At 40.1% G+C, this 52,230-nt stretch overlaps 1 protein-coding gene across 1 annotated transcript; it reads right to left on the bottom strand.

Annotated features, from left to right (window-relative positions):
* Window positions 1–12,505: 12,505 nt before the first annotated feature.
* On the bottom strand, window positions 12,506–51,019 carry LOC104624300 (Down syndrome cell adhesion molecule-like; the record flags this gene model as incomplete). Its single annotated transcript, XM_010291637.1, has 8 exons — window positions 12,506–12,679; window positions 16,299–16,418; window positions 26,240–26,518; window positions 38,397–38,672; window positions 39,491–39,787; window positions 42,565–42,840; window positions 45,072–45,350; window positions 50,873–51,019. Coding segments are annotated over 8 exons (1,848 nt in total), but the record flags the coding sequence as incomplete, so codon positions are not given.
* Window positions 51,020–52,230: the final 1,211 nt, after the last annotated feature.

Genomic DNA, 52,230 nt, shown 5'->3' with positions numbered 1-52,230 from the left:
GTGCCGAAACAAAGTAGATCCAGAAAGGCAGGAGTCACTATAAGCAATCAGAACTCAGAAGTTCTTGTTCACATCTCTCTCTCCACTGGCAAGTTCCCTAAAGTACGTCTGCGAACAGACACAAATGCTACATGGAGTCAGCAAAATTCCTGAGGGCACCCAGGCTTGCTATGCACTCCTGTAACAGTCTTCCTCACCATTTAGGTGCATGCTCATTTTCCTTAAAAGCTAGGAACTTCATTTAACTATTATTTAAATCTGAGAGACGGGCATTTAGCAAATGGTAATTGGATTTTCAACAACAATATGCAATCACTTATGAAAAGTCTGTTCTTCCTTATTTCAGCTTGGCAAGTCACCACTTAAAAATCTGATAGCAGGAGGTTTTCCTTGCTGAAAGTACGAGTTTATGGCTCTAAGTGCATGGCAAGGAGCCAACTTGCACCAGTTGTAAATGCAACAGTTACGCTGCCATTGCAAAGTAAGACAAAAATAGCAAAGCACTGCTTTCTTACGGAGCACTTACAGTAATAGGCACTCATTTTAAAAGCCAGTTTTGAGATAAGACCACAGAAGTGAAATCCTGCTACACTATTGTGTATGTACATGTGTGCAATTACCAAAATCAATCACTAGTGATTAAAAGTCGGGAAAAGTAACTCTCTAACAGATGGTCTTTCTACCGCTCTGAAGATTTGCAAGAAAATGTGCTTATGTAATAGGTCTGTTGAGGTATTCTTTTTCCTGTCTCTTTCTCTCTAGTTTTGTGGTCACAGGTTAGTATCAGCTAACTTTCAGAGAGGACATTTGATCCTTTGAAAACCTTTGTCCTCTGTGAGGAAAGAGGTGGAAATCAGAGAACAGGATTGTTTCTCAGGTACTTATCTCTCAATATGACATCAACTAGTAGAAAAATGTTCTGTTTAAGTCATTGACGATATGATTTAAGAGTTTATTTTAACTAAGACAAGAAAGATGCCAAATGGGGAAATGGAATTGAGGGAACTTGCAGCACTGACTGAAAGCCTGGTGCTGACATCAACCGGTGCTTTAACTTCCAAAGACTTACAACATTTGCTGAAGCTTCTTTGCATATACTTACAGAGCAGAGCATACAATATATATGCACAGACTTCTTCTTAAAAGTTTAAGCCAAATGTTAAAGCAACAATAACTAAATCCCAAACCCAAACAAACTCCTAGCAACATGTTTAAATTCCTAAATAGCCTTCTGCTTTGCTAAACATGCTTCAGCATGTTACTGATTACATGGAAGACAACTGTATACAAACTATTTTTATAAATCAGAGTTCTGCTTTAAGAATGAAAAAATGGCTTTAGGATCATAATATTTAGGATACATTTTATTGAAAATATGTGTTTAGGGATTAAATTTAATGCAAAAAAATTAACAGGAATGCCACAGACAAGAAGAAATGTGTTTAATAGCGGTAGGACTCCTATCATGATTTTTTTTTTCCTGCTAAAAAACTAGGTGTGTATTTTTTTTTTGCTGCAGAGATTTGAAATCAGTCACCTCCATCCAATCAGCCAAAGGTCAAACATTTAACATGTCTCTCTGAAAGCTGCATCACAGCTAAGTAAACAGCATAAGAAGTACACTCAGGAAAACCCTATACCATCTGACCACATCTGGATCAGTTTTATTCCTTTTTGCATTCTTCCTTTTACAAACAACACATCTACGCGAGTGCCCACGTCTTCATGCACATGTGCACACACAGATATCGGTAAATGAGGCCATTAACTCACATAGATCAAACAGAGAAAGAGATCTTGCTGGACTTTAACAGCATAATGGCATCACATGATCTTTTGCAAAATTAAGTATAGAAGCTTTCAGCATGAGAAGTTTCAACTGTAAAAACCAGGGTGTTTAAACAACGTCTTTGCCAATGCCTGCCCACACGGGGCCACCTCCTCCGTCACCTGAGGACACATCAGCTTGCATGAGGGGGTATGTCAGGGTGAAGGCTTGCGGCTACCACGGCTAAAACCATTTCACCACAGCGATCCCAGGGACCTACTTCTACCTGCACAGACGGCTCCGTTCCGATGTTCTGATAAATGCGGACAGTGGGCAACTTTCATAAACTTCTTCGTTCTTAATGGATACGGTTGCTTACTCTTTTGCAACGTCAGCAGGAGGGTTTGCACATTTCTAAACAAGATAACAATTTTAATGGAAAATACCACTTCACAAGTCAAGAACTGTAGTTGGAACTAGAGCATTTATTGCCTCCCTGAAGAATAATTTCTCTTTTCTGAATTTGGTTGTGTGTTCACCTATGTCCATACAGTTACACGACACTGCTTTCCCAGAGGTTACCAGGAATTTGCCAGATGGAAGCTAAGCACTGAATAAACGATGATAGAGAAGGTAAAATGAATGTCACAAAGATGTACATACTGCCCAGACAAGGCAATTCCTACACGATCAAATATTCTAACTCACTATGAAAAAAAAAAAACCAAAAAGTGAATGTAAGACTAATTATTTTGTGGCCTGATGGAGACAGTTTAAAAAAAAATAAAAATGGATTGGGTTAGATTAATCATTAAGTAATTAGGACAACAGTAAGAGCTTATTCTTTCATCAGCTCCTGGTTTAACAGACCAAATCAATTCATTCCTTAACCCTGCAGGATCCTAATAAGATTTATTTAAAAATGGAGCCATGCTTCTTTAGTTATCTATACCATGAAGATGCTCAGAAATCAATTGTGGTGGCTGTAAAAGGACACTTTCTTTTTTCCCAGGAAACATAAAAGCGACAGATTACGATACGTTCAAGCATCACACACCAAACGAATACCTGAATGAACGGTGTGGATGGGAGCTCACATGCTGATGCAGAGGTTGAACCTTAACGGTTAGGAACGCAATCCAAGGTGAAGGAAACCTGTTTCTCACAAAGCAAATACATCTAGACTGCGAAAGAAAACCTGCATTTGCAAATCCTTCCTTTGATTATACCTGACGTGCACAGCAGAAAGGGGTATAGGAAGCAATGCCTTGAATTCCCCTGTATACAGTGTCTCCAGCTTGTAGACAGCTCTTCTTCCTAGCTTGCATTTTCTGTTCCTTTTGTATGCCTCCCAGATGTAAATTTAATTTTTGTTTTTATGTTGATTATCACAGAATCTATACACAGCATTTATACTGAGTACCGTTGTAGGGTTTTCAGAAGGTTGTGAACAAAGCTACCATGTAATTCTTGAAAAGCTATTTTAAGGAGAAAAAGAAAGTACTTCAAAAAATGACACTTTCTTTATATTTGAAGGCAAAATTGCTGGCTTTTAAAAAAGCTTAAAATTGCACTGATGGAAGCAGTTGTAAAAGATTGTCTTTGGCTAATAGCAACATTTGGCATTATATTTAAAAAGGAATAAACTCTTCTTATCCAAAGCATAAAATATTTGCATATAAGCTATCTTTTTTACATTTTTCTTTTACTACAGGAGAATTATACAGAAAAATGTATGCAACTGATTTGGTGTCTGTGTCACTTGATACTCAAATGTAGTTTATATACTATACATTTTTTAAGATATTGTAAATTTTTTCCTATTTTTATATTTTTTATTTTTATAACTCAATGGGTCTTTCCTTTTTTATGCAAAAGTTAGTTTTTTACATCAAATCAAAGATAGAGATAAACAATCAGCCATAATAAATAATTAAACAAGCAATTATAAAGAATCACAATGCAAGTCATATGACAGCATTCAATAATAAAAACCAGTGAATAAGCTTTTGAAACATAGGTCTTGGGCTGAAAAAGACTGTGCTGAAAAGATTCAAAGTGCAGAATAACCCCTGATATATAAGAAGAAATATTGTAATTTAAGACCCTGTCCACTATTTTTGCTGTTCAGATAGCGTTCTGCAAATCCTGTACTCATATGAGAATAATAACAGGGAGCTGTGACATGGATAGATAGGAGAAAAAATGTGGGATGGAAAAGCATTTACGAAGAAGGAGGAAGTCATGGCAGAGATGTGAAGTTTGCAGAGTGGCGACAGCAAAGAAGAGGAAGAAGCACCAGTGGGTGTGAAGGGAAAACGATGTGAGACATGAGAACGCTGCCCTCTCTGAGCCTGGGGCTTTGTCCTGCTGGAATATGGTTACTCTGCAAATGAGATGTACTTTAAAGCTGGCATGATGAGACACAAGAGAAAAGAGATGAGGGGAAAGGAAAAGAGAAAGGGAAAAACATGGTACTAAAACAACTAGCTTTACTGAAGTGGAAATAGTCATGTGTACTGCACATACCTGCTAAATTAATTTACATCCCACTATTGCTTTACAACGCTCGCTTGATTTAAGTTGATTTAACCTCTGTTAGTGAGATGTAGGTCCAACTCTTGATGACATTGCAAATATAAAAATAAGCAACAATAGATCATGCATGCACTTCCTCCAACTAGAAGTCAACATTAAACCCAGCAAACACATTGCAATTGCCCTCATCCTACAAATGAGACTAATATATTCACAGCAGCATCTATATTTTAAAATGTTACTCAGGAAAATCACTTGGCTTAACAAAACAGAAGCATGAAAACACAGGGAGTTATATACACTATACACATTAAATGCCCCTTAAGGTAGATATTAAAGAAAAATTATACCATGTACCTATATACATGCAGCATTTGAAATCAATTTGACTATAGATAAACCAGTAAAGCTCACTACGGAGTTATGGGCATGTTAAGTGTTTAGTCATTACTCTTCTACCACATGGATTAAAGGAAAAAAGAAATAACCTATCAGAACAATCTCTCAACACAACTTGTATTAAGACACAGTTTTGTGTAGCTGGCTTTGAGATTTAGAACCATTTCATAATTTGCATAGTTTACTATTTTAAGAAAACATTACAAAAAAATTTTAAAGAATCTTTTTGTGTTTAAATTCTGATGAGAATTCCTGTGATAAATGTTCAAATTGAATTACCACACCTACTCATTTCCCTCCCATCTTCCAGTTCCATATTCACACGGTAAGGGCCACCACAGCCCTTTAGACACCATCACATCCAGCTCCAAGCCCTTCGTGCTCCGCTGCTGTACTTCTGCATGCGATGCTCTGAGAGTGCCTCGCGAAGCTGCTCCACCCGAAGGAGCCCCCTGAGCGGCTGCGGCTCGAGCAGCGACTCGCACCCTCGGGTGGTCTCTGCTGGCTCTCCCGAACAAGGCTTAGAGTCAGCGCAGAGCCCAGGAGGGGCACAGCGGCAGACCTAAGAGCAGGGCACTCAACCTCTTCGCAGCCAGAGGTGGAAAGGAAGACAGCAATGAACATCAGAGTTTTGAGGATGTTCCTCAAACCTGTTCCTGTCTTATCAAACTAGGAGGAGGAGTAACTAGTTTACTAAACTAAACCTGGTAGATGAGTAATGAGGAACTCCAAGGTGAGTAATCCTGACGTTGTGGCTGTCAGGTGTCCTGTTCTTACTCGTATATATTTTCCTTACAAGGTTATTGGGAGATATCATGTTCCAGAAGGGTATTAATTCACATTTCGTGTGAAGGCAATCCTAAATCTGAATAGTTATGTTTTAAATTCTCTTTCAAAAAAACAACCTTCCAAATTACAGGTCAGAATAATTTCTAGAGTACTTCCTCCCAGATAAGAGCCTTTCAGGATTACCATTTATTATATTCTAGCACAGTAGGGTTTGCAGTATTGTGCCAAATAAAATATGCTGGAATTTGTGGGCTTACTTTCTCGATGAAGGTTATTAGGAATGGATTATCTATCTAGCTTGTATCAATCGCTACAGCACCATCTCAACTGGAGGAGGAGAGCAGAGCAGACATTATTTTCAGATTTTTTTTCAGCAATGTTCAGAGACATAGCAGTTGTAATCCTTGATCGGAAATTATCTCGATTGCTCAGAAGCCTACTGACCACAGCTGGCCAAATCTGGACACGGAGTTCATTGCAATCTGAGAGCCATGTAAAACTTTCTCTGAATAAAGTAATGATTTAACAGGACACAAGAGGTATTAAGATCGAGAAAGGAGGACATGCTGTTATAACTTCTCTGGTTTGGCTGTGCTTAAGTATTACTAATGTCTTGAGTAAAGGGAGAAAATAAAATAGCAGCTAGAGTACATATATTGTGAATCCTCTCTCTTATAAGGCTTTCTAAGAAAAGTGAAGATGTGAAGTTATTCAAGAGATGAAATCATCGCAACTTTGTTAAACTGGTCATTTTTCAGGAGAACCTCAACACTATGAAAATTTCAGTTGAAAGAAGACTTCTGAAAATAAACCTCACCCATGCTTCCTTTTGAATGTTGCTATTTGGGCAACATAAAGCTGAAATGACTATTCTGAAAAACGCAATAAATACGACGCTGTTGATACAAATAGAAAAGATACAGCAGAGCCTATGTGCACTTTCTAGCCAGCTAGCTGGAGAGAAATCTGCCTCACCTTCCTGCTAGAAACATTGCTGTGCAGCCAGCCTTGAAGAAAAGAAAAAGGGCTGCTATATTCTTTTTCTCCTTACACCCAGTTAGAATTTTTTTTTTTTTTTTAAAAAGAGAGAAGTCCTTACCTCCCCTCTTTTCCTTAAATGAGAGAATTGCAAAGATTTGCATACACGAGCACTTGAGTATTTGTACTGCGGTACATCTGGCAATTATCTTACAAGAGAAAGCATTCGTTTTAGCCAATTGCCACAGGCTTGGCATTACTGAGAGAACTAGAAAGCATTTGAACGTACAGAAGAAAAGGGATATTCCAGCTTTCTACCGGCTACCTTGAACATACTTCACGTTTAATTTCACCCTGTTGCCACAGGCACTGTGTTGTTATGACAGCTGATCTGCCATTGAATAGCTGTAAAGGAAAATCAACAAAGGATCGCTTCAGCGATTTTCAGTGCAATTTATTGGAGCTTGTATCTTGTGGCTGCTGCTGCCTGTCGGGGTAATGACACATGATGGGTGATTAAAGTGCAAGTCCCTAAATCAAAGCTGTGCCAATGGTCTGAAGAGGCAGAAAACGGCATTCAGACCCTGTTCATTTCTCATGGTGGGAGGACCTCATTAGGAAAAATTGGGCTGCTTTACTAAGAAGAGAAAGCACTTGTGTCTAGGGAGAATTTTCATGTTTCCAAGATTTACCATAGCTTTCTTAGAGCATCTTTTAGACTGCATTTAATGAAAGTAAGTAAGTAATTAAAACAGATAGAGTGTTACAGTGCATCACCACTGACTTGGGATTTAAACTGAGCTCTACTGTAGTTCATTCACATCCTCATATTCAACACAGGTTTTGCCTTTGTTTTCCAAGAAATAGGTGGTGAAAGAGTGGTGAGGGTAAGGGCAAAGGCAGGCAAGGGCAGCTCGCCAGCCCCTGAGAAAGGACACTTTGGGATACAAGAGTAGCATTTCAGTTCACTGAAATTATTTTGGGTTTTCTTTCCCTTTACCTCACTCTTTCATTCTGAGGAGATATGTAAATTATCCAGCTACAGTTTTTTACCAATTTTGGTCAAATTTGTCCATTGGACAAAAACGCACTCTACCTGAGACAGCCACAAAATAAGTATGAAGAAGCAGATAAATGCAAAAGCCCTTTGTTTAAAGATGGCAGAATGTCAGGAGAAGAAAACAGTAAAACAGAGTACACAATCAGACATGGGGACTTTGTTTTCTTAGGCCACAGAAAACACTATTTACAGACCATGGGACTGTGAAAAATGGAGCAAGGATAGATTAAGAAATATCAAAATAACTGGGCTCAGGTGAATTTGACATAGTATGATTGTTGTTCTTCCTATAAACATTTTTTGAAGGTGTTAGAGATGATGATTTTTATCTTCCTTTATAACATAGCATAGACAATCTACCTTTGCAAATGCAGCACAGGCAATGCCACCCTTACTGACATCTTGTGGGATATGTGCATTTTTAATGAGAAACTGGACATAAACAAATGCATAGCATCTATGTATAAATGATATTCTTTTCATACACTAGGAAAAGTAGCAATCGGAGAGATCTCAACATTCCTACATTCTCAACAAGGAATTATTTTCTTAAAGACTAAAATGAGCATTCAGAGGCACTCTGGTGAGCAGAGCACAGCAAGTCCTCCATCACAGCTTGCTGGCTTTACTGCAGGTGTTGCAGCAAAGCAAGTTCATTTGGATGGCCATATGTCTTTATCCTGCCCAGATGAAGTTTCACGGAGGAAGCCAGGTGTAGACTTCTATCCATTTTAATAAACAGTGCTGCAGTGCTTCAGCCGTGGGGGGGAACAACTGTTAGCTAGCAGTGGAGGAAACAGCTCCACTAGATTCAGAATCTTCCCTCATAAGGATCTTTTGGGTTTATTTGTGTTTAAAGCAACTATTATCTTTTACTTCTTTTGCAGTAGTAGCTAGGTATGTGATTGGGGCCTCTTTGTTCCATGAGTTGTCTGAAGATTGAGAGAAACAAGTCTTGCCAGGAAGAGGTTAGGGTCAACGTGGACGCGAGGCACTATAAGGGAGGCAGCGGCAGCAGAGGCACAGAGTGGTGAATTACCACAGCCAAGACCCAGGGTTGCTGCAGGAACAGGGCACTAGACTCGCTTTTATACTGTGATCAGGGTCCCTTTCCCAAATAGCCTCTTCTTCTGTTATTCCACCAGCTCTTGTCACAGATAACAATTTTAAAAGTTGGTTTTTTAATGTTTAAGTGGCGAAACTTAGCATTGGGAGTATTAGCTGGGATTAGTCTGCTCCTGCTGGAAGGAGGTGTGGGTCTGATTGATGGCTTTAGGTTTTTATCTTAAACACATTTAATGCAAATAGTTAAGCAGCGTATTTGAGAGGAAAGTGAATGAAGCAATTCTGTTTTCTTGGCAGACAGGATTTGTTGGAAACGTTTTGGTGATCTGATTAAAACTTTTCAGGCTCCACAGTGACATGAAAATAAGTGAGGGATTTAAGAAGGGGCAGGGTTAACATGACTGCTTCCAACAGATTATTTACATAGGAACATACATACCTTAAGGAAAGCTTGCTTTTCAGGAGGGAATTTTTTCACAATACTTTTCTACCCTGTTATATATAGCCCCTAAAGTGGAATTAGGAAGTGTGACGTTTATTCAGATGAAGGCAGGCAGGCAGTCCATTTTAAGCAGACGTCTCTTCCCTTGTGACTCCCAGGCAACCTTTAAATAATTTTAGTTCTTCCCTTCATGTTTAAGGCTCATTATCCTTTATAGAAATTCTTTAGAAGTCTTCTCAGCCCAAGCACCAGGAGTCATTTCTCAAGACAGCACTAGATTCCTTTTTCCAGATCTCTCTCATAATTTTCTAATATTGTGTGTCTTAGTGAATAAGGAATTCGAGAACTACTTATCCTTGGTTCAGAAGAAGAGAAAAAAATCACTGATCATGATTTTTATGTCTATTTCTTGAAAAGAAAGGGAGAAGGATAATAGCTGTTAACTGAAGATTCACTGTTTTCATGGCTGTCATTCTAGCCCTGTGGTTCCTGATTCAGCATTGACTGGCAGTCAGTGACTGAACTGCTGACTATTTTAACATTTTCATTAGTACTCCTGAAGCCTCTTTCTTTTCCTCTCATCTTTTTTCTTTGCACTCCCTCGTCATACAATCTACCTTCAACCAAGAAGTTGGACCAGCTTCTCTGACATGAAGGTGTCACACAACAAACACTGAGGCACTAAGTAAACGTGTATCTGGAATTACTACCGTTTCCTTAGCATTAAGAGTCTTGCTAAGCAAGCCAAGTTGGTTTATAGCTTGAGCTGGCTTTCACTAAAAAAACAGTCTGTCAATTTTAGAGGTAGTAAGTCATGGAAATATATTAGGTCAATATTTATTCTGTCCACTCCTGAACTATCAAAACAAAAATTTGTCTACCCTCTTTTGATATCAAAGGTCAATAGCTTTTCTGTTTAGATACAGGTGACACTGGAAATTCTGGAAGAGTAAAGCATCCAGTCTCATTGAACAGGATCTATGAAAACCAAAAATTTATCCAGCAGTTACTAACAGTGTAGGTGGAAACTTTTATCAAACATGGAGGAGAAGAATCACCTGTGCATAAGAGGGTTGGGTTTTTTTGAGTTTGCAGTGACATTATGAATGGTTAACATCTGAGGTATCCGTGGTACAAAGGACAGTTAAGAAGAGAATGAGGCAGCTCTAAAGGGACTGCTGCCATGCCTTTCTTTCTGAGAGGCAGTCTGGTTTCACGAGCAGTAACTAAATCGAACTAAGCCACTCTACTTTTTTATCAGGTGATTTGAGCTACTGATCACAGACAACCCACATATAGACTGAAAGAAGGTGGGAAGCCAATTTGTCACAAGGAAGCCACAAGAAAATATACTGATGTTAATCTTTGTTTATGTTTTGGAAGGCTGTTTCTTACTTACCAACTCTGTTAACCAGGAGCAATTGCCTGGCTCAGGTCTCACCTTCTGCCTCTGAGTAAAGAAGACATGTAGGGTGACCTTGTGGAGGCAGGATCAACTAAGAACATTGTGGATTTCACGAAGGAAGCCCCAGGTTTTTATCTAGTAGTAGGGCTATACCTGAGGAATGGGGTCCAGAAACAGGCTTGTGGGGAAGAGGGAAAAGGAGCCAGAATAACCACAAAAAAAAAGAAAACAACAAATGACAAGATACAGTACAAGAGAGAATAAAGGCAGGTCCAGGCCCTCACTTTGGAGTCACTCCACCTGACGAGGTACAAACACTACGTGCCGTAACCACACTGCCAGAACAGGGGATCCAGCTATACCTGAAGCCCACTATGGCACACTTCCACTCAGGTCACTCTCCAAAGCAGCCTGTCCTTAATGTGTGCTTGATTAAAGCTAAAGCTGTGTCCCTTCTACACACGCACCAACACGCCCACCACGTTTGCTCTAGCAGCCGTGCTGGGAGCAGTACGTGTGTCAGTGTGGACGTGTGTGGGTGTACAGACGTGCTTGCCTGTTATCTCAGAGCCGAAGGGGTTTTCATTAGATTCAAACAGCAACTGACTCTCCGGGGAAGCTCCTGCTCTTATTTGATAAGAGATGCTCTTTTATCACACATGAAACTGCATGCAGTGATCAGACAGGCAGTGTGCATAGCTGCCAACCAGAGGAAAGCTGTTTTTCTCTAGCATATTACAGCAGTGCACTGCTACTACAGTTGAAGATTGCCCCAAAGATGGCCAGTTATGGAAACCACAGAAACTGGAACTTCTACTGATCCACAGAAAAAATATGCAATTAAGATACTTGCTTAAGAGTTTGGGGTATCATGTTATTTTTCAGAAGGTGAAGTCACTATGGTAAATAAAAAAATTATATAGTAAAAAAGAACGTGGAGAGCACGTTTGAGGTACTTGGACTTTCGCTCTTCCTTTCAAAGACCTTAGTTAATAAATTTCTGACATTACAACAAACACACACCACCCCTAAAACTAAGGATTAGTAGTCTAAGTCAAAGTATATCTTTCCAATAGAGAATAAGTTGGATTTTCCTTCCTTTCAGAAGAAAAATCTAACCTTTTTTGCTTGCAAGGGCGAGTTTTTTCCAAGCTAATTGACTACGTGCTCTCAGAACTTCAAAGCACTCAGTCAATCTTCAAAAATCCTACAAACATGAAAGTGCATGGCTTGGTGACCTCCTTCAATACTGGTCTAACAGGTCGTCCAGGAACGTTTGACGTACTGAAGTGTCAATAGTCTCTTTTTTCTCCAGTGAGAAATTATATGATCCCTACAGCTTTACTTTTCATAATATTTCCTCTATATTCTCAGCTATGTTCATGTTTGAAGGAGTTATAATTAACATGGACCTAAAAACTGGATTGTTTTTGTCTCTTGTGCCTAGAAAGTATAGATAGGTTGAGGTTGTATATGCACTTCAGATTCAACAGAATTAGTTGCATTTTCTGAAAGTTATCTGCCAGTGGCTAAGTCAAAATGAATACTGTGGCTGTATCTGTAATATCTTATAATATGTTACAGCATCTTGTGTTATCTACTGTAATTAATTGTGTCTATAGTATATATCTATGACATCTTGAAAATAGATCAGGGGACTTCATAATCCATATTTTCTTCAACTTCTGAGATTTCTAACAGTTGCTGTGGGTATTTCTCCTTTGTAATTTTTTTTTTTACCCTTGACCAAAGAATTTTCTTACTTCCTCTTCATTACTTAGCTGTAGCTCATAGACATGATACAAATTTTTGAAATGAGATGTTAATCCTTTTCATCTTTAAGTCCCTTTTGCTCCCTCTACTAAACAATGTTTTTTATTAACCATACTAACTTCCAGGTGCTATCACATGCAGTTAAATACCAACATTAAAGCAAAACCAACAAAATCAAGCTCTGCCCTTCCTCCCAACCTCCCTTCCCTCCAAACTAAGGATGCAGTAGACAAGCCCTTTTCACTCAATGGTAATATCTGGATCACAGAGAAGTTTTTTAGTTCTTACTTTTAACAGTGAGGTACATGGACTTGCTGACGTCTGCTCCCACATCATTGCTGACCTTGCAGAGGTAGTATCCACTGTCTTCTTCCAGCACATGCTTAATCAGCAAGGAGCCATTTGTGAGAAGCTGGATACGACCGTTCAGTGCAATCGGCTGGAACTGAGGAACCCCGGCACCTAAAGCAGGACCCCCATGGAAATAGGTTAGTTAGGAAGGAAAGCATTTTTCTTTTTTTTTTTTTTTTTTAATAAGGCATAAACTATATCCTCCTGGTCTTAGAGGCTCAATTCACTTAAAATATGAATGGCTTCTGTCATCATTAGAACAAACAGAATGGTTCTTTGCCAAAACGAAATTCATTAAACGGAAAGAAGAAAGACTTTTGGAATGCAATAGTAGCAATAACTTGCCCATGTTAAAGGGGCTAAAGCAGGTGTGGAAAAACCAGAAAGAGGGAGAAAGAAAATGAAGGAGATTTTCAGACCACTCATGGGTAAAAAGGCATATTTGTTGTACATTTAGAGGCTGATAAATTATTGACAATTACAGCTGAACAGTCACACAAGTATGCATCTCATGCATACACCAAATGAATTTCTTATGACTAAGAGGGATGTCTGCTGTAGTAGACATGGCATACTCAAGGGACCTCTAGGACCTTGTTTACGAAACTCTGGGTAACGTGGAAAACCACATCAGTGACTGTGTGTTGCTTGTTTTTCCCCTACAGCTGACTGACTGATGACACAGAAAATCTCTGTTCTGCCATGTCTGTAGCCAGTATTTATCTGGACTGTTTAAAAAAAAAATTATGAGGAAAGATAGAAACAAAAAGCTCAGAACACTATTCAGGCATGAGGTGCCATGTCTGGTGGTAATGTAAAAATATAAGGTCCATAAAAAGGCAGGAAGCCAAAGTTTTCTGTGTCAACTTTGGCTTTAAGAAAGAACCTACTTTTCCTTGGAAATAAGGCACTGGCTGATTTAGAGGATAGGGACAGGATACTACTGTACTGCCAGTGTGCTGTACAGAGTCCCACCACAAGTTAAGGTTCCTCCAGCATTAGGAACAATCCAAGTGTATACTAAAATATGGTTCTTGTAACAAAGGGTTTTACAACCAAATTTGGCAGCAGGAGATGGGATTTTTCAGGGAAATCATAAGGCAGTCTTCTTCAATGGAATTCTCATACCACTTTCTGTACACGAAGTTGATATCTGTCAGCATTAATTACTATACGCAGTTGGCTGAGTCAGCCCAGGAGGAAATACAATGAATAAATACTATGGAGAATGGTTTAGTATAAAACGGCAAGCTATAACAACCTATGAATATAACATCTAGTATATTAAAATGACAAAACATGAATACTGAAAATTATTCTAGTCCTAGAAGAGTTTGCTTCAGGGATTTACAGTCACACTGAAGGTTCTGGTGGCTGATACCATGAACTTCGAAATGTTAATGGGATAATGTTTTCACAAAAATCAGTTTCCATTGTTGATTTTTCAACCGCTTTTGTCACATGTATATCACACTTCCCCCTTTGTCTATATTTTTTCTTTAATAAATCATTTTTCCTGTCATTTAATTGGAAGGCACACTTATGCTTTGCTAACTCTACCTGTCTGCAATTGATTGCCCAAAAAAATAGATGTAAACACTCACTTCTTATAGATCTTCACATGAAAAATTCTGGGGACAATTTGGTGCTCAGAGAAGGCAAAGGGTTGATACTCCTGAGGATAGCTACAGCCGGGCCAAATTTTGCATAACAGTTTGCAAAGGCTTCTTACTCTTCACACACCATTAGTGCTATTACAGCCAAAGTCCTGCTTAAGCAGTGGCAGCAGCTTATCACACACAACTGCATGGATGAATCTGCAAAGAGGACTACATGCTCATGAAATCACACAATCACAGACTGTGTGAGGTTGGAAGGGACCTCTGAAGGTCATGTGGTGCAACCCTTTTGCTCAAGCAGGGCCACTTAAAGCTGGTTGCCCAGGACCACATCCAAACAGCTTTTGAATATCTCCAAGGATGAGACTCCATAGCCTCTCTGGGCAACCTGTGCCAGTGCTCAGTCACCCTCATGTAAAAAGTGTCTCCTCATGCTCACATGGAGCCTCCTGTGTTTCAGTGTGTGCCCATTGCCTCTTTAAGTTTGAAGGACTTAAAACAACAGATTATTGCTGATGTCTGTATTGATGACTGTCATTATTCTTTAAAGACAGCAAGTTTCCACTTCCATTACCTGTCTATCCCAATGTGCAAAAAAACGAACCCACTTTTCTCATTTTTTACTGACATGGAACACCAATGACACTAACTTACTCTCAGGTGTACAGATGCCCTTTCTACTCTGTTGTGGTACCTACAAATGAACTAAGATCTAGTTGGTTGGTTTACACCTGCTAGTTTCATCTCTATTCAGAATTTCTCTATTTCAGAATTTGGCACAAATCTTGCTCACAAACCAATTACATAATGTGTCTCTTTAAGGGAAGATGTAGCATATATCCTATAGATCTGTACAGCACCTTAGACTAGGTATTAAAATTGCAGTCATCCATTAGCAAAATGCAGGCTTCTGCAAAAATACTGATTTTTTCACCTAGAGTTATTTTGGCCAAAACCTGAAACTGCAGTTGATGGCTTTGCCTACATCGAGTGTCTACTGTCTTTGACTTAAAAACTTCAGATCTGTTAATGGAAAATCTTAGAAACAGTCACTTCATGGTAAATTGTCACTAAAATCAAACCACTATCCATTTCTCCTTTATTAAGATAGGCTGCTTATCTCTTCACATTTAATTACAACTCAGATAGCTTGGCTTGGTCTCCTCCTTCAGCACGCAAACACAACAAAACAGAATTATTTCTTTGTGACCTATATTCATAATAAAAGCCCATATATCATTGAGATTAATAGCATTTGGAGCTCTTCACTCTTCTTGCCAGGAAACAGAATTTATCAATTAAGGCAAAAGTAGCCTTTAGCATGAAAGTTTCTCTTCCCCCACCCTTTTTCTTCAAATATAATTTAGACTTAGATCCTAAGGAAACCAAAAATGACACGGACAAGATTTCTTCTCAACAGCACGTGGTTGTGCTTTTTAAAGAGTTAACCCGTGTAGACTGGATAGAGTTTGTAGAGTTTGTTTTCTTGCTAAAACCAACCAGAAGACAACTGGCCAGAAGATACAATCTAGCAGGCAGCATATTTTAATTAAAAAGTAGTCAATTTCCTATGCTTACTGAGGGTCAAGTGGGGCCAGTTTTAATGCTCTGTTACATGAGAGGAAAATGTTAAAGCATTATGTAAAGCGCATACTGAATTACTGCTTATGCTAATGCTACCTGACCTTTCTTCTTTGCTGAAAAGATATGATAGGCCATGCTATCATGGATTTTGAAGGGGGGAAAAAGTCAGACAAATGCTGCCGGTGAACCTTTTTCTGAGGTTGTTTCAATTAAAGCAGTACCTCTTTTCTCTCAGCGTCCATTTCATCACTCACCCGTTGAGGCCATAGCTAACACAGGCACACATTCACAGCTCCAGGATGTCCCTATGGTAGACCAAAAGTCCACTGAGCTCAGCCTTGCCTCTGTGACGACAGCCAGCAAGACGTGCTTAGGGGAATGATAGAAGCACAGCATAAACATGACTGATATTTCCCTTATTGCACCCTGCCAGCCGCTGACAACGTGAAGATTAAACCAGTAACTTACAGGTAGCTGTTCCTAAACCAGAATTAATCTGTCCCCGGTGACAGCAGGAGGAATCCTACCTTTTGAGTACTTCCAGACAATGGTAGGAACAGGGTAACCCTCTGCAGAGCAGTTGAGAATTACAGCTTTTCCATAGATCCCGTCCTGGTCGCTGGGCTGAACCACAAACCTCGGGGGTACTGCAGGAGGACGCAAAAGAAGCCGTGAGAATTTGTGCAACTTGCCCGGGAGCTCACAATGGCAGACCAGTCAAATAAGGAGGCACAACATTTCGTAGCAGCAAGCAAAAGTTAAAACCAGTTTTTGATGATCCAGTGACATAGTAAAGTTGGGTTTAGGTAATTATTTACTTTCTGTGCACAATCACAATGAATTTCTTGCCAGGCACAAGGATACAAAAATAATACAAGGATAGGATACAAAAATAAGCTAATAAAGACTCTCCATGGGAGAGGTTATAACACGGAGTAATAGATAAATCACGCTGTCATGGTCAGAAAATAAATGCTTTCTTAACAAGGGGAGAGGTGTGAAAGGTGTCTCAGAACAAGTGAAGTTTTCTGTGTTTGTTTTTTATAACAATGAACTGCAAGCTTTAGAAAAAGAAGATTTAAATTATGTAGCGTAATAACCTTAGAAAATAACAGTTTTTAATAACAATCGGATAATTTCATATTAAAATGACAGTGTTAGAACCATAAATTCTGATATAACTTTTCTTTCCAAACGTCCATAGAAAAGTTCAATACAATTTGCTTGCGTGAAGTTGAAGAGGAGCAGTCATATTGGAAGTAGATGTATGTGCATCAATGTAATACATATTATTAGACCTATTCTAAGGCAGCATAAAACCACTGCTGTGAGTCCTCCAGAAATAAGCAAGTATGTATATATATTTATACATAAATAAAATAGAGGCTGCTCATTTCAAGGAAACACTCTGCATGTTCCAAATACAGATACACAATGAAGAAAACAACCTGTGACAATGCTAGGCCTATAGTTTACCAGGAAGGCCTGATACTAAATGTCAAAGTCTCGATAAAACCTGCAGATTTGACAAAAGTTTGGAAGAAAAGCTGAAAACTCTGAAGAATGTTGAAAGACCCAATAAAGTTATTGAATATTCAAGTTGCTTAATGGTCGTATTAGAGTCAGTTAAGCTCACAGATTTTCGCTGACCTCCTGTTCTTTGGCTCAGAACGAGAAGAAGTAAATATCTGAGAAAAAGAGTAAATTATTTGTGTCCTTATCTTACATGTTATTCTTTTTGTCATTCCTTCCAGTGCTACAGAGAAAGTGTAGTAAGGTGACTGAGCCTGTAACAGATTTTTTTCTTCTCAAATGGAGTAAAGCGACACACTCAGACGTAATGCAGTAAAGGAGAAATCCTAATTGTTCTTTGCTTTCGCCACCCCCCGCAGCGTATGCACATGGGGTCACACATGCAGCCTCACGGGCTCCCAGCTCCGCAGGTCCAGCCAGTGCTGACTTTGCCTGAAAGACAGAACACAAGGCCCAACCACCCCTCCCTCCTTGCTCTGACCCTAACCCCCATCAGACCCCACCACCTGCCCCTCCAGAAGTGCCAGAAATAAAGGAAGGAAGTACGGGAGAGGGCTGTAGCGTGAGGAAATGGAAGGCAGCATAGGAAGGAATCATCAGTACAGTGACTATTGGCCCTGGGACCTGAAACGTCTCTCGCTGGCCATGAACAAGTACAACTTGGACATCAGAAAACCTGTGCAGCAGGAGCGCAGCAGAAACACCAGTGCTACAATACATGACTTTAAAGTTTTTTCAGTATAAAGACTCTCATAGTTTATGCAAATAGCACCTCCCATTATACCAGAGAGTCCCAAGGAGAAATTTGAGCTGACTGTTGGTATGGACAGGACTGCTAAAAGTTGGAGGCATCTAGAGGTACTCTCTCCAGGTGCAGAGAACCCTCCTCACAATAGCCCCAGGCGTTCCTCCCTGTGCCTCCATAATCCAGACTCCCCTCCAACTTTCTCTTTCCAACTTCATAGATATAACTGGTTTTTAAAAGAGGAGAACAATCTTCTGGGCGGCAAACAATCCCTTTTGCTCGTTCAATCCTATAGCTATAATGCAAAGCTGTTTATTGCCCCATTACTTACAAAGAAGCTCCATTGCTCTTTGGAAAATGACTAGAAGAAACGGAAGAAACTAACAGTGAGAGGTAGGAGACACGTTTATACTAGGAAATATATTTACTGCTCTCAAACAGTTCAGGTTTCCAAACGGCTGCCACACTGACAAACATAAATCATATGTTATGCTAATTCATGATCGGTAAGCATCAAACATGAAATCTGGGCAACAGGAGCCCTGGGCAACCACCCACCCTGTTCTAATGATCTACTCTCAGAAGACATTTGCTTCAATAGCTCTTTTCTCGCTGTTCTGTGTCCATTTTATCACCAAACACAAAAGGAGTCCCAAGTACTTATTTTCCAAAGCAGGTGAAAAGTACAATTAGTTGCACAAATAGGTTTGATTTTATACAACTCAGCACGGTGGCATTAGCTTGTTTTACCTCGGTAACTGTAAGTACATTTGTGTTCACAGCTTCTGCAAAATCAGTTACAAGCTGCTTATCCATAAAGAGGGCAGAAAAAAACCCCAACACACACACATAAAAACACCTCAGTTGTATCAGTCTTACAGGTGAATGATTACAAATGATGCAACGGAGTGACTGATGACTGACTTTTCACTACCACTGAAAAGTGTGAAGAGTATAATGGCTTTTAAAATCTCTCTTACAATACAAAATTTTTGTAAACTCATTGTTTTATTTCCCTTTTCTTTGAAAAACATTTTCTTTATATTCTTCGTTTGCTATGGATGACACTGGAAAGAAGTGCTAATTTTTCAGGAAACTATTTGTTATATTAAATGGGTAGGCATTTATAAAAGTTCTGTAAAAGTTATTCCAAACTAGGCAAGATTGCCTAGTATGGAATAAAGGCAACGAAAGCCTTTAAAATACTATTTGCATTTAAGTTATCTGTTAAAATAAAATTTTTGTCTAATCCCTTTGGCAATATATAGAGAAAAATGAATGGATGCCAAGTGTAAATATTGTCTGAGCATTTCTGTGGAAATGCATCCTTCCACATCTTTAATGAACTCATGTACATATTCTTGATGTGTTGTGCCTTTAAGGCTGACAAGCGCTGAAGAGGGCTTTTTATCACATTGTTTTCACTGTATTTTGAGTATAAATATAACACATACGTTTTTGCTCAGATATTCTTGGTATTTGCATTTTTAATCATTATTTTTAATACAGAAAGATACCAGAATGGTAACTATAGAAATTAAATTTTGCCATACACACCGCAGAACCAGGTGTATGATTAGCAATCATATGGTTTCCACATCCTGCTCCATAAACAAAGCATGTTTCAGCCTTACTTGGCAAAAACTCTGCCCACATCCAGTACTAGAAACCATTTCTATATTCAGTAAAGATCTGACCTTCCTTTAGGACTACTCATAAAAATGCCAACTGCTGCTCTGATTTTGAAGACATGAACCCTTGACACTTAGTCTTAAGATTGCCAACAGAAATCAGAAGAGGTGCGTCAGCAAAACAAAATTACTCATTCAATGACCTTTCAATTGTTTCTGTATTGCTGTCTAGGTAAACCACAGGATTCTTCTTCTTATAGAAATGATTAAAAAGTAAACGGAGGAGACTTTTACATTTTTCTTCCTCATTGATTGTTTGTCAATTTTATTTCAAATGAATAACTTAGTGCTATGCCCTACTATATTTTGGAAGACAATGCAGTTAACTACTTGATCTAGATTTTGACACTTAGCTTTAAATCATAAGGCTACATTCACTTTTTCATTATCTTTCTGGAATTCATTAGCCCTTAAAGAAAATTTGCTTAGTAAGAATTTAACCAAGTTAATTTGTCTGACATGCTTAAGTAGAGTTAATGGAGAAAAGAAAGCAATTAGTTCTCCTCCCTCTCTAGTTGTAAAGGTGTGGGCCTCCTCTGCCCCTTTGGAAGTGAAACATTCTGAAACAGCTCACGAATATGACTGAACAGTTCTACTTTTATTATCATCCTTGTTTCAGCAGCACAGTCCCTTGAGCCCGTAAAGGAGGGCATTTAAAATTGCTTTAACAGTGAGTTTCTCTTAGGCTCTCTCATTTAATGCAGCCCACGGATCTGAGACGAGAAATGAGCTGTTGAATTGTTTAGTGTAAGAGCAGTAAGTTGATAGATGCAAACTATTTAATGCTGAACTCAAAGGACCTAAAAAAGGTGTTTTCAGTCATCGGCTCTCACAGAGGGAAAACAAAGGATGAGAGCAATCAGAATAGGATGTTGAAGATAACATGAATGCCATAGTGCCATTTTAAGGGAAAAAAGAATGCTTTTATTATCTCCTTGTGTGAAACAATCCCGATAACATGGTAAAATAAGAGGTGGTACCCTAAGAAGATGCTGCTTACCAGTGTCATTGCTGCTGTCAATGATGGACTTTACAGACTACTAACTAAAATCTACATATGACTGTGTGCTAACATTCCCTGATTTAATTTTGCTTTATATAAATGCAAGAATCCTTTCTGACTGTGCTTTATGCATACTCCTTCCTGGACTTCAAATCTATGCAAGTGCTTCTGGCTCCCAAGTACAGCGATTAGTACCTCTACACTGGAGAGCAATTCTGAAGGCTCCTAACACGCACTCCGCTGGTAGGCTACTGGAGTGAGTTAAGAAATAATCTATGACATTGGCCCAGAATACAATGTTTCATTTTTACATGGAATATTTGTACTTTACATTTAGATCATACTGTCAAAATGATGGAAGAAATTTAATCAGCCAAAGCAACCATTGATGTATTAATGAATGAGATCATTAAACACTGTACTTTAGCAAAGATGAACAGTTATTAAATTTGGTCATTGGACTTAAGGGGTCGATTTAGCTGGTTTAGTGAAACCATTTGCTATGCAGTTCAAGAAAAAAGATGTACTCTTGCAAAATGAGACAGCGCCTAGTGGCTTGTGTTGATCAGGTTTGTTTAATGAGAACATTAAATGGGAAGTGAATCATTCAAGAATAGTCTTGAAAGCCGCAGTGTAAACACCAGCAAAGGGAGTAAATTAGTTTTGACACCAGCTGCAACCATAAATCTTTTTCTCCGCTTTTCTATCACAAACTGCATTTGCTGCATCACACCAGCACCAGCACCAAACGTCAGAAAGCAGATGGATACACACTTCCTACCTGGAAGGCTATCTATCAAGGCTCAGGGACTCCTCATTGGGTGCCTAACTATTTAATGATACTCGACATTCCTGGCGAGCACAAAATGAAAACGCATTTGCACTTAATGGACTAAATGCATTAAGGGGGGTTATTAGGTATCTAAAGACCTTATCTCAATTTTAACTTATGATATGTTCACTAACAGGAATTTTAAAACCATGATTCATGCACCCACTACTATCTTTGAATTGTTTTTCTGGCAGTATCTAAAAAATTTTGAACTCATAATACTTTTATGAGCTTTTTCTTTCTGGTTACTAATTAAAATATTTTTCACTGGTTTTTATTTTATAATTACTTCCTTCCCATTCTAGGGAACCCTACAGAAATGAATAACACATGATAAAGTGTATATAGATCTTTAATCACTCTTTAGAATACAGCCCTAATGAGTAAAGCCTTAATTAATTCCACATGATGATATAAGTAGTTGACAGAGAAGATATTTTCCTAATTTCTACGGACGGCTTTCATGACAGGATCCTATCCTTTCCTTTTTCTTAATAGCATGCCTAGGAAACCAGGAGTGAGACAAGAAATAAGATAGTCAAAATAATAATGATTTCTGAGTTTTTGAGAAGCCATTCTAGCTTGCAAATTTGCAGAGGAACTGCAGGCTGGGATTTGGCAGAGCACAAGATTTTGAGAAGGAAAGCCCTGTTTTCACCCACCTGGACAGACTACCTGCAGTCCCTAGATGCAGTGAAGATGGTGGGCTTCTCCCAGTGGCTAATTAATGAGCTTTTAAAGGATATTCTGTAAACATTAGGACTAATAAAGCCTGCTTTCCTGTGGATTTGTACCTTGTGGTTGGGTACAGACTCCAGTTGGAACAGTTCTTGTGTTTGGAGAAGGGCTCACCTGAGTAGATTCTCTGGTGTCTAGTATTACACACAGTAAAGGTGTTTCTAATCAATCACCTCTTTTCATTAAGTTTTCAGTTTTTCAGCTTCACTGGGTACATTTTTCCCCCTTCAGATTTGTCAGAAATTGGCCAATAAATTGTGGAGGGGAGAATTACCGACAGATCTGTGTCCAGCACATGTGACTAATTTCCAGGTCCTTGCCAAGAAACCTGTGGCAGAGAACTGAGATTGCACTGAGAGCTTCTTACCCAGGGCTGCACAGCTGCTTAAAATCTTTCTCCTCTCACTTTCTCTCAGCAGGCACCTTCCATCTCCTATGTGATGCTCTGCAATGAAGCTCTGTGGAAGCTGGTCATCTTCCTCTGGTATTTAAATCAGGGGAAATCCAGCCTTGCTGGCCAGGTATTTTTAGGGGTCCTTCTTGCCACTTAGTTGCTTTTACAGAGCACAAAATAATGGGAACAACAGTGAAGACTTACCATAAGATGCCCCCAGATTTTAACAGACCAGTATTTGTTTTTCTTTTGCCATTTAATACTCCTGGCAAAATGGCAGACAGCTTAGATACGGAAAATAATATTTGTAGGAAGAACATGGGAAATTCATTTAGCAGACTTAAAACTTAACAGAAAAATATTAATGCTAAAAAAATAGCATATACGTGTGATCTGACAGAGAAAATATTGAGGAAAATCTCAGGTTGTAAAACTGAAGAATTTATGTGGCTGTATGGATTCTACAGAAGTTTGGGTACCCACTAGTAGTTCAAATATAGCAATAAGCATTTATCTTAGGAATGGACTGGATTTAGGTTCTACTTTTAAGTCTACCCACGTACTGTAAAATGATATAGACTCCCACTTCTTTTGGAAATGTGCTAACCTTCATCGTTTTTAAGACTACTTTTAAAACAAATACAATGACAGTACAGGTAAGGAAAAAGCAACTTTGTGGGTAACATATTTCCCTTTACTTTCCTCTCCCATTCACTGTCTATTCTCATATCAAAATGCACAAACTTCACATAAATAAGATATTCCCAGAACACATCCCCTGACATTTAGGAAAGCCAACATTTAAGTTTAAAACACACTGCTGAGAAACCATCACACAATGTGGACTAGAAACAAGAGGAGTTTATGCACCATTTCTTCCCCCTTCATTTGGAGAAAAACTGTTTAGTTGATTTAGAAAAATATTATGTTTCACTTATATGGCACTTATGAACAAAAAGATGAGGGATCAGAAAGCCTGAAGAAGAAACAGGTAACAGGAAACAAGCTTTTACTTAAATGTGTGTAGGTCAGGTTGGATGCAGACAAGTAGTGACCAACAGTCACTCTCTGATGGCTGTCTGTCTTCTGAACTATGTGTAATGAAACAGCTAAAGCAGTTCAATATGAAGGAAAGAGGTCAGTCCAGGGTTTTGGCAGAAAATTCAGGTCAAACATCGTATTATATTTTCCCCGTTCCCTCTGAGTAAGAACTATTATCCCAGATGCATATGCAAAACTGATTAAGACATTACCATTTAAATTGACACGGAGTGAGAAGAGAGGAGAGAGGCTTAAAGAAGGCTGCTGCAGAGCACTAGCTGGGCAGAAAGATAAGCAAGAGGGGAAGAATGAAGTAGCCCTCACAACCTCCTAAAAAGCTGCAAGACTAGCACTCCAGAGGCTCCAAGCCTCTGAAACGCCACCCTCTGCCGTGCCCGTGGGTTTGTAAGGATGCCCTTCATGTACACGCACCCAACAGCTGTCATCTCACTGCTGTGGCAGAGCCCTTGTCAGGAGCTGCAATTAGAGCAGCAACGCAAGAAGGGAAAATGTAGGTGTTGGTGTCAGTGGCATGACAGGGGTGCAAGAGCAGCCTCCCCAGAACTCTTCCCCTGGATGAGGAACGAAAATGAATTAATACCAAACTAAGCAGCCAGAGACAGACGTGTCCAGGGAACAGAGGTCAGGCCAGCCAGGGGCTTGCCAGAAGAGGAATTGCCCATCGGCAGCAGGAGGTAGGGAAGCTGCAGTCCAGGCAAGGCACGAGGAGCAGGGACACCCTTCGGGGAAGGCAGGGCTTGCCCCAGTCAGCGGGGTGCAGAGCAGAAATCCCTACATGTGGGCTCACTTCAGATGTTATAGACTCGTGCATCTTGGTGCAGACAAAAGGATAGACAGTGTTTGCAGAGAGCCAGTTTTCAGAGGTACTACCTATGTCAATTTTTTTTTTTTCCTGGATATCATCCTGTCCTACCACCCCTGTTTTGATGAAATGCCTATAGGAACCCAGAGTTGCTAAAGCGATTCATTCCCATCACTCCGAGCACTGAGTATAACTGCGTATCAGGTACGATCTCAGCTGTGATTAGATGCGGCGTTCCTGCGTAGGGCAGGCATAGCCAGTGGACTGTCTGTTCTGATGGGAGGTTGTCAACTTTCTCTTCTCCGGGAAAAGAGGTGAGGAAAATCTTTTACTGTCAGAACGATGGATAGCGTTAAAAGCTAACAGAACAGTTTCGGAAAAGAGTAATTAAATGCATGTGGTTAATAAACCACTTGATTTAAGAATTACTGGATAGATGTGGAAAGTAATAGACATCTGTATTGAATAGGAGAAGATTAAAAGCAGTGATTTTTTAAAAATCATTAAAGTAATATTCATATCAAAACTAGTGAAAAAGCAATGGAGTTATTTGCCGTTGAGTTTTGGTCATACTAGCATTAAAAAAAAAAATTCATTAAGGATAGTCCTAGGACAGTGGGAAGATTTGACTTAAAAGGAAGAGCTGTTCAGAAAGTTTTGCTTCAAATGAGTTTTTAAGGGAGAAAAAAAAGCTTGGAAAAGATGGAAACCCCCCCGAGTGGTTTTAAGATTTGTCTTGAGAAACCTGCAGAAGGAAATATAAGATGTAGCGATCTGCAACAGGCAGAAATTACCCAGGTCACTTGCAGTATTACAGTATGTGCCCTCTTTCTCTGAGGAGTCTAGTGGCTTGATAGCAAGAGGGAGATCGTGGAGAGGGAAAACTATAACTGTCTTATTTTTAAAAAATTAAAATTTAGAACACTTTAAAAAACTTTCAGAAATGAAAGGAAGCAATTTAGTTTTGTTGAAGTTTTGCACAGTAAGTTTGAAAATGTATCACAAGCCATAATCTCTAGGGAACTTGGCTAAGATGTAACTTGAAAGGTAAATGCTATTGAAGGGAAGGTATCTCTCTGAAAGGTCTTTCCCACCTAAAACGTTTCCTTACTGAAAGTATATTCACCTCTATTTCAAGGCAAAACGTTGTGAAGTCAGCACAAGCAAATGAATCAAGCTAATTGTGTAATAAACACAAATAAGAACAAGAACAGCAACATGCTATCAGGGAGAGTCTTTTCCCTGTGAAGTCAACATCAACGCTTTGTTTTCCTGCTTTTTTTTTTCCTGCTGACATAATATTGTATGAGAGGCTGATCTAAATAAAAAATGGGGATAATCAGACTAAAACAATAACAGAGAGGAATTCGATAGAATTTCAAAGGCTTGAACCCAATGAACAGGCTTGTGCCTCACAAAATTTTCCAGGAAGTCAATCCTGTGGCTCCCGTCTGCCCTGTGCACTCCAGAGTTGTTGATTAGTTTTCAGACTTTTAGATAGAAAAACTCATACTAGTTCCTGTGCTTCATTGCTCTATGTGCTCTCTGTTATGGAGAGGGATTCCCGTATTTTCCTCTTTTTTGTACTTCCCATCAAACAGATGTCACTACAAAATACTGATAAATTCCGCTTAATTGGTGCCCTTCAAACTAATTACATCTACTTACCTCTCACAATTAATTGGCTTTGGTGCTCCACAGCCGCTGCATCATTTCTAGCTATACAGGTGTAATTCCCATTGTGCATCAGTGAAAGATTAGAAATCCTTAAGGAGCTGGTGAAGTCAATGTTGTCAATCGTCACCCCAAGGCTGGCTGGGATCGGCCTGCCATCCTTCTGCCACGTGATTGTGATGGGCAGATCCCCGGAGACCACCACGCAGGGAATGAAGACCCGCTGCCCGATGGAGAACCGCGGGAACTCAAAAGGCTGAATAAAAGGCGGAACTGAAACAAAAGAGGGAAAAGGAGCTGTTACAGTTAGTCTCATTTCTGGAAATAACATAATGGAGCAGATGTGCAGTGCTGAATATATAAAATCAACACCTTTGACAGCCATGGAGCATTTTTTAGCTAAAAATATCATGTCTTTTGCAAATACCTTTTTTTCCTTGACTACCCAATGCATAAGCAGAGATCACAAGCAGTGAAATCCCTGGCTTTTAGAGACACCAGACACCACTGGCAGATTCCTGCAAGAGTACTGAGCATCTCTTCAGGAAATCCCACTGCCAGCTTGCGACTCTCCAGATCTTTCAGCAGTGAGATTGCCTGGACATCCCAGGAAGAGCTCAGCTTTCAGGACTTCACTAACAGCATTTTTGCCGGTACCCCATTTCTGGGATGCAGGGATGGGTATTTGTGACTGTTACCATGTTAGTTCAATGCACTTCTTTTGATCATTGCGTATGTTGGCTGCTCCTCCACCAGGAGTAAGAAAGTTTATCACTAAGGAAGCGATACCAATCCCCCCGAAGGGAAAAGGCATTGTTCAAAGGCACGTTGGAATGCTTGTGTGCGCGCACATCACCGTGCAAGAGGTTGACACAAACCACATATTAACTCCACTGTTTCTGGCATAGCCATGATGCCAATTGATCAGGAGAAGGTATGACTGCGCGCAGCTGCCACAGAAAGGTAACATCAGGTACCACAACTCATCCTTGCAGGTTTTCCCCGACTTCTGAGAGCAGCTTGCTGTCTGTGGTTGTGAAAAGTGCCACTGCAATCAATTTTTCTCGCACGCTGTAATGCCTTTTCCTGACTGCCAGCTCTCAAATCGCTAAAATCCGTTGTGTTGTTTTGAAAATCTGGTAGATCAGGCGTACAGAAAAAAGAAACTCGGTATAAAATACTGTTTATTTTAACTTTGGGCACTGGAAATTAACTGGGTTTTTTCACTTGGGGACCTAATGTCACAGAGGGAAAATACCTCTACTAATTACCTTAGTGCAGCTAATGCATTGACATGAGATATTTCGGATTCTTTGTACAACAGCAGAAAGAGGCCAAATCTCTCAGCATTTGTTGACAAGCAATTTATAATATAAGTAGGAATGAGAAATTTTTAGAATGAGACCGTCAAAAGGTTTTGACATAACCTTTCCCCTTGATAAGTGGAAATATCTGCTAAATTCCAAGAGCCTCCCTTACTGTGTTGGCTAGCACATTTCTGCCCAAACCCTTCTCTTAGTTTCAGGCATCATTACTGAAAGATATGCTAAAAATTCTCGACAGGGTGGCAAATGGCTTCTGTACTTTCTGCTGAGTGTGTAACAAATTTAAGCCAGTCTTTCATGGACAAAATTATATCAAAAGTCAGACAACATATTGCTCAAGGATTATTATGTGCATTTTCACTCTTCACTCCCTGATGAAGAAAACAGGGAGCAAGATCACACTGAAGTATTTTTCAGAAAATATTGACTTGCAAGGCTGCATTTACCAACTCTAAAATTTAACTAGCAGCCTGCAGAGCATTTCAGAAATTGGCTAAAATATTTATAGACAGCACATTTTCCCTCTACTCAGGTTTTTAAGATACAGAGGAAACCAACATTTATTTCTGCTTCATAAAATATAATGTATATTCAACCTGCAGCAGCTTGCAGTCCTGAGAAGGAGCTTATTTTAAAAACCAGTGTGTAATTTAAAACCAGTACTTAAAAGAAGTAAATAGTCTAGTGGTAACTTTGAAGTATTCAAGAATGTTTTTCAGCTACAGTATTTACCAGTTTGGGCTGATAAAGGCAGTTCCTGGTGACCTAACATAACAGATAAATTTTCTTCCTGCTAGTTTGAAGAAGGAAACAATCACAAAAAATCACTTATTAAAAACATAGAATAAAGAACAACTGAAGTCAGGCCAAATAATTTCTGAAATACAAAAGTTGCCATATATGTATATATGTCTGTATCTATCTCTGAAGTAAAAAGTTCACATATATCCCTGACAGAAGAAAATATCAAGCTTGATTAACCAGCATATGGCTTATATTTTTGTAAACTAAAGCTGTATCACTGCCAAACAGCATTAAAAAAATGAGGGATGTATACTACTTTGACTCTGAGGGACAAAAGTGACAGTAGGACAAATGTATTTAAAATATGTTTACAATACTTCAAGGTGTGTGTTGAAGTGTATACCTTCCCTATATGTAGGTGGGGAATAACCTATATGGTTAGTTTGACCATACTTCAGAGCTTGTGTTCGATTTTTTTTGTTAAATTATGCTATTTTATATGTAAGATGTTAAATGTTAATTATATAGAGAGAGGGCTGTATGGGTATGTGTGCTTCTGTACATGGAAGGGATGTTTCTTCCTCTACCCGCAATGGGCAAAAGAGTGACAATCTCTGCTCCATGCAATGAAGTGCAAGGTCTTGGGAATGCTTTATTGATGAGTGCTTGAATTAAGTGTCTGTTTAAGAAGAGGAGCATGGGCCAGCCTCATTAGTGCTAATGCAGGAAGATTTAAATTATGTTTTTGTGCCCTAGCAAGGTCTTCTGTACCTCTGGGAGATTACTGTAAAGGAGGGCAAGGAGGGCTTCCACACTGCTCTCCATTAGCAGGGGAACATCCTTAATTCTTGCCCTCCATTCCATGGGAGTTATGTTAGAAGAAACTGCTGAGATGATTCACTAGAACACAGTATCTTGCAGATAGATAGCCTCTCTCCTGCAGCGGTTGTGTAAACATGGTGTTCCTCTCCTGTGGCTCTGCAGAGCAAAAAGAAAGTTGTCTGCTTCATCATTACAAACATTTCCCTAATGGATTTTCTTGCAACAACACTGTTGCAGGAGCTGTGCCCACGATATAAATCACCTTTGGCAATGAATACTCACAACAGGTGAGTAATACAGGTCCATTGGCTGTTGTAAAGCAATACCCACCAAACTACGTAGCCTCTTAAGGCAGCCATGTGACCCTAGACTTCATGCGCTGGGAGTGCAAAAGCCAAAGTTGTTTTGTCTCTGCACAAACCCTAGTCACGGTCTAGGCATTTGTAACTAGTCTCAGCCATCGCTTGCTTCTCCTAAACAGACCCATCCCTTGTGAGTGATGGTCTGAGAAATTGTGGACAGTCACTGAAGCACTGGATTTTTTTTCATTTCTTTCTTGCATGTATTGAATCTTACCAGTAGGGCATGTCATTCATTGAACTATCTGTTAATGGCATTTACTGAGTCAAGCCTCATACCCTGTTCCCCCTTGTGTGCTAATGTATCCTGTCTTGAAAAGAAAGAATACCATTATATTCTTTGGGCCTTTCTAATTGTATGCACTGAAGAAAAAAAAAAAAAACAAAACCAAAAGACCCAAAATAATCCCTGTAATGCCCCTGTTGTTGCACATTTCCCTTTACTTGTAGGTTCATTAGTTACCAAAATTAACCTCTATTCAAACATCTTCAGAATCTTACCACCAGCTGTGTTGTTTTGTCAGAAACTGTCTCTGAGTGTGGCAGAGCAAATGCTGTGGTGCGTATTTCCCAGGGGAGCTTACAAGATAGCCTTCACCCTTCGCCTTAGTCCCCGTTCCCCTCTCCCGCAATGCAACACCAGTAGCTCGCAGGCTCCCAGTTGCTGTTCTGGGAGCTCCTCCAAAATAAGAGAGGATGTAAGATGTTGTGTAGAAACCAAGAATGCTTTTGTGTCATGTCTCATCCATCTATTGAACCACCTCTTTTCAGCCTCCGTTGCGAGGGGAAAAGTGCATGCCCTTATCATATGAAGCACCCTGCAAACCCAGGATGGTGGGAAGCTCAGTTCCCTGCCCAAGGGAATGCATTTGCTATTTATTTTTTTAAAAGACAAAACCTTCTTGATTTGAAGATAAGATAGCAGCTGCAAGAATGTATTAGCAAAATGTGCAGTTACCTTTATTGTTAAAGTGCTGCCTGATAAAAAGCCTCACTTGTAGGCTATGTATTCAGAAGCACATACCAGTTGTTCTTACTGTACTTTTGGGACGCGGTCCAGGGCTATTGCCCTTGTTCATCCCCTGCATGACCTAAAGTAGTATTTGTCCTCCTGTAATACTGTGAAAAGTTGAAAGCAGGTAAATCACTAGAGCCAAAAGTTCTGGGTTTAGATGACAGAGGACTTCAACAGAATGATCTCTGGCTCTGAAAATCATTCCTGTGCGTAGTTTGACTGGTTTCACAGTAGCTTCCCTTTCATTTTATCCCAGAACTATACATAAGCAGCTAGTTTTATATCACCCTACTGTTTCCACAGGGTTGATACTGTCTTTTTTTGCATGTTATGTATTATACACATTGATTTAAAATTAGGCCAGCATATTCCATTCATATGTAGGCACAGTCTCGCTTTCTATATGGACTTACTATATGTGCTATACGTAGTTACACACACACTAATAGCTCACACTCACTTGATGCAGTAAAAAGTGCTGAAAATTTTAAGAGCTATTTTAACAAATATGTAAGAAAGTATTTCAAATATAATTGACAAAATACATACAAAAAAAGAGCAAGAACATGCCTTCTTTCAAAGCCAAAGTAAATAAAGCTGCACTGTAAAACAGAGAACAGGGCTAGTTTTTCATAAACCTAGGCATAATATGCTAGGTGTATCAGATATAACAGATGCTCATGAACTCCTTAGCTAAGGCTCTTATTCAAGTATTAAGACTGATTTCATATTGTTTAATAATTCAAAAAATGAACACATTCATACATCAGTTCAAATTGTGTTTGAAAGATGTAAGACTGTGCACAAAAAGAGTGAGTTTTATTTTAGATTTAAATGAAAAGTTTTATATTTGTACATACTAATTCCTCATCATGAAGACTAGGATAGTAACGTTTAACTAATAACTTTTAACTTAACTAAACGATAGTTTCGTTTAACATATTTAGATTTAAATGAAAAGTTTTATATTTGTACATACTAATTCCTCATCATGAAGACTAGGATAGTAACGAAACAACTTTAACATATGTTTTGGGGTGACCATTTTCTGCAGCGTCAGAGGTGAATTCATGAGGAATATAGTGTATTAGAAGCTTACTGCTACAAAATAAGACACTTAACTGCAGCATCCACATGACACTTGTCAGCTTTTGAAGAATGTAAATCAGCTATTTTAATGCAAGACTAACCTTGAGTTGTTGTATGTTGAACGGCAAAAATTCAGACAGGCTTGTCGAGTCTCACGTATTGAATACCAGGCTGGTTTAGCCTTTTCTTCAGATACTTCTATGCATTAGATGCTCGGGTTCTCACATGGGATTCATCACTATCAAAGTGCACATTCCCTTAAATCAGACTGCTGCCTCTGTTTGCTCCCCGTAACAACTCTGCATGCCCATAATGTGACCTGATAATGACTGTTAAGTGGATTTTTGCAGGATCTTTTGCATGACTGGATGTTCTCATCCATTCTCACTGCATGGCCCTTGAGTGATTCCTGCATATGACAACTCCAGTCACTTTGAGAGATCTGATTGTTTCTTCCTGAAGGAATTGCAACAAGCTTGGAGGAATCCCAAAAGATATTGCATGGGATAGTGAAAGAACGGCAGAAAGTGATATAATGAAAGAAGTATCTGAAGGACACCAAGGCCGGAAGTTTTTTCTGACTCAAATTATTGGCAAGGTTCAGTCAGTAGGACAGATAAGAAGTTATGTCTTAGATACATGCATGAAACACTTGCCATAATCCATGCCACAGACTGAAGCATAAACAGATTAGCAGGTTGTTCAATGACAGCATGCACCATGGTCCCAAGAACCCTTGAAAGATTTCCCCTGATGTTTTTTGCCTTTTGTGCTGGCATATTTTTCACTATCTAAAACAGCCCTCCCTGAACTGATCTGCAGTGCAAATCCACAAATAACATCTTATATATTAGAAAAAACTAGGTAATTCCCAGGAAAGATGAGGAGAAACTATTCAAATAGTTGCAATATGAAGTTATTTAGAAAGAACTTGTGTTTGGTTTGCTTGTTTTCTAAGAAGAAACATGCTGGTACAATTCTTTCATGCGGTTCACAACAGGTGAAGTGTTATTACTTTGGCATAAAGGCAATGAGAAGCCTTCTAAATCAATGAGATATGTATGCTCTACAAGATCAGAAACAGTCCTTTTGAACACCACACTTTTTATTTTAATGATGCTGCACCCTTCCCTCTCAGGGGCTTCTTTTTCAATTAATTTCTGTCAGTTAAGTGTGAATAGCAGCGGGCTGTTTACATGAGAAGTGCGTCCCATGAGGCTGATGAAAAGAAAATCATCACTACTGATGGCTTTTACTGTAGCTGAGAAAACTATTACTATAAATTACATAATAAAAAAAAGAGATAATGACTCACTCCTGTTTTTAAAACGCTTTGAGATCTACTATAATGCTGTAGAAGAGATGCTGCTGTTATTATTTTACCACTTTGCCACTTGAAGGGTTGTTTTTCAATGGAAATATGAAGCTTACAGTTGTGGTGGGTAATATAACCTCCTTCTTTGTTTGCCAGCACTTCTCATTATAAGACTATTTTTGTTTGCTTGCAGTTTGACTTTTGTTTGGATAGTATTTTTTCCAGGCCAGGTGTCTGCCTCAGGCTGAGTCATTTCATCTGGAAAGTTTCAGCAACAACTGTTTGGCCATTTCCAAGAATAAGGGGGGAGGGTGGTAAAACAGGGATGCGGAATATATTGATCCTACCATAAAAGCAAAAAAAACCCCTGTATTGTGAGAATCTGAGAGTTCCCACCTGCCCGATGGTTAACAGCATTGATTTCAAGTTTGGCAGGTGATGGCACTAACACCAGACAGTCTTGCTGTCCCTATGAAAAGTCATCACAAGGGTGCCCAAATTTTGCTGTCTGAGCAAAATCAAGGAAATAAATAGACAAAAACCCCACAGTTATCACATCCTGAGAAGACATTTTCCAGTGACTAACAGCTAAGAGCTCCCAGGGTTCACACAGCGCTGAGCACAGCCTAGCACTGCCTTCAGTGGCCGAGTCAGCGCCAGCCGCGTGGGGCAGGTACAGTCTGGTGAGGTGTCAGAAATCAAAGCAGACAAATTTGTCTCTCTAGTGCTTGTACAGCTGCCCATGCTGGGTCCAGGAAGCATGAAAAAAAGTTATTTCAATAGAGAGAGAAGGAAAGGAGATGTGGGGGTCAAGGGACCAGAGCAGGGAACCAGCCTGCATTCCTGGGCATGCAGATAGCAGCAACAAGCGATGGAGCAGAAGCTCGAAGCAGTATCCAGGATAACAAAAGGGAATTATAGAATTGGATTTAGGGGCAGTGGGGGAAAGTCAGAAGTTGGGAGCAGACTTGCAGTGGGACAGCAGAGTTGATGGAGATTGGTAAAGTGGAACTGGGAAACTGGCAGAGGATGCGAGACTGGGACAAGGAAGCAGTGGGGTGAAGTACAGCACTGACAGTGAATGAATTCCCACATGAAGGGAAGAGACTGAAACCCACTGGAGATGGAGGAATTGGAGACTGGAAGAAAGAGAGGACTGTAACTGGAGGCTGGGAGGAATGTTGGGAGCTCTTAAGGGGAAGACCAGTTTTGGGTTGTAAGAACAAGCTGTCAAACAAATGAGGACTGAGATGGGAAAGACGTGGAGGACAGACTGGTTTTGGAACCCAGAGCAGAAAAGCCAGGTCTTGGGCAAGGATGAGCCGGTGAAGACTGAGGAGGACATGTCATACTTAGGAGGCATGAACCTCCTCTTCCACAGAATATTATTCTCCTTAGGATGTCTGACGCCAATAGTCCTCTGCTGTCAGCAGATGTACATGAACCCCAATGTTAAACTGCTAGAGCTGGGCCAAATGCAGAGTAAGAAACTAGTACTGCTAAGAATAATTCTATTCTTGGCAAGGACCTATACATTATCCTTAGCAAGGCTAATCTTGATGATTACTTCTGAGGATGTCAGTAACTACTGTTTCCACTTCGCAGGCCGGGGAGGAAAGGGGACTCAGTTTACTTTACAAAAAAGCTAGAAAGAAAATTGCATTTAACACAAGCCAAAGTAAACATGTTGAAAAGGTATTATTTCAGTTGCAAAGGCAAATCGTCGACAGGTATAAAATACCAGAAATCAAGTATGTAAGTACAATCGTAGTCTCCCCCCGTTAGGTATGCATTACAGGGTGGGTAATATTCCTGGCTTTTTGTCAGAACTCAGAACTGGCCAATTCATTTGTCTAAATATAAAAAAAATAATGCCAAGATGGCTTGATTTCCAAAAAGCTCCGTTAGGATTCAGGCACGGTTCCAACAGAGCTATGACTGCCAAGCAGAAACCTGCATATTCTCCTGCCAGCTTATCCATTCAGCTCCCAGCAGCCAGCTTATGGACTGCTAGCTTCCAAGATCCAGATTTTGGGACAGAGACAAGAGACAGGCAAGGGATGGTGCGGGGGTGGCATGCCACATCTCTGTGGAACAGAATTATTTGGAGTCTGCAGTCCTCTGGGGTAGGTGGCTATGCAGACAAGGGCACCGGTTATTCCTAAAAAATGGGACAACTGGTTTCATGTGGTGTCTAATTGATTCTTCTGATCAGCAATGCAAAGAAATAGCTGGCCTAAGGTTAAAGAACCTGTAAGTGCCCAGCTCCCAAGTGTTTGGCTTCCTGACAGCCTGCCAGGTGGGAGGCTACACAGTAAGGCTCTATAAGCCCCACTCTTGGGTTCTCTGGCAGCCAGGATTTAATTTTGAAGTTGTTGTCAAGGTACTTTCTGTTCTCCTATCTGAGATTTTACAATGATTTCTGAAGAATGTCCTCAAGATTTTGCTTTCATTTGATGTTTGTAAATATCAAAATACTCTACAGAATGGGCAGCCCTCTTGTATTTAATTACATGTTCATGCTGTTGCATATCTTTATTTGGATGCTGCTTTTAGCAAGTCCTCATTCAAGACAGAACGAGGATGCTTCATGTACTGAGAGTTTGGAAAGTGGGCAGTAAATGTGGCAGAGGACTGCAGACAAGAAAGGCAAGTTGTATGCATAATGCAGATAAATGCTGTCCTGTAGAGCCAAATTCTGTATTCGCCTTTGCCACAGATTTCTCAGATAATGCTAATTAAATGACTTAAATCTGTCTTTCCCAAGGGCTTGCTAAGATGGGTAATGTGACTGATCTGAAGAAGGAAAAAGAACTCTCAGAAGCAACTTCATTTCAATGGGAGCAGAGTTGAACATATAAATGTTATACAACAGCAGCTGAACTGGAAAGATCAAGCTGTAGGCTTCTGAAATTGAACACACAGAAATTTGTGGATACTTTTAAGTTCAGCCTGTGCCTCAGTTGCTATTTCCAAAAGCACTCCTGATCATCCAGGTGGGTTTTGAAAATGAACACATTGTTTCTGAAACACTCTGATACCACAGAGATTATAATCTTAGAATAGTTCATGAGGAAATTGATAATTATGTCCTTAGAACATGGAGGAAACAAAATACCAAGTAGCAGCTCATTAAGTATCATCTACTCTGAATCACCCTTCAGATGACTGGTTTGAGGTCGCCCAGGAAGCTTATAGCAGAAATGAGAACAAACCAAAGGACCCATGCTGTTGAAGATGGGCAGTTCTCCCTCTGTTTCTACGGAGCAGAAATAAGTATACTGATGGTATGAGAAGTTGAACTATAAATGAGATTTAGGCACTGATATTAATCCCCCTTATAGTGTCATACTTCAGAGTATTAAACCTCTAGTATGCAAGCTGGGCCATATTTTGCATTTCTCAGAATCAAACATAAGTGCCTGAAAATTCATCACATTAACTTTGGAATCTATAAAATGAAAAGACAGCAAAAACTTTAACATTTTGAAGCAACAGGCCACTTTTGACTCTCTTAATATGTTAGGTAAAATCACTGTGTAGTTAGGGAAGAAAACAATACATAGCCATCTAACAAACCACTGTGGCAATGCTGACCTCCAGCTACTACAGCAGAAACTTGAGAATTGTTCAGGTCTGACATACAAAGTTCACCTTTGACATTTCAGGCTTAGCATATGAGGACAGGATATTAACCTTCTTTTAAATAACAATGCCTTGTCAAGGCCAGGGCATGCTGCAGTATCTAGGGCACTTTGCAGCCAACTTTGGCAACTCCAGATCAATAAGCATGAGCCAGCATGACACGTCTGCTTTGCACGTGCCGTGGGTCACTTTTCATGCTGCAGTCACTGTTTGAGTTTTCTGACCAGCCAATGGCCCTGGCAGCTGAATACCCAGAAATACAGTAGAATACCTTCAAGGAAATAAACTCATTGACAAAAGCTACAGTTCAATCAAAACTGATAGAGCTGGCAATCTGCTTTCTGGGGGAGGAATTGCCAAGTTTGAAATTGTGACCTAATGGAAGAAAAAACAGTATATTGCACCTGACGTACCAGCTAGCATGATCTAAATGTCTGAGCTGTAAGGATAGACTGTTGTGTTTGTGTCTGGCTACATTAATTTTGATAGTCATCTGAAGAACAATATCTTTTAAGAGACATCATTGCCCGTCAGATTTACCATGGTCAACTGTTAGTGCAGCAGCAACGCAATTAGTAATTTGACATTCAGTTCCTAAAGTGCATCAACAGATCTGAGCTATTGTAATGTCAAGCAATGTACCACATAGATGAAAAGAAAAGGTGAAATTAGCTTTTTATGCCGCAGCGTGTGACCAGTGGCCCTGATGGTCTCAGGTGTATGGAGATGTCACGTTTTTCAGAGCACAAATCACTAGTGGCTTAAAGCTAATCCCCTAACCTCTTGAAATAATTAGCAATTACATCACTCTAGACTGAAAACAAGAAAGGGCTAAACAAACAGAACAGAAAGGAGTTAAAAGATCAGATATCTTTAACGAATGAAGTCATTTTACCTTCGTCTTCTCCTCTGTATCTTATCTGAGAACAGATAGAAAAATCAACCTTCCTTCCTTTCTTTTTTTCTCTCCTCTCCCCCCCGACTAAAAAAAAAAAAGCCCAGGAAAGGTTTCTAAGAACTTCAGGAACAGTGAAATTATACCTCAATTCTTCCTACAGGTTCACATGAAGTGCACTATTTAGTGGCCCCATTGCTCAAAACTATGTGCTACTGCAATCAGGTTTTCTGTCTTTTGTGTCCTTGTGAATAGGTCTGAACATTGCCTGTATCAGAATAGTCAGAACACTAGCTAAAAAATTCCTAATCTCATCTGTTGCTGAAGTCTTTCAGGTCCATCTGAACATCCTTGTTTGGGACTAATTGAATAGATTTTACGCATCCTATTAGAATTTCAAGTCACTTTTATTTACAGAGTTACCTTTCTGAGCATCAAGAATGCATCAAGAATGCTCAGAAAGGTGCACTTAATAAGAGGAAAACAAGGTTAATGCTTTTAGTTCCTGTCTCTGCTTATTGGCAGAAACACATACATTAAAATTCTCATCTTATTTTTTGAAAGCTGGAAATTCACTGGCTAATGAAAATGTGAACTTTGTCATCCAGCAGAGAAACAGTCACCAGTGAAACTCAGGTGACAAAATATTAATCTACTGCCTTAGTTGCTGTAGTGAAAACTGCTCATGGAAAGCTTGCTTCTGCAAGGTTTCCACTTAGAAAGCAATACTTTGCTAGTTGAATGAAGGAGGTTAAAAGTCAAGAGAGAACAAGACACAGTGACTGATCAGCATCTATGTCATCATTAAAAATAAACACAAATCTGGATTAACCTTCTTAAAGTGCTCATTATCTAACGGCCAGCACAATCCTCTGTGCAATTCTGTGTTTCTGTGAAAGACACAGCCGTTGGCTTGGCTTTAGTTTTCTGAGTTGACCTCACCTTTTACTGTCACGTGCACACTCTGGCTGGTGGACAGCTGGGGTTGAACAAGAACATTGCACGTGTATTCGCCCTCATCTACTTCCTTCTGCACATCTGAAAGCTTCAGTGTCCCATTGTTCTCAAACGCCACTTGGCGATGGTTAAATGGTAGCAGGTTAGAGTTCTTGTACCACTTGATGGAGTAATACGGGTAGCCGATCACGCGGCAGTGGATGTAGGTGTCCCGTCCAGCTATTGCTGTGATATTCTTCATGGGTCGAATGCTTGCTGGGCCTAGGAAGGTAAAATAGAGTCTTGAAAACAATTTAAAGGCACATTTGCTTGAGGAAACATGCATATCATTTTTCTGAATATACAAATGTTAATGACATTTACAGATGCGGCTCGCACAACACTTCTTAGCATTTGACAGTTTTTGCTTTTAAGAGCTACTTAAGCAGTTTCCCTAATCTTTATATGCTCTAGTTTTTCCTCACCCTGCAGCATACATACTAATTATGTGGGGTTATATGTTTGCGTTATCCAACACTTGCCTGATAAAATCTTTGCTGCATTACAAATTAAAAGGCTGAGGATGATTTAATTAATGTGAAATACTAAAACTGATACAAAGCTAGAATCCTGTTACACATGAAAACACTGACAAAGTTAGCTATTTTTTTTTATATATATATAAAATATAATACCATGAGGATGGGTATTATGCCATGTAGAGCTAGAAACGCAAGCTAAAGTACTGTATACACGAATAATTACAATGAATGTTGGACAAGTAAAGGAGGAAAGGAAAAGAAAAAAAAAAACATGCACAGCAGGACTAAAGTAAAGAAACTGTGAACTAATAGAGATGAGTATAGGAAAAATAGACTACAGAACACAAGCCAAAGTGTTCTTCCAACATTTATCCATACCATACACTTTCTAGATGGGGCTGGAGAGGCAGGGTGTGAAAAGAGAGGGGGGAAGAAAAGGAAAGGAAAAACAGTAAGTTGGTTTTGGCATTCCAAGACTCATTTCATCACATGCAACGATCTTTTTCTCCACTACAATGAGTTATGTGTGTTTTTTTGAGGAGCTGATTTGACAAGCACCTCTTACGTTTATTCGAGCCTGGTACAGGACGACTCCAGCAGAGTTGTTGGCAGTACAGCGATAAACTCCACCATCTCGGACCTGAGTGTTAGAGATATTCAGGTAACTGACCACATTGCCTTCGGAGGTGATAATCTGGCTGATACGGTGACTGCCATCCTTCAAAATGGGATCTTCGTCCAGTGTCCAAGTGATCGTAGGCAGAGGAGTCCCCTTCACGTTGCACATAAGGGAGACTGGCTCTCCTGGACTCACCACTTTCTCACTGAAGGCAGAAATTATTTTGGGAGTTCCATCTGCCAAGGGAAAGAAAAGCAGGAGAATATTACTTACACGGTGTAAAGCTTGTTCCCTCTATCCTGGAGCTTATCACATGAGACAAGTTATGTTTTAGAAGTGATGCAAACAATTGTGTTCCAGGATGTAACTCTAATTATTGAGAGAGGGAAACAAATGTTGGTAGTGGAGTACTTAAATGATCCTTTGCTTATTGCAGGTTTCTTTTTCATCCTCTGAGAAACCTGGTACTGACTCTGCTGAAGGAAGAGCACTTGAATAGATGGACTAGGGCTCTACACACCTATATGAACTGCCAGGGTCTCATGGAAAAGTGTTAAAACCATACACCATGCATCACAAAAAACATATGGCAAAACCTCAACACATTTGGAATTTTTCTCCTCCTGGTGGATTTCAGCTCCTTGGAAAGCTAACAATGAAACCTGTTGGCAAGAGCCAGGCATAACTTGCATAGGCTAATTTCACACAGCTGTGCCAATGCAGTTTAGTCCTGACCCGCAACACCCCATTTAGAAAAGTATTAAATTAAGCTTTTCTGAATACAGATTGCCAGCAACAGCAGTGATGCCAATTTCTTTCCGTGGTCATTTTGTGCTACAGATAAATACTCCTCTGAAACGAGAGCATTCAAATGCTTTCTCTTGTGATTTGTGTCACAGTTGACTCAGCCTTTACTACGAAAGTGAATAAAGAGAATGGATGGAGAGAGAAACTTTGAGATTGTCAGTAAGGAGCAGGATTAAATAACTACCTATCCAGAGAGTTCAGCGGGGTAACATTTAGGAGTGTCACAACTCTGCTATTAGTTAGGAAGTTCTTTCTGAGATCATGCAATGCGTGTTTGTTCTCCTTTGAAAATCATACTTTCAAAGCTGTCTCTAGAAGGAATTTCAGTGTAACTGGGAGCAAAAGGCCACACACACAAGAGCAGCATGCAGAACACAGGAAGCAATCCAGTCCGAAGTTCGGACAACAGTGCTGCAGGCTACTGTCTGGTTTAAAAGAGCCAAATGGCAAGCAAGCTAACTTGTGTTCCGACAGTATTAGTGCCTGCAAGAAACAGAAGGAAAAGGTGTCTCATTACCTCGAGAGGGGCCAAAGGCCCCTGAAAACTGAACTCGTACACAAGCCCCTTTAAGGACAACTCCCTCCAGTTTTGCACAGGACAGAGGATGTCAGGACAGGACTGACAAACCTCCTGCTCTGCGTGATGCACTATTTGTTCGTGCACACTGTGTACTATCTCTTCACATACACTCTGCTATGTGTTACCTGTATGTTTGGGAGGCTTGAACCATGACAACGCCTCTGGAAATCACAATTCTTACATTGCCATTTCAGTGCAACATTGCCCAGAAAACCGAGGGAACTTTCACGACAGTGCATGGCTCCGCACAAAACATGCTGAATCGTGGCAGAATTAAAAACAAGGCTGCAAAATTCCCTTGCTTGCCACATAGTAAAAAACATAAGGCACTGCCATTCTCAGGCTGCTGAAAGACCTTAGCGTTCATGGAGGAACATTTGATTTTATTTGATTTCATAATTTTCTCCTCTGCCCCCCTCTCCCTTTCGTTTCTGTCCTATTGGTTATATGACAGAGTTCTAATTTATTTATTTATTTCCATCTCTGACTCTCTTCCTTTCATTTGCTGTGTATTAGATACTGTCATCCCTCAAAAAACAAAACAGCAGCAACAAAAAAAAAAAGCTTTTTATCCTGAAAGAAAGCTGACACAGGAGCAATAAATCTGTGAGTGTGCACACTATGTACCTCTGCCACCCCTCCTCCTCTTTTTTTTTAATTCAGGTGACAGGCTTTTTTTTGGAGATGAAAGCAGACATTATTTTCCCAGTGAGACCTGAGTGTCTTTAAAATCTTTCCTGCTGTTGCTCTCTGATAACCTGCACTCTCTCGACATCATGATAGATTATCAATATGCTCTTTAGGCTTTCTTAGTCACAGGAGATGGTTGCCGAGGTAACGCGGTCCAGGCAGGTAATCTCTTCTTTTCCTATAATGATTCTAAAAATAGTGTCCATGCCATGACTGCACTACAGCCTCATTAGTGAACTGGCTCGGTGTAAATGCTTTTTTTTGGAGATGAAAGCAGACATTATTTTCCCAGTGAGACCTGAGTGTCTTTAAAATCTTTCCTGCTGTTGCTCTCTGATAACCTGCACTCTCTCGACATCATGATAGATTATCAATATGCTCTTTAGGCTTTCTTAGTCACAGGAGATGGTTGCCGAGGTAACGCGGTCCAGGCAGGTAATCTCTTCTTTTCCTATAATGATTCTAAAAATAGTGTCCATGCCTCATTAGTGAACTGGCTCTGTGTAAATGGTTAACTTTTCGCACTTGATTATCATGTAGGACATTGTGTCATTTAGTTAAGATGATCTCTAAGCCTTCAGCCAATATGCCCAACCAGAAAAGCCATGCCCAGAAGATCCTTGGATTTGAATAGAGACAGACCTTTTCTCTGATGAAAAGCTAATGTAAAAAATCAACACCATCATCATCCACCCCCACCAAAAAAAAAAAAAAAATGGCTGGAAGCACTGCTCAGGAAATATTTTTGTTTTCAAATCCATTTTTTTAATTCCATGAGTCTCTGTTCAAAGTGAGGCACAATAAACCTCACTGACAGTTCATGAGTAACCTCTTCTCTTGTTTAGGGTTCACTGTCCCCCACTATACAATGATGGCATCAAAGATGACATATATATTATTATGGGGACCAGAATCACTAAACAGGTAGCGACTGACCTTCTAGTACCACCTGAACATAGTCTTGAGCGGACATCTTGTCCTTGCGCACAAAGCACTGGTAAGCTCCACCATCACTCTTGGCCATGCCATCCATAATGAGGTTCTCCCGATTGACACCAGTGATCCGGACATTGTTACCAGGGTTGATGATTTCACCATTACGATACCAGGAGAGCTCCTGGTCCTCAGTTCCTGTCACACTGCAGGACAAGGACACTTGACTACCAACACTGCTTTTTACTTTCCGTGGGCTGATCGTGGCTTTTAGTGGTTCTGAAGATTTAAATCAAAATAAGGGAGAGGGAAGGGAAACAGAGAACATTAAGTATACATGTGCATTTATGTGAGAGTATCAAATTAACTCTTGATTAAGGAGAAAAACAAAAGTCACAGCCATACCCTCCTGAAAAAAAAACTAACAAGAAAACCAGCAGATTACTGTGTTTACTCTAAGGAAGCATTTTTATCACCAACATCTATGACACAAAACATAGATCTATAGGGATAACCTATTTAACACATGAAGTAATTCTCTAGACCATGCCTAAATAAACAGTAGGAGCAGATCTACTGAGCAACACCATTGCTGCTGAGAGCCTCACAATGGTGCTACATGTATTTTGGGAAGTAGGATGTTATTTTGCATTAGTTCAGTGTGGACATTTGAACTAGTGCATTAGGTTCATTCCTGAAGCTTATCTTCTTGTTTAATTTCCTGCAAAAAGAAGCCAGTTCACTGATCCAAAACTCCCTGATGTGAACAAGTGCGTTAGACGTCAATGACCAGGAGATTACCTTTTAAGAGTGGAAGATCCATGCTAAAATGTTAACATAGGTGCACCCTTAGATATCCATGGAATCTATCCACACGTGTTTCTGTGTGTGGGCTCACTGGATTTTCTAATTCAACATGGGAAGACTACAATATTTTCAAGTCAGCCTTAAGAAATAGTAGGGCATAGGTAATGCAAGTTTCATATTGTAAAAAAAGAGGATTAACAGTGTTGAAGAAAAGTCATCAACATAAATGTAAGGAAAACAATCTTTATTCTGGCACCTAACAGTTATTGGCAGTACTGAGTGCAGATCTCATCTCATGCTTTGTATTTACTGGTTTGACTTCTTTAAAAAGATAAGGAATTACTATCACCACTGGTATAATCTCTGATATTAAATATATACCATCCTATTTATTTTTTTACCAGCTTGCATACATGCATACACACACATGTATACACACACTTATAAATAAAAATTTCCTCATTCAATTTACTGAACATTTTATAACACACGGGTTGGAATAAATCTTCAGTGGCCTATTGGGAACAGAAGCATGGACAAAAACCCACACAAGTCAGTGGCCTCAATCATTCTGGATCACAGACACTTATGGAACAGACCTTTCCTCTACAGTGGTCTGGAGCAATACTTAATATGTGCTCATATGCGTGTTACAGGTCATATGTTTGCTATCCAAAAGATCATAAAGGCTCAAGACTCTCAATGAGTGTGTCCATTTTGTTTAATGGGTCAAGTGCACCACCACCATCTCAGAGCCGTGATGATGCAAGACAGTGAACCACATTCTCCACTGCAGAGGAGGGTAAAACTCCTTCACCCAACTGTTGCTTCTTGCCAATCTGATCCAGAAGATACCTACTGGTCTGGTTGACCACGGAGTCAGTAGGTAAAACATATCACCAGTCACTGGGGATACTTTTGGTATCACTAGCAATACCATTACATCCTGTCTCTGGAAGTTTTGACTTTGTATCATACAAGGCAGACTGAATTAATTTTTACAAATACATTTAGAAGCAAAGCTCCTCTGTTAAAATTCACGAATTACTGATCTTTGCTCTCGGTTTTATTATGCCCAAATACATTGTGTGTAATTATTTGTGAAGACATTTTTATGGCCTGAGCTGCTCGCAAAATTCTCTCTTTTCAGTTTGCTAGTCATGCTCTATAGGTGGAAATGTTAGTTCACAAAGCATTATTTCTATTCCAGAAAAGAATTTTTTTTTAACGATAGAAGAATAACAATTTTCCAGTGCAGTGCTTCTGAGTAATAATTATCTTTGTAGAATTTGTGAAACATTCAGAATATTCACACATTAATACTCAGCTGAGGGGAGATATGAGTATTCAATATTACCGAACAGCATGAGTCATGACAATGAGAGTTTGGCAGCTTTATTCATGAGAACATTTGCAATTTCTTTTTAAGCATCCAATTCAAGCTTCTAAATTACATATCCTCCATGTGATAAATTATATAGCTACATTATAAATTGCATCTATTTGCACTCCTGATCGCTCAATTGTCTGACTAACTCATCTCCACAGAGCCTACTTTCTGTTGTTCCACAACTTTGAGAAGTTTAAGCATTGCTAAGGTAAAGTAACAAAACAGAAGGTACAGCAAGATACAGCATCATCTTCCCTGATGCAAATGCCCAGGCAAGAAGTAGCCCGAGAGCTTCACTCAGTCCAGGACTTACGTTTTACATATAGTCGCCCTATCATCTCGGCAGTCCCATAGTTGTTCCACACCTCGCAGACGTAGTTGCCTGAGTCTGAGGGACGCGTGTTCTCGATCAGAAGACCTGTAACTGTCTGCCGAAACCTGCTGTCAGGCTCCCAGGGAACATTGTCCTTCAGCCAACGATACTTTGGTGCGGGGTGCCCTGATGCTTTGCAAGGCAGCTCCACTCGCTGTCCTGCCATGGCTTTACGGTGGTCGAACCCATCTAGAATAGATGGAGCTGAATTCGCTGGATCTGAAAGAACAAACAGCAGTTTTCAGTGGGAGCATTAAAATTCTTTAATTCACTAAGCAATATGCAACATTTATTCTCCTACATTTTTTGACTCACTAGCCCCGTGTTTTATGTACTACAGTTTGCTACTGTGACCCAGCCATTGGTCTGTAATATCTCAGTAGCGGCGGCTGGGATCCAGCAGCATGTACTATTGAAGCATCTCATGACTACTTGGAAATCTTCTCATTGGATTTTTTCCAGGTGGTAACTATTTCTCTGGTCATCCTTCACGTCCCCTAGCAGAGAAATGGAGAGCCAGAAATGTGTTGCCTTAACAATTGCTACTGCAATCCCTGCACTACTCGACTAGAATGAAGCCAACACATTCTCCATGCTTCTCAGTGGTGTGAAGGCTTTGAATTAAAGGAGCAATTTATTCCCTTGTCAGGAGCGAAATGGGCAAAGATTACAGGAATTTCTGTTTGAGGTCTAAGTGACAGACGAACCTTTTCTTCTTCTCTGGAAAAAGAACTTAATGTGACAAGACCAACATACAACTTAATACTCCAACTTTCTGTGCTCAACTTGCCGAGAAAAGCGGCTCTCAGACCAACACACTTGTGTCGCACCTGGCATATATTTATGTATCTCACAGATGCCTGGCAGAACACTTCACCAGAGGTGCATGTATCCCATCAGAAATAGTACTCTGTCTGTGATTTCGGCTTTTTCAGTTTGAAAACTTTTGGAGGAAGGTGCTGACGTGTTTTACAGCTTTGTGCAGCATGTAGCATGATGGAAGCCCATCCTGGAGCTATTGCAACATAAATACTGAACAATAAACACATATTCATCTATGTATGTTCTCATCACATGAACCCACTTTTCTAAGACTTCTGTCTCACAAAGAAACTCCACAAGCTGATCAACTCCTTTTACTCTTATCTGGCACACCAATTTCTTTTTGGGTATATCTACATCATAGTTGCCTGGATGTGGGTGTAACTGCATCCATTTTGACATTTTCAAGTGGTCTTTGACTTAACTGGCTCAGGTACTGCTCACAGGGAAGCTGCAGCAGGTTCCTGTTAGGAGCTGGATAGATTAAAGGAGCAGTCCATGCTGAATTCAAGCTATCCAAGTGATAGTGTAATCAATACCTGAGCTAGTTAGTTTAAAAGTAGCTTAGATCTATCTTCATGAACTGCAGCCACACCTGGGAGAGTACACGTGAGAGCAAATAGCTAGAGGCACTGTGCAAATTATACTATCAATCCAGAAACTAAACTTGTGATGGTAAACAAATGGGCTAAGTAAATTTTATATGAATATCTCAATAACACCCTAAATGCCAAGTTCAATGAAGGACAATCACAGAGTTTTTTTCTGCTCTGTACGTGCCAGCAAAAAGTTGAGCTAGTGAAGGCAAAGCCCCATTTAGTTTACAGGAACTTACCGTCTGTCTCATTAGAAATGTGTCAGCCAGTAGTTAAACAAATTATTTTGCATGCATTAGTATGCCTCAGGGTCCATATCTGGCATCAAGATGAGCTATATTTTTCAGCTTGCCATGCTGTTTATGTCTGACTTAGTGAAAGCACACTCTGCCAGGATGCTGTTGGGAAGGCCAATGTCAATTTGTCTAATTGATTAGCCAGCTCCTTTCTCGCCTTTTGGGTCATCAGGCATCTCTGTTTTCAGTGCACAGATTCTTTTGGGCAGCCTGAGGAATTAACTCAGTAAAAATGTAAGCATGCAAGAAATTACAGCTCTGGCTCTTAGGAAGGCTGCATCTACATGAAATCAATTTCTTCACTTGAAAGTAATAATTAAATAATAAAAAAGTAGAACTAACTTTTAAAGGTATTGCCTGTGCATTCCTACTCAAAACTCCCAGTAGCCTTATATTTTCTCCGTATGCTTTTAACTTCAAAAGGCTTTGGGAAGGATATACGTGGTGCCAGTTGCTTTCCTTTAAGTACAAAAATACAAGGTTCTGCATGGACTTCAAAACAGGACGGGGGCCACCGGGGGAGGAATTAAGCTAATGGTAAGGAGAAGTTGCGGCTAGTAAATATCAAACTCTGACAGCCACCTCGTTTGCTGCAGAGGACCCCGTATTCGATACCGGGCCCGGGCAAAGTGCGAACCCACCTGAGACAACCAGCCGCTGGCGACAGCAAAGCAGCCGCTGCCCTCCTGCCCCGGCAGGAGCACAGGCAGCCCGCGGGGGGGCTGCCCCCGGGAGGCGGGGGCTATGGCAGCAGGCGCCACGGGAGGCGCAGCCCCCTTCTGCAACCACCACTTCTCGCCCTCCAGGAACAGCTCACCACTCCTTGCGTCCTCTACCCCGGGTTCACTTCGCTTCACTTTCTCCCTTCTCAAACTGAGACTTGGCAGGAGCAACCCAGCCTGGATGCCCACCCGCAGGACAGCTAAGCTGGGGTTTGCTTACGTACCTGAGAAGCCTTGAGTTGGTTTTTATAGAGGAGGTAGTTAAAATATATTCAGGAATACAGAAAATGTGATCCCAGTGACCTGCTTTCTTGCACTCTGTACTTACACATTTAAATGGATGGTAAAAACATCTCTTTGGGATGTCCCTAGAACAGATTCCTATTTGTTCCTATTCCTACAGAGCTCCTACATTGCATATATTCCAGTTAAGAAAAGACAAAACAAAACAAAAAGCATAAAAGAAATCCCAGGGTTAATTTTCAGTCACCTGCAACGAAATAAATAGCAAAGTAACATATCCCAATTCCAGTATGTGATATGGAGTCTTTTGAATTATTATTTTACTGTGCTTTAACAGTCACCTGACAATTACCTCTAGGAAGGACAACAGTGGAAATATTGAGGCAAAATACTGTTCTAAAATATTCTACTTTGGCTCTTTTTTGAAGGACAGAGCAAGAAACTCATTATGCATTCAAAATCATAAGGATTTTTTTGAGGGTGGGGATTAAAAAAGATTTTGTGAGCTAGGATTCATGGCTGGAAAAAAATACTTTTTTTAAAGAACACTATAATGGGTATTAGAAGACTATTCTTTAGCATATTAATGGCCTTGGTTTTGATTTTATTCAGAAAGGCCACACAATTTCAAGGAGATGTTCTTACTCCAAATGAAATTTGGAATTTGCTTGGATCATAAGCATACTAATTATTCATATTTGTATTTGCTATTATATGCACATTTCTCACTCTTTCAAATAATAATGAAGCTTAACTTGATTAAAAATGTGGCCCAGAGACTATGATCAATATCCACCACAAAGTATTTTATCCACACATAAGCAAAGAATATTTATGGCTGTAAAATGGAGGCAAAAATGTAGGTCTCATGCAAAACTATGTTCATGGATTCTCTGATCTCAGTTCTTAAAGGACTCACTATTTTCAGACATAAATTTCAGTAAAGAAAAAGGAAAACCTGTTAGAGAACTATTAACAGCCAAACTGTACCCATAATTGCTGCACTTGTTCAGTAGAGTAACAGGACTGGAAGTCAGAGCCCACTACAGCTCTAATAGAGCGTAATTAACCCCAATGAATTAAAAAAGCCAGCTATTGCACACAGGTGAAATTTCCGGGTTTGATTTGGTCTGTGGAGGAGAACAGAAAAGGGAACTTCAGACAGAGCACGTCTTTTAGATGCTTGTCCTGAATTACAAACAAGACAGAGCTTTCATTTTCCCCCTTTCGTTGAGTGAAATAACTGGAAATTTTCCTGTGGTAACCAAGATACAAGCCTGGTTTTATTTATGTTACCACTAGCTCAGCCTTAGCATGACTTCATACGGAAGCAGACCATATTATGGAGCCAGCTAGAAGGATAGGACCGTGCCTATCCTTGTAAGACCAAAGCAGGCAGATTATTGTGCAGGAAAACTACTTCATCTGGCTGGGAAAAGCAGAGGCAAGAGTTTTACCCACAGGGGACACATATCAAAGGAAAAGACTCCTGGATCTGACTGGTAAGTGATTCTAACCTGAACAATCACGATATCTTTTTTTTTAATCATTACAATATTTAAGTACTGACTCGTGTGTTCAGAAGGCTCCAGAATCTTCCAGCAATGACCGTTTTGGAGGAGGGCAGGAAATATGTTACCAATGCAAATCCTTGTGCCCACCTCTGTCTCCCTTAAGGCTCTCAAACAGAGGGTGGAGAGCTGAGACCTAATCACTAGCATTTTTTTTTCTGACAAAAAGACCAAGAGGCAAGAGGACAAGGTCAAAAGGAGAATGACCTCACTGACTGTTAGACTGTGAAGGTCACCATACCCTGACTGATCTTTAGGGCAACTTAGTAACAGTGAAAAGGAGAAAAAGCTCTGCGGAGCTTTCGGTGGGAGGGTGGGCATGTCTTCTGTACGGCAAGGATGCAGGGAGAAAGAAGAGAGAGTCCGGGATGCAGTCTCAGCTAACTCTGCAGGTGTGGGAACACAATCTCGGATTTGCTTACATGCAAACACAGGCTGCAGTGACAGGCACCCAGCAAATGGGGGAGCGGAAGGGGAGATGGGCAAGAACTAGTCCTGTAGAGACATGTTTGAGAGAAGTCCCAAACGCAGGCCTGCGGTTTACTCCTCCTCCTCACCTCACACACAACCGGTACCTCCTCTCACTGAGACAACATGAGGAGAAGGTGGGATTGGAATAGCACTGTACTGACAGCCCTAAGTGCTTGGTGTGTGTATGTAGAACCCAACAGCCCATCACACACACAACAATCAGGAGATGATTTTCAATTTTAAGGAAAAGTCACAATACCCCATCTACCTTCTCATTTTCCTACCTACTGCACAAGGCTATTAGCCTGGGACTCAGCTCTGCCCATGGAGCAGAGCTGACCCTCTTGTCTACCTGCAGCATCCTGGGTGGCCTGGGACAGGTAACGTACCCCTTCTGGCTGGAGATCCCTTGTGGAAGCAGGGGAAAACACTGCTTTCCCCAGGGGAGGAGTGTGATGAATGAAAAGGAAGGCTGAAAAGTACCTCAGCTAACTTGAGACTGCTGTTGTGGAAACATCTACAGCTGAGCTAAATGTCCTGAGCTTCCGCCATGGTTAACAGAGAGAAATAGGCACCATGAGGCAATTCATCTCACCCCAAAGTGGGCAGCTGAAGTTGGTCAGATACACTACCCCTAAAAGCATTCCTCTCCTTTGGGTACAAAGAGAAATTAAGGTGACCAGACACTTTCACTGGGCATGTCTACTTTTAATCGGATGAATCCCATCCACAACCCTTTTATAAAGTACTCTAAACCTACTAAAAAACACTGTACTAAATGCCAGTGCACCCTACAAACTCTCTGGAAATACCTAATAGGAGGTGAAAAACAGGAAAAATTATTTTAAAATGGAATATTTTGTTTCTCATCAGCAGCTCCCGGCTGACCACTTTTACCTTCCATTTGATAGATGACTTGGTCGTTAGCCCATACAGGCACAAGAACCTGCCTTGCCAGTTTAAGCACACTAGAGAGAGGCATATACAATACTTAATTTAACATGATATATAAAGGAGCACCTGATACAAAAAGTCTTGCACTGTTGCTTTGTCGTGTTTCTCCAGTGTATCTGTGCCTTGTGATACATCGGTAGTTGTACAGTCCATCTTCATTCTGTACGTCTAAAATATACAAGGCTCCCGTGGATGTGATGAGAAATCTAGGTCCTGAAAGACACAAGAAATCGCAGTGTTTAAAATATCTGCAGGTTGTTCCCATGTTCTGCTTGCTTACGCTGGGGGTTGGATGACTCAGCCTGGGGGGGTCTTGAAGTCCAGAGTCTAGAAGCTGCCAATTGTAAGTTTGTTAAGTACTCACTGCAAATGCATATAAAGATATCAACTCATGTGCACTTCTTTTAAAAGGGGTAGGGATCTGTAAGGAAAAAGTGAGGAATGAAGGAAAGAAATGTGCGATGGTCTGTATCACAGTCAACAATATCCAAGAGGCATCTGAAATGTAATACAGGGTAAAGAACCAATGCAGTATTTAATCTGGTTTAATTCGATATTGTAGAGTGATATGATGGCAATTCACCAGCAGAATGACATGGCAGAACGACGACCTGGGACGATGTACATAATAAAACAGTATTAGCCTAAATGGCATTTGTTGCCCACGTACACCAGAAAATTGAGGAAAAAAAGATCATAAAAAGTTAAACTAAAGAAATCAGTGAAAGCAAGAGAAACTCACAAAAAGAGGTAGTTTTTACCCCAAGAAAATGGAACATCGTTGCTAAAGGATTCCGGCCACGCACTGCACAGCCCTGCTCCACAGCCTGCTTCAGGTGTGATGGGAACACAAGGACAGCAAAACCAGCCCTGCTGATGGTGCCTACACCACTGACCCCAGCGAAGTTCTACACACCTGCACTAGCTGCAAGTTAGCACGACTGTCAGGAACAGTCCCACCCCACCCTGTCCATGTTTCCCATGGGTTAATGCACTCCAGGCCTCAGCAGGATGGGCTGAGCTCTCTGCAGCTCAATACTTCCATGTCCAGGCTACTGGCAGAAGGTGAGTTAATGTATTACCTGATCAGCTGCGCATTTTTTTTTTTTAATTAATATTCCAGTCTGTGATTAGAGAAGCACAATGTAAGCAGGCAGGCAGAGTCTGTGTCTAAAAGAAGGGTTTATTTAAACAGAACAGGACATGTTATGTAATATCCAAAGGATTGATTTTTATTTTTATTTTTATTTTTTAATTCTACACAGAAAGGTTTATTTCAGGAAGAAAATCAAGTCTAGCAAAGTGACTGCCCCCTAAAACTGAACAAGACTGACATCTTCATGGTCAGCATTTCTCCCAGTGTTCACTCAAATTTGAAATAATACAGTTGAAATTCTCCTCAAATATGCATTTTTATTATTTAT

Source organism: Phaethon lepturus, unplaced genomic scaffold (assembly GCF_000687285.1).
Source record: "Phaethon lepturus isolate BGI_N335 unplaced genomic scaffold, ASM68728v1 scaffold3177, whole genome shotgun sequence".
In the NCBI taxonomy this organism is placed as follows: Eukaryota; Metazoa; Chordata; class Aves; order Phaethontiformes; family Phaethontidae; genus Phaethon; species Phaethon lepturus.
The sequence above is the reverse complement of the archived record's forward strand: the minus strand, read 5'-3'. Positions and strand labels throughout refer to the sequence as shown.